Source organism: Numida meleagris, chromosome 12 (genome assembly GCF_002078875.1).
Source record: "Numida meleagris isolate 19003 breed g44 Domestic line chromosome 12, NumMel1.0, whole genome shotgun sequence".
Classification (NCBI taxonomy): domain Eukaryota; kingdom Metazoa; phylum Chordata; class Aves; order Galliformes; family Numididae; genus Numida; species Numida meleagris.
The window spans coordinates 7,022,918-7,095,006 of NC_034420.1; the positions used below are offsets into that span (position 1 = coordinate 7,022,918).

Below are 72,089 nucleotides of genomic sequence, written 5' to 3' on the forward strand. Positions count from 1 at the left end.
ATGGATTAAGAAGCAAAAATCCCTACCTGAAAATCTGCTTAAGGCTGAGAAATGAAGATCCCCGATTCTGCTAGTTACATCTGGTACGCTTGCTTGGCTTTAGCATTTTGCTATTAAAGATTATAATCTTACAGGTGAGAAGCAGAGGTAATTCATTCCCTCTTCATAGATTAGAAGCATGATTTTTAAAGTGCAGATTTATAAGTTGTAACTTGAAGAATGGTCGGGAAAAGCATGCCCTGGGGATGAACTTCCAGGCCTAAAGGAGTTGCAGGTGCTCTGAACTTCTGATTACAAAAATGACTTAAAAATGACTTGCTGTTAGCAGTGAGATACTCTGAGCTCATTTCACCTTGGCCTCTTAGCTGTTGTAACTAAGTAACTTCAATAAATTCAAATTAACAAATGGAAAAAAAAAACCCACTATCTATAACTTAGGTTGCTCTGGAAGTGTTTATTCCATGCATCATAGATACTGTTACACAACAAAACACTTAATATCTGAAAAGAAATCAGTAACTTATCTTAGAGAAATAATAAAGTAAAAGCAGTAGAAATACAGTGGGGCAAAGACATTGAGCTGAGAGTACCAAGAAATGAGAGCTACTTTTTGTTTCAGCTATAGCAAGAAGTTACTTTTCCAAAGAAAACTAAGCATATTCATGAGAGCGTAGGGTAGGAAGGACTTTAAGCAGCAGAAGCAATGTGAAGAGGGAAGAGAGATGAGATCGACTGTAAATGCCATAGCTTAAAAATACCATGGCCTAGCATTTAAGACATTGTTTTTTGATTAAGTCCTCCTTATTGCTCCGTTTAATTTGGAAAAGGTAATCAAAAATTGCTGTAGTTTTTATAGGTAAACTTGCTTCTTCACAGCTAATGTGTTTTATAAATATTCATTAAGTGTTAATATCACCTGAGCATGCAAATATTGATGAACAGCAGAACAGCACATCCATATACTTAAATAGTTGGCTCTATTCTGAAGACAGAGCTAGAATGTTTTGATGTGAGATGTAGTTCATATCAATACTGGAATTGAAAAACGCTACTTTTCAGCAAAAGAAAATCTCAGACATCGTGATGTTTCCTAAGCAGTGCAGTGAGGTACATTTCCATTGTGATGGCTGTGCAGGGAAGTGTACCTTGGTATTTTTCACTGGGTAGCCTCTGCAGTCTGTACAGTCTGCTGAAGTAGCGATCAGTGTCTCTGAAATACATCTGTACCAATTTCTTCCTTCAGTGTCGCCAATAATATACATATGCCACTTATCAGTAGTTCACCAGGAACTTTACCTTTCCTGAAAACTGCTCAAGGATATTTAAAGCTGGATTCCCAAATGAAGTGGTGTGTGATCTTTCTTTTACAAATCCTAGGAAATTTATGGGAAATGTAGGTACTGAGCACCGTTGGCTGAGATAAAGAAGGAACATTGAGGAATCTGATTAAGAGTTCTTAGTCACACCTAAAAGATGTCGTCTTTCTCTATGCAAATTCCTTTATTCTTCCATATTTGAACACAAGTATTTTTTCTACATAAACTTACTACTTCTTGATATACTCATTATTTCCTTAGCACGCTGAAGCCTTTTGGATGCTGACAGTGTAGTAGCAGATGATTGGATTTGACAAAAGAGATATGGATCCTTAGTCCAGCTTCCTTTCTGATTAGGGTTTTTATGTTCACACTTGTTTCCTCACATTCAGATATTCCTAGTAGGGTATGTATTTCTTCAATACTAGTTATCATTTTGTTTCATATCATGCTGACAACTGGTGTCTTGTTTGGTATAATTCCGATCATCTCTTAGCTGAGAGTTCATTGTGATACCTCAAACAGACATTCAGTATGTTCCCTTGATCGGTTGTTTGTCATAGCTGATTTGGCTCTGGGCTGTCTCCTGTTTATCTTTTGCTTGAGTTGCAATGAAAGTTTTATTCAGGGAGTGTCTCCATTTTCTGTATGCTCTATTCTCAGTGATAGGTCTCTCCTTAATCTTAACATGGTGATTAGATACAGGATTGTGGGATGCCTCTGTCACAAACATGAGACTCAAAAAGTCATAAGCATCTCATTTCTGCTCTTTTCTGTGTGAATCCAAATAGCACAAATACTTGTCTTTGATGTCTGTTATGTTCCATGTGTTACCTAGATGTGGTGCTGCAGTCCCAGTTTCTTGATCTATTCTGGCCAGTTCCATTTCTTACCATTGTTAACACCACTGAGTTCTACTCAGCACAAATATCCCTTCACCTTTTGTTTGAGTCATGGCAAGAAGCTACCTGACAATATCACAAAATGGCCAATGGTGGCCATTTGTGATCTACATTTGTATGGGAACTGCTGAGTCATGGCCTGAACCACTGACTGAGCACCTGGAGAAGAGACCCGGTCAGCCCTGGGAGCACAGGTGAAGGCAATTCACCTGTGTGACCAGAAAGAGTGGAGACATGCTCCACCCACCTTAGACCTCATTTAAGGGCTGACTGCCACCTGAGCAAGGGTCTCCTGTTGGTGATCCCTCCTTTGTGGAGTCTTTCTGCTAGTCATGATCTTGGGATACAGGTGAGCATCCTTTTTTGATTTTTTTTTGTAACGCCTTCTCATTGCACACATCTGAGACTGGTCCTGCTGCCTTTACAACACTTTTGCAGCATCCAAGACGAAATACTGCAAAGTGTCTGTACCTTGAATCTCTGAATCACCCTTGGTAGGGACCTGTAAAGGGACCTGTAGGGACCTGCTGCTGATAGGGTGTTGAGCCAAAACCAGAGGACAGGTTTCACCAGGAAAAATTATGTTAATGATTTACACTTTGGTGTACCTGGTGGCCTGTATGCTACTGTGAAGGCTTTCATGTAGCATGTGGATAATTGCAGCCCTCCCAGCATAGGTGCTCCCTAGCTTATAGGTCTGTTTGCTTTGAGTCTAGAGACATAGGAGTATAGGGATAGCTGATGTATCTCTGATTCTAGAAATGACGTAGCCAGTTAGTCGGGGGCATTAGTGCAATTTAGTTTACTGGGAACTCACCTTAAATGTATGATAAATTAAGGCTTCTATGTTCATAACTCACTTCCCCTGCCTGTGTGCTCTTTGTAGTGTAAAAGATTATCCGGGAATGCAGAGGGATCTTCCCTGTAGCAGTCTACCTGGCTAAATTCAAGTAAGTGAAACTTTTTAAAGAACATGGAACCAAGTATGTAAGATTAAAAAACAAACAAACAGTGAGGCAACTTAAAAATTTTGCTGTGGGGACCTTTCACCTTGAGTGAAAAGTGCTATGGCCTTGTGACTACAGCCCAGTCATGAATGGATCTGATCATTCCAACTAATTCAGAAAATGTGACATGTTCATTTTATACTGACTAATGATATCAGATTTTGTCAATTCTCCACCCTGACCATAAACTCTCCATCAGATTCTCTATTTAATTTTATAGAGATTACTCCCTTAGTTTCTGTAAATTTTTAGGGAATAGTCTATTTCTTTTTGGATAGAATGGTGTGGAAAGGATGCAGCAATCTATAAAACATTGTAGGTTGAGCCTCTAAGATATATATCATTCTGTTCAACTCATTAAAAGTAAAGCCCAAAACTGGCTTTGCGGAATGATTTCACACTTAAGGCTGCATGAATGCAAAGAGGATATGACAGAGCAGTTCTAGAGGGATAAAATTATCCAGGTTTGTCTCACATTAGAGTTTTGTGCTTTAATTCTTCTATGGGTAAAATTGATTTTTGGAAGGCTTTGAAAGAAGAAGAAAAACAAAACAAACAAACCTGCTATAGCAATAATCTCAGTGTAACTGATGTGAAGATGAAGTTTTCCACTGTGCATATAAAAAGATGGGTTTTGACAATGCCCTATCCAAGTCAGGTTGAAATGCTCTTATTTACTTCACTGGATCCTGTAGGCCAAATTGAATTCTGGTGCACTGCCAGTGAAGAGAACGCTTTCTCTTGGGCTGAATTTGGCCAGAAATATTTGACCTCAAATGATTTCTAGAAAACTGTTTTTTCTCTTCACTATCTCCCTTTAAATGGATAACCTTTAAGTAACGCTAGGTTTTAGATTGGTTCTTTATCCCATTCCCTCATTGTGTCAGTAGTCGCTGCATATGATAAAATGATTAATAGTTGCTGTTCTAATGTAATTGAGACATTCATCTTGCTTGCTCTTAAAATATAAAAAGCCTCTCTCAATATATCTTTAGGTTAGTTGTTAGTGTATTTCTGATGCATTATTTAATGGATGAATGATTTCTTTTAACATACTTTAGTGCCTACATTTATATCAATGTGTGGTATATAAACAGTCAGGTCTTGGACTGTGAAGACTTTGTTGCCAGCAACTCAGCGAGAGAGCTCCCATCTGCAGCCTCACTGCAATTTGTCTTTCTTTATGTACAGACAGCATAGGTACAAAGTAACAAAGTCAATGGAAAACGCTGGTGCTAAGGGACTAACAGAGAAGCTTTTTGAAGGGTGTAACCTCCACTTGTGCTCCTAGGGATGGATCTTCAGTACAGTTTTCATGTCTCTTTGACCCTTACAATGCCTGAGCTGTGTAAGACTTAGGAAGGGAACACTTACAACAGCGATCTTGTATCCAACCTCGACTAATCACTGACGTGTGCTTATCTCAAGAACTGATTTTATAGAACTTGTTTAATTGATTTTAAGCAACTATATATATATATATATATATAAAGGAAAATGGAAACACCTGAGAAGTATTGGAAGCCGATCTAGTGTATTCTAATGAATGTTTGAATTTGATCTTGTAGAAAGGCTGTCTGTAAATCTCTTCATTTTAAACGAAGTCCAGTTTGTTCTTTTTTTCCCCCCTTATTAATGTTAGTAATTAGTAGGAAAAAAAATACTGAGATAATATTGGAATTTAGAAATGCTACATTAAGACACTCTGTGAAGTCTGCTTTTGAGGAATTAAATTTGAATGGCACTTTCAAGGTATCTAAGCACAAATATTTTCTTTTTGTCTCTCAATTTTAGTGGATTTTAAAATCTACCTAGCTCACACTTTCAAATTCCCAGACTAATATTTTTATTCCCATGCAATTTAACTGATACATGATGGCAAAGACAAAAATTGTGGCATCCCATTTGAGAGAGATTGCTCCGAATGATGTCGTGCTTAGAAGTATGCCTCCATGCTGAGAGCCACTCCAAAAATAAGAACCCCATTCTTTCAAATTTTTAACCATCACTAGACAGCATTGTCTTTCAAGGAGAGCTTGCTCTGATGGTGGGATCTCACACACAGTCCATGATTGTTGCTTTTTAAACACTATTCCTCATGCTGCATTGATTCAGCAGCCCTGTTCAGAGGATAAACGATATCATATATGCATATACAATGTTGAACATTTATTCTGACAGAACTCTTGCCTCTGTTCTTGCTGCCTTTCAGTATGTCACTAGCTCGAATTCCCTCCTATGGCTCTTCTCACTCATCCTCTGATAATGTCAGCATTTTCTGAGGTCTTCAAAGGGGTCATGACTAAAAGAGGGGATTAAAAAAAAAAACAACACCAAAAAACTAGGCTGCTGGGCTCTTTCCAAAATGTTACTTAACTGGATGGAAAACCATGGGTTGTGTTCTAAGCAAGTCATTTGTTAGTCTTAGATTCTTTCATCTTTCTCTAAAATGGGCGTAACTTGTTTTAATGTTGCAAAGAATGTTAGGATAATTTTGAGAGAGCTCTTTGTTCAAGGCAATTCATGGCAGAACTAGATAATAGAACCTGCTTTCTCTCCAGACTTTAATATAATCCTCAGTCTATATTAATATGATTTTTTAGTGGAGGTAGTTGAATGAAAATAGTTCTTGGTTTTGGGAAGATATAAGTTACTCTTGTTGCCACTGGTGAAATGTTTCAAAGAGTAACCGGTAAAAATAAAAAAGGAACCTGAAAGTTGGTGGCTGACTTACCTTTATTCTGAATATTTAGTGGGCAGTGTTTTTGTGTTGATTAGTGTGTTTGTGTGTGGTGAGGTTTTTGTTTTTTGGGGGGATTTTGGTGGTGGTGATGGTGGTGATTTTTTTTCATTAAAATGAAAGTTGAGTGCTAACACACGTTTCTTTAGACTTTTAAAAACATTGGATGGAACATCATTTGCCCTCTGCTCATTTGGGCACAAATTATATTATTTCAAGCCAGACACTCTTGGAATGTCTTAAAGAATTGTTTCTCAGAACAAATTATTCTTTGTGTTCTACGTTTGCAGAATGAAAAGATGGTGTTTCACTCTGACAGCACTGGCAAGTCTGTTAAGAGATGAAGTTTCCTCAGCATCCTTCAGTGTAAATTGGTGTAAATTGCCTCCTTCAAGGAGGCATGACAGTTACTTCAATAGAAGTGGGAAATTATGTGAGATCCAACAATTAGACTATATTTATGCAATGATTTAAATTGGCTTATGGACAAAAGATTTTGTCTGTGGTTATTTTGCTGTTGTTACAAAAAAAGCATATGTTTACTTTTGAGCACATCACAACTCATTAAAATCTGAAAAGATAAATAGAGCAGGAAAGGATAATGTACTCTTAGTGAGGTTTCCAAATTGCAGGAAGATTCAGAGCTGAGCTTTAACCAGGACAATGCGATAACGTTTTTTTCAGTTTTTACGGTTACAAATTACCTTAAGCTGATGTGAAGCTAAAATGTCTCTAATGAAGCACTGATCTGAAATTTCAGTTCTCTCCCTTCCATTACCACTTGCTTTCACTTGTGACTCAGTTGTTGCTTTCTTTTTGAATCTCAGGTTTTTTTCTGCCATCAGACTCCTGGTAGTTGTCTAGTGTTTGCATACAGTTTGTTGTATAGGCTGAATTATACTAGATGTTTTATATAGTAGTACTCCAGTTTAGATTTTGGCTGGTAGGTATCAAAATTACTGACTGACTTGGACTCCTGGGTCATCTTCTAATATGGCCTATTTTAATGTATGTGATGGTATTGAGTTTCCCCCCTGTGTTGTTCTATTGCAGTGCAATGATATGATAGTCCACACTTTTCAGATTCTCCACAGAGCTAAATTTTGGAGGCAGAGCCTAAAGTTACGTAACAAGCTGCCTTATAGCAATCTTTATTACAAGGATATAATACATTTTTAACATATATGAAGCTGTGTACTACATTGAGTTTAGACTTTTGAGAAGATAGCTTGTCTTATAATAAGGTCCTCAGTTTCTTTTATCTGAGTCTGAAGTTCATTACATTCATCTGAAATAGTTTCCTGCATCATTATTGAAACTGCCACCGATATTAAATCTTTACAATAAAAATCTGAAGTCTTCCAGCTGGAAGCAAAACTATGTATCATTTTAAGATTTGGGCTATATATACAACAGATCATAGCACTGCATCTTTTCAAGTTCTTTTATTGTTATGCCTTGGGAAGGGGGTGTTTTGTTTTGCAAATACCTTTTGGAAAAGATATGTTTTCTGTGTCCATATATTAAAAACTGACTTAATTAAATGCTTATAAATAAACCCATTCAAGTCTACTATGTATTTCTAATACTGATTTCTTCCATTTTCGTTACTAACTAAAACTCTCATCTCCTCTTTCCACACTGCTGTCTCAGAGTGTGATGATGCTACTTATTGTCTTGCTCATTCGTGTTCTGTGTGTTTCATATAAAAAACATTGTCAAGGGAAGCTGAAGAGTTTTTAGAGGAGCATGGTCTGTTTGTTTCCATCTGCTAATTTGTTGTGTCCTGTTAGCTTCCTTTATTTTTTTCCTGTATCCTTGGCAGGGAGCAGAAATGAATACGACTGTGTTCTGTTGAACAGCCGCCACTGCCTCAAGCTGTTTCAGCAGCTCACCTTGCCAAAATGCTTTTTCTTCCATTTTTCTCTCCTTGAATAAAGGAGGAGCATTTGAGCAGTGCTTATCATCCAAAGGTTACTTTGGAACTAGCTGGATTAGCCTCACAAGGTGACATGTCTTCCTCATCCAGAAGTGGGACAGAAAATATGCAGAAATTAACAAACGAGAAACTTAAAAACATAGATAGGCTTAACTGAAGTATTTTGCTTTTATATTTCTGCCTGGCAGAAATATAATAGACCCTAAAAAGGGTCTATTTTAAATTGCAAAGTGTTATTAAATGTTTCATTTCTTCATTTAAATGAATTCTCTATTTTATTATATCATTTAGTTTTGATTTTGTAATCTTATTACAATGGATTTAATCTTACAAACTGTTTCTACCCAAAAACTTGTAATTTCTCAGTAAAAATTCACAAAAAGCAGAAAAAATTGAAGCAGCTATAGTGGCAGGAATTCCTTCATATATTTGTAACTTTATTAAAAAAAAAAAAAAAGTACCTTATCTCGTGGTTGGTAGCCCTGACCACGACAGGAGGGGTGGTACTAGACAATCTTTGAGGACCCTTCCAACCTCAGCCTTTCTGTGATAAATAGCTATTTACTTTATCAACTCTAACTGCCCTGTACTTGCTTTTAAATCTTCTGCTTAAATAATATCACTTTGCTCCACAGATGAAAATCATGTTTTGCAGTGAGAAATTGTTTCACGTAAGCTAACACATAAGAGGTTGACAAGTGCAGCTGAGCTATTTCAAACTATGTGGTCTTTGTTTCAGAGCTTTTGACTTACACTGCCTCTGCCCAGTACTGTAAAGGGAGAGGTGTCCAAACTACGACTGCAAGATCCACCAATATTCCCATTCCTCCCACTAAGTAATTTTTAATGTGATGTCTGATGTGACAGACACAGTTGAATGAGAATTTGGATAATTAATTCAAACTTAGCTTTTGGAAATGAACAGTTAGTAATTAACTGAATGTGATGTGCTGAATAATTAGTTAATGATACAAATAGCCAAAGTGCAGTTCATTTTTTTTAAACAAATATTTGAATTGTTTGAAAAGCCATTCAGTTATGCCAGCTATAGATACTTTAATACTTCTAAATCGCAACCTCAGTTTACTGAAATAATACTCACAATATTCCTAATAAGAAGGCAGGTTTCAAGGTCAGAATGTCAAAAGTTAGCTTATGTCTAACAATAAGTCTTTGGCTATGGAGTTAAAACCAGCAAACTTTTCTTCTCAGCTGTTGTATAGTTATTTATAGACTTAGAGCTTATTCCCAATCCCCGGCATAGAGTTGCAAGTCATTAACAGGTTGTCGTCTTTGCTTGATCTGATCCACCATGGATTTATTTAAAAGTTTAATCATATTCCATCTTTTATTTCCAGTTCCCATAATTTTATTTTGTACAGGAAAACATGCACTAGTGAAGTAGCGATTAACGCACTGATAGTTAGCAAGTGGTATTTTATTAGTGGTTATTGTGCATAATAGAGGGTATTTTTGGAGACCTTCTGTCTGTTGATGGTGAACAGTGTTTAATTCCAAATGTAGCCCTGGGGCAAGAAGAGAACCTTTGCTCTTAATTGCCTCTCTTGGCACACAGGGGCTGAGGGGTCCTGGGTCTGATGGAGGTGGTAAGAATGGGGTTGGTGAGAAGCTCTGCTGCTTTGGGCCATGCTGCTGCACCCGCTGAAGCCTGGAGAGCTAAGGCAGTCAGCAAGCCCTACTCATTTAGCGTGAGCACTACAGTCCTCCTTCCTTCTGCTTCCTGCTTGTTTTGATACTGTTCATCCAGTTAATGCTACTCCAGTAAACAAGGTTTGTAATGGGAGAGGAATTAACTTAGTGCGTTTTTTCAATATTTTTTAATATAACTTTCTCAATTTTTCTTTACAAAAGCAACGGTTTGATTCTAGGGAGGAAAATAAAACTGGTAGGGAGATTAAATTTTGCTTCCATTGGAATCAAATTCCTTCTTTCCCAATGAAAAAGAATTAGGTAAATGATAAGTTATCTTGTAATATATGTTCTTGAAAAATAGTGTTTTGCTGAAAGAAGTGGTTTTCCTAGGGACTCTAAAGCATAGGCTAAAAGATGACTCAGCTTGTATGAAATAGGGGATCTTGGGGCTGCTTTTTGTTTCTTTTTGTTTGGGTGTTTGGGCTTGGTTTTATTTTTTTTTTTTCTTCCCCAGATATTTCTAGAGCACAAACTTTCATGACAGGTCTGTCAGAAACCTCATGTGTGTGTTGGTAGTGCTCATTTGAATAGCTGGGAACATTAGAAATGCTCCTTACTTACAACTGGAGATTTTGATGCGAATCTTAAGAGGATAAAAAGCCAGCTCATAACGAGGTTGGATTCTTTGCAGTTAAAAAAGAGGACTTAGTTCTGGTGAATCCAAAATAGGTTCCATGGTCTAGACAGTAACAGTCCTAGGTGATGATAAAAACTACAAAACTGAGCCTCGTTATTATAGCATATGGCATGCTTTTTACTATGTATATTCAAATAAAACCTTTGTCTGTTGACTGAGAAACTTTGGTTAATATCATGGAGAGATTTTGGTTTGCTTCTCTTGAAGGGAAAGAAATATTTTGGAAGTGAAAGAGGTACTGAAGAAAAATGAGCTGACAAATTTGGTTATGCTGTTTGATGGGGGTGTAAGACATCCATTTCATCTTTCACTATTTTTATTGCTGATATTGCACAGGAAACAGTAGCACCCATGGTCTTCATTATATTTTTACTTGACTGGGGAAAAAAAAGGCTTGTGGAGCTAATTGTGCCAATTAAAATGATTCTGTTAAAATCTGGACTTAGTTATTAAAAAGATAATAACTGAAAATCAGAGTGGAACAGTGAACCCTTCAGTCTGATAACTTGTCTCTTACTGTGCCCAATGCTGCGTACTATAGAAACAAGGAAGACTAATCAAAGCACCTCGTTGTCCAGCATTTCACCTTTCCTAACAAGCACCTGAGTCTTACATTGTGCCTCAAGTTGCAACAAATGCCAGAAATGTCTACGACATCCATATGTTACAAGTCAATTATTTTCTTCAAAGGACATAGCTAGAAAAATGCTAGTTGGGGGAAAGGTCCGTCTAATTCTTTTAAAGCTAGCAGCTTACAGGAAGTTTGCTTGGTATGGCTCCAAGCAGTTCTGATTATGACGGCAGGCTCACCTGTACAACCCAGCCTGCACAGAGTATGACTTTATTTTTATATGCCTCTTTCAATTTCACTCTTAGGTGATACTAATCAGTCAGCTTTGAATATTAAGAATATGATAAGAGAAAGTTTTGGTGAAGCTAAGAAAGCAGCCTCTCCATCTTGGTTTGACTTTAACTGTCCCTACAATGTCATTTCTGTTTCTGCCATAGGACAAGACTGTGTGTTTTGGGTGGCTCTGTGGACCCGTCTCACAGTTACTCTGCCCAAAGCACAGCACTCTTCACATAGAAGAAGTCTTGGGCTCCACTGTACCCTACAGTGAGGGAGGGCATATTTCCTGCTGGAGCCGTGAGTAGTCATTGGGCCAAGTGGATTCTACTCCGGGCATTTGCACCAGCAGGTCTAACTCAAGTCCACCAACTGACGAATATATCTTCAGAAACCAGGAGCATTAGTAATCTGGAGGAGAGGCAAGAGCAGAATGCAAAAAGACAGCATTTTATAGAGATAACCTCTGGCTACAAAAGATAAAATATTGTATTCAGAAGAAATCCTATGGCTTGGTAAAGAGAGGCCTTGGAATAGAAAGGCAAACTTAAAATCAGAACAGATTTCTCTCTCTATTATATTTCTCTATAATAAGCAGACCTTTTCAGAAAGATAATTTGTTACCCATCTACAGAATAAGTTCCTCAAAATGAAATCTTTGTGTAGGCAAAAATGTGAAAGGTCTTGGGAAAGGCAAGGTTGCATGTGAGGTTTCTGCTAAATTTAAATCAATTGCATGCTGTGGTCCAGAAGGACTTTGTTCCAAGTCCACTTCTGTGAAAAGAATCCCGGTAGCTGTTTTTTACTGTCAAAATTTAAATTTTTAAGTTGACAATACATTTCCCTTTTGGTGCTACAGGCTGGAAGAAATTTGTGAGTTTGATGTAGGTCAGCTTTTCATTTGCCTATATCCTTGATTATTCCAGTGCTCTTCTTGTTGAGACTGTATGTGTGTCTGCTGCTGATTCCACAGTGAGATTTATGTGGATGTGGAGTCTTCTGCATTCAGCGTATCCCTGATTCAGTGTCCTGAAGAACCTGGAGCTGGACTGCTGCCACTGGCAGTGCTCTTGGTCAGTGTCCCTTTCAAGAAGGGCTTCTATCGATTCTGCTTCCTCTGAGCATTTCTGGCATAAATAACATCTGGAACACTTTTTAAAGAAAAGCTCAATTTCCCACATATATTTCTATACGTAAATTAAAGACAACCTCTCAATCAAAATTTGCTTTTATAAAAGAGATAATAAACTAACATTAGCGGTTAAAAAGTATTTGGACATTGTTATGTAATAGGAAAATTCTTTATTCCTTTTTGTTCTTGCTCTACTGGAGGAAAAAATAGTAAATTAAGTTAAAGTGTTCATCAAATACAGCATGCACATCGAACATAGTTTGTGCTGTGAAACGTAGCTGGTTTCTAGCCATCAGGGTGGGGAGGGGAAGAAAAAAAACATTTTTAGCTGTCTTAGTCTTTTCCCATCCTTTTGCATTTGTGGAACTTTGTCATCTCCCTCTGGTGGCAAATGTCTGAAATATCAATCACATCACAGCGGTGGGGGAAGGGGAGGGGAAGGAATCTAAGTCTATTCCAAGGTGCTCTGCTGAAACCAGCACACTTCCAGTTACAAATCTGCAAAGCTTAACAGCCCTACTCACTCTCTGGGGCTTAGTTGTGACATGGAGAATGAAATATAGGTTGACCTGAGAGCTGTGATTTGCGGTATCCAGTTTGAAACAATTTCAGAAGAAAAAGGCAAGAACAGAGGCTCTTGCAGTACTATCAGAGGAACGGGATTCCAGATTTTCATTTGACATAAAGCACTAGTCTGCAAATTTAATAGTTTCTAGCAAAATTGAATGTTGTATATGAGTTTTTGGGGAGGAAAGGTGGTGGGCATAGGAAAATGAAGGATGCCAAAGGGTAATATTTAATGTTCTACTTTTTTTTTTATGTTTAAGGCATAATAGTGCATTGACTGTTTGCACAGCCTGTTAGATGACAGTGAATACTCTGGACCAGTACAAATCTAATTGTGTATGTTTACGCACACAGAGATCAGAAGTAGGAAATGTTTCTTCCTACCCAGTGGGGTTTGCACTTGAGGATTATTAGTGTTGCCTGCTGATAAGTTTTTTAAGCTCCTTGCTCTTTCACTGAGCACTGGAGATGATAGCCCAGCTTCATTTTTCCAGTCAGCTCACTCTCTGCCCCTTTAAAGAGAATGTCAATACCAGAGCATTTCAAATGCTTACCCATTAAAAATATTCAGCAAACAAGATAGAAACTTTTGCAAAATTAAAAACTTCCAACTGATTTAAGGAACAAGGGATATATCTTCACTACTGCTGTCCTGGATAGTTTAACCACTTAAGATATTCAAAAGCCAGAATACTTAATTCGAAAAGCTTGAGTAATCTTATCAAGTCCACTGTATCTTTTTTTTTTTTTGGCAGAGGTCCTATGTATATAGCAGAATGCGTTCTTCTGTATCAGCACTAATGCTCCATTTAGTTATCAGTCCTTTGTGTCTTTACAGTTCATGTGTAGAATATAAGTAGGTGTTCTATATAAATAAACCCCCAAATGGGAACCAGATGCTGAACTTTCTAGCTGACTTAACTGAACCACTGAAAGGTGATATAATATGCCCAGCATCTGCGAGTCAGCATCAAGATGTGCTCTAAATACTGTTGCGAACAGTGACAGCTTCTGGACGTAAAGAACTCAATGTGCTCTCATTACCGCTGTTGGAAATTGTTCCCAAGGGTTGTGCTTCTCACTTAATTCAGATCACTTATGTAATTTCAGAGTATGAACTGTTCCAGGGAACTGCAGTGCTCACTGATTTTTGCACTGTTCGGTGAACTTTCTATTTAAAGGTTTCCCCGTGTTGAGGATGGAGCTAATGCATTAAGTTCAGCAGTCTCTAAGAACCCTGAAAGGCTCAGATTAGAAAATGCCTCTCATAAGATGTCCCCTGCCCTGCTTAATGGTCTGAGTGGAAAAAGCAGAGATACGAGCAACTTCCAGTCTGTTGGGTCAGGGCCCAGACTCACCTGCAGTAGCTATCTTCATTAATCTTGTGTTTATAGTGTTGAAAAAGTAAGTGCTGCCTGCAAAGTGCGATAGCTTCATAGTCAAGTTTGATATCTGATTCCTGGCCCAACTCTCAGTGGAATTTAAATTGGCTTCCTATGTGCAAATGTGTGAAGGCTCAGTGATTAGAGCGGCTGGAGATACAGCAGCGAATGCCTGCGAGTGCTGATGCTGTGCCTGGCTTAGCTAATGAGCTTTTCACAGCCTTCCTTGCATGGAGTATTTGTTTTCTGTACAAGAGAGTTTTATGGAGTTCATCCTGGGCTGAACTGAAATTTTTAAGGAAACTTTCACAGAAGTCCTGTTCTCCTTTTTTCACTGTTACCAGCCACCCCTGAGTGGTGCAGCTCGTGATTTGCTGACAGGCCATTTCTGTGCTGCTTACAAATATGCAAGATGCTGAATGGACAGCCGTAAAGCTGAATATTAGTTCAGCAAGCAAGCAGGCCATGGACAAGATGTGAATTTTGTTTATTTATTTGTAAGCATAAATTTGGAGGTAGCGCAGAAGCTCTGCTTGCCATGACTGGGTTGTTTGTTTGTTACAGACAATAAAAAAGTTCTTGGTTAAACCCAGAGCTGCTACAATGACATGATCAGGCATGCACCTACATCCAGAGGTAACTGGCTGATGCTGTTTCTGAAGTGCAGTGACTTGAGATCTTTATATGAAGATTGTGCCTTGTCTAGAACTGCCCTTACTCTTTCAGTCTCCTAGCAGTTTAAACTCCTGCTTTCTAGAGAAGGAAATACTCAAGAAACTGAGCTGTGTAATGGATGAGTAAAATCCCATGAGCCAGTTATCTGAGTGCACCTTGAGCTAGCAGAGCAAAACGTTGGTAGGTTTATGTCCTGAGGTCAATCCAAAGCAAATGGTGGGTTTATGCTGATACTCTATGCATGTTGAGGGACACCTTAAATAAAACCTCGCTGAAACAGATGGGTAATAATAAAATAAATATTTTCAAGCACAGTAAGGATATTTGAATGCAGGTACTGTGTTTGTGGAGCGCTTGCAAAATTTTTTTAATCCAGCTGATCCTCAAACATGGAATATCTTAGGTGTGGGGGCAGAAGTTTGTGGGGCTTTGTTTGCTGGTTGCTTTCTTGTTCTGTTGGTTTTTGGGGCTGTTTTTTTTTTTTTTGGTGTGTGTGTTTTTTTCTTAATAATAGCTGAAGGAAAGAAATGGTGGTCTTAATTTGCAATTGGTTAATCCATTTCTGAGCTCTTATTTAGATGCTTTGCAATTAAGGATTCTGTTGGACAGTGTTTCATTCTACAATGTTTTTAAAAGTTCTGTTAAATATTCATCTCACTGTTTTGTAATACAGACAAAATTAAAGGCAGGAAGTGCAGAGGTAAAAACTGTGGGTTTTCTTCTATGATTTCCTTTTAACAGTTTAGCACATAGATGCTGGTCACAGGAAAATAAGGTTAGATTTCCTTCATATAAGGTGTCAAGCAGAAATACTAGTGAGATTTCCCCAAGCATGTTTCGACAGCAGCCCCTTCAGTGTTGGGAGAGCTTTGGGCAGAGCATGCTGCTCAGGCCAGCTGGCAGTCAAGGGGAGGGCAAATCAGTGCTCTGAAAAAGTTAGTGGGTAATTATGTGGATATGGTAACGAGGTACTGTTTTGATTCTCCATGTTGGGAGAACAGCAAACTTGAGATCCGTGTTAAGTCAATAGATAAAGCTTGGATAGCCAAAAATCACAGGCATGACCAAGTTTGCAGTAACTTGATTATTATATGCTGCTGAGTTTTCAATTAGAAGTTTTTGCTTTTCATTTAATTTCAAACAGCATTCCTTCATAGGAAACATCCAGGGGTTACTTTTCTTTTTCTAACCAAAGCCATTGGTCTGTGTAATTTATGTCATGGCTTTCCATTTCCTCTCTGTGATTAGAGCCAAATACACAGGGCTTTACTAATCTCTTTACAGGGATTTATAAACTGTCTTCTGTTTTTTGCTAGTTGCAGGTTCCCAAGCCACGTATTTGGCTTCAATTCTGGTGTTTGGATTGACCTGAAAGATCAAAGCAGAAGACATCCAATTCACCAAGAGCATTAGAACTTACAGCCAATGCTTTATAAGTTAGGAATTTCCACGGATACAGAAGGGATATTGCTTCCAAAATCTCATTGACATCCAGAGGTTTTTGGATATGCTTTAAGCTTCTTTCAGAATCCTATGCTGAAATGGTCCAGCTTTGCTTTACTTCCTAAATAAATGTATTTCTCATTTTATTTATTTTATGTTCTTACTGATTGTTTATATTTAATGCTTGCACCTCCCTGAGACACACCTTTTGCCCTTTTCAAGTTTGAGTGATGTTGACAACCTAGGATAATTATACGTGATCATTTTTGTTGTAGAAAGTAATTATTTGTTAACAAGTAAGTAATTTCCATAGGAATCCACCTCCTTCCAAAAAATATAAGCAAAAAGCCGGGCCTTGCAAGCATGACCAGAAAATCTTTGGTTTTTGAAAACGTTATCAACCTTTTTTTCTTCTTGTCATGATGTAGTAGGCACGTAAATGTCACACAGCAAAGGCAGAAGTATCTGGCTTCCTAAAAGCCTCCATTTTGAGGAATATACTTAAACTTCCTACAAAACATCATGGAATTTTCATTTTTTTCTTACTGAAAAATAAAAGTGAAATATTTTAAAGCATTGTAATATACAAATAATTAACTGGTAGTGTTGTCAGATCTAGCTCTCCTTCCACCTTTCTGGAAATAGAAAAACAATGAATAGTATTTTTTGCGATTATCAGCGCTTATTATTTAAGCAGTGGTTGACGACTTTCCTGACTCTTCAGTTTTCTCTTGACTTTGAACAGCAGCAGCTTACAGACACAAGTGGCCCCACTGCTCTGAGCCACCATTAGCACTAGAGTTACAAATAGACTCAGCAGCTGAACTGTTCGATTCTTTCCAGTCTGTCATTTGAGGAACTGTATACGTACATTACTGTATCTGAAGTGGGACCTATATTTTTTGAGTTCTGGTTCATGTAGCATAGAGCTGGAAATCTTGAATTCCATTGTTCTATCAGAGATACTGAATGTGTGCTGCTTTGGGCAAGAACTATTGGAAGTTGCTGAGCCACATGTATCTTGATGAACGGATCTATTGGTCTGTAAATAACACTCACATTCCCATGAAGGAAGTACGTCAAAATCAGTAAAGCACTACTGTCTCTGTGAAGCAACTGGCACCTGATCCTGAAGAATTGTTTTAATTCCTGTCACATTCTTAAACTTTCATTTGTTACTCTGTTAAACATTATCATTTTATGTTGTAAGGTCTATTCTGCACCAAACTATAAGTGGGAATTGCAAGGGCAGGAAAAAACTCAGAACGGCGTGCAATCACATGTACTATCTTTTTATTTTCTGTATGAATTGTTACGTGATGTAAATCATAGGATAATGCTTCACTGGAGATTTAACTTGCTGACTTAATTTCCAGAGAACAACAGACTGATACCAATGTATTCTTCACAGATTTCCCTTCATTTCCAGTCATCTTCTGTATTTCCTTTCCTCTCATTTTTTGCTCTTCACAAAGTATTCTGTGTTATGTCTTTCTTATTTCACTTGTAAATACTAGGAGACCAATTCTGGGAAGCCCTTGAGAATGGTTTCTTTGACTTATGGACTTGTTTTGCTGCTGGGGAGAAGTATAGTGCAGATATTTGCATTAATATGTCCTGCAATATTTCTTTCCAACAGATCATTGCAATGTGTTAATATTGCCAATAAATTGTTCCTACCTAACGATGTTCATGAAGAGTAATGCTGGCTGCCAGAAAACTTAAGATTTTCTAAACTAAACAAACTCATCCTAATGGCTGTCCTGGCTTCCCCAGTCCCCACTAAGCCTCTTGACTTAGGTTGAATTAGTCTTTCAGACAAGAGACTAAAGAACAGAGTGATGCAAAATACAGAGATAAGTGACATGTAAGGAAGACTATTAGGACTAGCTTAAGATGCTCAAGCGCTCTTCTGCCTTAGTTTTCATGCATCGTGGGGCAGTGAGTCTATGCCTGTGAGCATTCAGAAAATTTGCTGTGAGGTCCCACAGTTTTGCAGATCTCAGAAGTTAATACAAGCACAAACATTCAATTTGGAATATCTGGTTCAATCATTCTCTGCCCTGATTGCATGCCAGTGGCCACAAAAAACTCCCAAACCTCCATTTCCTCAGATCACAGAAAAGAAATGTCGAAGTAACAACTGAAATCCTATCAGTATGTCCTGTGTTTAGGTGCATATTATTATATAACAACTGCGTAGTGTAATATGCTACATAATAAATACCAAAGCCCAAAGTATTTGCTACAAGATGGGAAAAGAACTTAAGGAGCTAATGTGCATTTTCAGATATGTTGTTTTAATTTTCATACAGGAGCAGTTGGGGTTATAACAGGAAGAACCGAAGTGTATGTCAAGAATAGCAAAATAGCATAAACTTTTCAGAAGCAATTTGTTTTTAACTTTACGTTAAGGAACTTCACAAATTCTATTAAAATATGAAGCTTAGATATTGTTAAGACTGGAAATTGCAGTTGTTCCTCCTCTAACCTTTGGTATTCTCCCCAGTATCCTCGTTTGTCAAAGGTACTTAATTCTATGAGCTCGTTATTTTTCCTGTACTAATACATTTTCCTTATCTTCTAATTAACTGCTGCTCCTAGCATATTTATGATGGCATGCTCACATCTATTCTGGCTTCTTTGCCTTATTCCAATGCAGGTCTCCTGCTGCAATTGACACAGTTGATGCTTTGACATTATTCATATTGTCTTCTGGTGCCTTTTGATATCTTCCATATTTCTAACTGTTTCTGGTTTGGCAAAGATGGGAATCCAAATGCATAGCTGCTAGCAAATCTTCCAGCTTAAATTTGAGAAGGGTCTTAATAGGTAAATAATATCAAAATTCCTTCTGTTTTCTAAACGTGTTTTGTAATTGTTCCTTAAGATTTCATTTCTGTGTAAAATGCAATGTGAACAGGCAGTACATTTTTCTAGCTTTTCAACTACAAGCAACATTTCGCATGTGACTTCTTGAAACCTCACATCTCCCATTTATGCTATTATTGCTACTAATCTCTTGAGGTTTCAGCTGCAAATAATAAAATTGGTGCAGAAAATGTGAAGTACTTTCGGTCCTGCTCAATCTCTGTCCTAAACTTTGGTCTTAAATTTGTCCAACGTGTGCTGAAAAGGGCGGTTTTCATTGGTTTTTGGTTTTGCATCTTTACCTGATATTTTATATCCACTCACAAGACTAGTGAGCTTACTACTTGTCTTTTATAAAGCTATTCTGTTAACAGATTTTATTGCTTTTTTATTTTTATTATTATTTTTGCATGGTGCCTGAAATGATTTAGTCCTTCAAATATGCAGGCCTTGCAGGAAGTTGAAAATGGATTTTATATATATTAGTTATGATAGTAAAATATCTGTCATATATAGTGTGTAGGTATTGCATATATTAATATGTATTTTACTATTCATAATATAACAGTTCTTACTGTTTATATTAGAAGTTACTTAAATCAATCTTAAATATGCTTGTAATATTGCAAAATACTTATTAAATGGTAGGATTATTAAGATATGCTGAAATTCTCGTGTTGGATGGTGAGGATACTTCACCAAGTTAATATCCTCACCAAAATATATCTGCAACTTCTTTACTCTGTCCTATAAAATTTGATATAGAGTGTTTATTAAGATCTCAAATTGCTGACTGAAAAGCAAATCTAGCTTTGGGACTTAATGCACTCACAATGATTTCCCATTTTAAATGCAGTCCAGTTCTCATGAGTTGCAGTGCAAGAAACCAGTCTGCCAAAGATAATGAAAGTTGTAAGAGCTAGAAAAGAAGTGGAAGTCATCTGAAGAGGTCATTAATTAGAGATAGGCTTGAAAGGGAAAGGAAAACATCTTGCTATTCTCTGGGCAAACACTATTATGTAGATGTAGTAGGCTTGTAGAACTGGATGATTTATTTCCATGTCACAGAGAACTTTAGCATCCTTCTCCTCTTACAATAAAATTTCACTGTGCTACAGTTCATAGACTTTTTTTTCTTCCTGAATGGGGAAACCTGGATCTTTTGGGCTATAGCCTATATACTCTAAGAATAGTATTTCTTGTGAGTTATGAAATGAGAATTAATGCATTTCTGTCTGGAACTTGTCTGCAGTGATTTTTCTGTGTGAAAGGAACCACCCTGTAATTGCTTGCTAAATAACTTCAAGTACTGCTGTTCATTGGATGGACCTGCTGGATGTACAAACACATGTTGAAAGCCAGACAAGCTTTTGTGTAACTCCAGACTCTAAGTTAACAAGTCATGTTTTCTGTAGTCGAACCAAACTTCTATCAGCAATAAGGTTCTGCTGTTCTTCTCTACCTTCAAATCTTGACCAGATTTCTGCAGTCTCTATGGCTTCTTCCCTTTTCCTTTGCCCACATTCCTGTTCTATCCTATCCTTCATCTTGCTTAAGTATTTCCTTCAATGGCTCTGTGTTTCATGTGGCTGCTGATTCATTTCCCCTTCTCCTCTCCATGGATCTGTTCAGCAATCATCAAACAAATGGTTTGAGGTGACGGGAGCAAACTCTACTTGAAAAAGCAGCAGCAAGGGGATGGTAGCTGGTCTTGGAAAAAGAGCGATTCTGAAAGTTCTGGGAAATGCTTTTGACAGTTCCTTTGTTTCCCTCAGAAGTGACATACAGATTAACTGAGTTCAGTGACATCAAAGGAGGGCCATAAAAATGCAAAGGCCTGTGCACATTGATGCTGTTAGGCCTCACATTACTACTCTGTTCTTTCTCATGTCCTGAAGGATTTCAATCACAGGACTGAATAATTTGCTGGGTACTAGAGCACGGATCCTTTTCCTGGGACAGGAGATGCACACAAATTCCTTTTCTGTTTACCTAGGATATGGAGAATCCTTTCAATCCCAGAAGTTGAAGTGTGCTCTTCTTTCAGTTGGCGCTGCTCGTACTGGAAGTTGCAGATGGACACTTGCTCAGGGACAGGCAGGAGTGCACACTGTGCACTGTCCCTGAGTAAGTGTCCATCTGCAACTGGCAGGCACCTCTGTGATGGGGAAGGATGGCAAAAGTAGTGTGTCCCTCTGGGATCTTCTCTGGGCTTAGTTATGTGACACATGACCGCCTCTGTTACATGGGGAAGGTTTTATGTGTGAGGCCTGCAGCAGAACTCTTGGCATAATGACCAAATAGTGGGAACTGAGCAGTCTGAAGGTGTTTGTACTGTAAAGGTTTTGCAAGCTAAGGAGCCAAAAGTGCTTCTTATTAGGACCATCTATAATGCTTCTTGCCTCCAAGTAATCTCTGCTATGCCAGCCTCCTGCTGTCTTACTCTGGTTCTTGTGCTGTGAAGTGGGACAAGCTGTTTTCCTGCAGGCATCTTTCCTTTTCCTCTCAGTTAATTTATGATAATATAAAATCATAGACCAGCTTATTTTAACATCAGTGTTTGCGCAAATGTGTTTTTGGAAGCAGATGGCTTCTCAAGTGCCATAGAGTCATTTGAAGAGCCTGACCTGAACATGGTGTCCTTTCCCTTAATGTCACAGACTGCTGATATGTGAATACTTCTCTTAAGTAAATGTGCAGGATTAGGAGGTGGGGTCTATGAGCAGTCTTTTATTAGAAATTCCAGTTTCTCTTGTTTTCCCGATAGCAAACCTATTGGAGTTATTCAGGCATGTGGAAGTTGGAAAGAGGCACAGTCTCCTCAGGACTTCTCTTTTCAGAAGGCTGCAGCATGACAGAAGAGTGCTTTCAGCGCTGACCTCCTACAGCAGAGGTGATAGTGTGATGTTTGTTAATTCACTGTTGTGGTGTTTTAGGCAAATGGCATAAGTGGAGAGGTAAGAAATCTATTCAGTAAGTAATGTCATTCACTGAAAAAAAAATAAATAAAGATTATAGGGGGAAATGCTTTATTATCATTACTCACAAACATTGCTTGCTGGCTTTCAAAATACCAACAATATGTCAAGTGCTTTTAGGAGACCTGTAAGAAATGATTCTTTCCTCACATAATTTACAGTCAGGGCAAGCTGTCATCTGCTGGTGTGCTTGTGTATTTTCCTTTTTTATTACTCTTTTCCACTGTGAGACAAAAAAGCAAAACATCCGAATTTTCTCTGTTGTCAAATGAAGAGAAAATAAATGAGAGAGGAGGACTGCAACATGAGTAGGGAGTCATTATTTATTTGATTTGTTGAGGGAGAAGTCCAGATAATTATCTAGAATGTTGCAAAGCTTCGCCTGTCAGCCTTGATACATAAAGAGAATTTGCTGGTAGACATCCAAAGGGAAAATTGTTTTGAATTCTTGCATTGCATTTTACAGTGCATTGTTTCTTTTCAAATGAATGATGGTTCAGTGCATGGATGTATGGTTAGCTGTAACCAAAATGTGCAGCATTTGGGTAGCGAGGTGAGGACTCTTGTCTACACCTGTGCCTACACAGAACTGGCCCCTGCAGTGTGAGTAAGGCATGAGTCCATCTCTTCAGGAATCACTGGGAAAAATGGTTTCTTTCCAACACATCGTGACTGACTCTTCTGTCAAGCTGAAATATTACAGTACATTCTTCCTGTCACGTATTTCACAGAACGCAACTCAGACCCCTTAAATAAACTTCATGCATTTCCATACTTCTGCCAAACTTTAGTTTCTTTATCACAAACTTTGGACTGTCCACCTTCCAAAGCTTTACAGCTTTTTATTACAAACTATAGGAAGCAGCTGCATTTCTTGCTGAAGATTTGTATGTTAACATTGTTTTATTTGAAAGGTGAAGAATTTTAACTGAGGGCTTACTGATCATGTACCAGGATTCATTTTACTAAACATATAAATTGGTTTTACTGGATAAATTTCAACCACTTCTAATCTTTCCTTGTATTTCCTGTATTGATTTAAATTAATTGTTATTCTGGGGATTGCGGGCTCTTCCTTATGACTGACTAATGAGTTTTACCAATGTTCTATCACGCTTGCCTTGAATTTCAATGATTCTGGATATCTGGAGTTTCAATCTTCACTTCTGTCTAGGAATGAAATTGATTTTTATTGGTTAGAAACAATTTAACATGCTGTTCTTTTTAAACATCGAAGATCCCAGTTTGCCAGTGTGGTTTTCTTGTTGTATGTTTTGATTTGTTTTTAAGTCTGCAATTTCAGTGCCTTTATAAATTGGCATTTTTTAACAAAAGCTTTAGTCTTGAGAGGTCCCGGTTACTGTTAAGAACTGACATGGTTTAGCTTACAACTGACTTGATTTTTTCTGAGTTGCTAGCCATATATACCTTAATCTTCCTCTGCCATAGAATATAGTTTTTGATTGTCAAGCAGGGGGTGGCTGTCATTGCTTTTTCAGGCAATTGTAGGAAAAAAAAAATCACTGCTAGAGCTGCCATTAATGGATGGGAGGCCAATTTGGGAAGAATAGGGGAGGGTAACATCAAATTTCTTAGAATTTAGGATTCCTGTGTTACACTTCACTAAAATTCTGAATTTCAGCTAATCAGTCACCTTTGAACATTGGTTGCAAATGACGTTTTTCCTTTATTCTCATTATTCCTGAAGGTAGAGTGTAGGAGGAAGGAGGAATTGTCATGTCTACTTTCCAGGATTTGCACAATCTATTACTCACAGCAGAATTAAAAGTGCCAAAGTGACTGTCTTGGTAGGAAAAAAAAAAAAGATCCAGAATAACTTCGCATAACTTTCAAAACTGGAGAACTGAGTGATGCAACCCTTCACAGAAAGTGACAGATATATCCAAATGGCTCCAATAGTCAAGCTAAATCATAGTCACTGTAATTTAAGAGTTTAATTCCAAAGAGTTCCAAAGAATAGCTGTTGTATGCACAATTAAAGTAGGTACAGGTAACTTTCCAGGTGTGTCTACTTCTCCTACTTCTGTAGTGGGTATTTGCAGCCATTTGATTAAGTTAATGTAGTACTCTCCTTTTGGACCAGTGATAAGATGATTTATATGCTAGTATTTCCTAGTGCTGCCCTCCAGTGTGTTTGCTTGAGACAGATGAGTGATGATTTGAAATGACTGGAAATGCTTCTTCGATTACTATGTTACAGTTCATTAACAGATTATACATGCAAAAACATCCTTAGTTACGTACAAATCACATTCATCAGCAAATATGTGAAACACATAAAACATGCATTTAGTCTCATTTGCTAGATGTACACGAATAATCCATCAAGGTGATTTATTATTCCTGCTTGTCTTATCTTGCATGATCAAACTATAATCAGTAAGAAGTATTATTCTTTCAGCTAAGAGATATATACAACCTGGTCGTAGTTTAATAGCCAATGTGCACATAAATATCACTTTGAAAAGCTTTTTCTGCTCAAACGTCCTTGAGACATAGCTATTGAATTGGATTCCATACCACAAAGCAGAAACCATATTTTAATAAACCTAATTCAAATAAACTGGTGTGGGTGGATGTGTTGTCTGTATAGTAACTTAAATGTTTTTCTAGCATCTGTGACTATAAAACATCTCCTCTCAGAGCTTTAAACAGTATTGGAAAACTTGAACAACTTAATTTGAACCTAGCTGACTCAATAGTTGAACACTTTGTGACAAATTCCATTTTTCTCACTGTTGTTTCAGCCAGTTTGCAGATCCAAGATAATACTATTGTATCCATTTTAACATACGTGTATGTTACTTGTTTTTATATCTTAGAGTTATCCCCCTTCTGGATTCCCAGTTTGATCCCTGTAGGTACAGCTGAGGAGAAACTCTGTAACAGTAATGCTGTTATGTTAATAATAGTGGCAACTCAACTTCAGCCACAACCATATTAGCTGCAGTTTAGTATTGGATTAAAAATTAGGAATGCAGGCAAGGAACATGATGGACAAATCTCTAAGTTCTCAAAGACAAGAGATGCAAGAGAAGGAAAAGATCCATCTAGAAGAAAAGCAATTTACCTAATCTTGGTATACTTTAATAAAACACAATAAATTAGGGTTCACACAATTTGCCTGGAGTATCCATTTTTTCTCTGCATTGTGTTTGACAGGTATGATGATATTATGACACAGTCTGTTGAAGTTTCGTTTTGATTCCTCAGATGGGAGGCGACTGCACTGTGGGAGAATAGTTGTAGTATTTCCTTCTTTTTTTGACACTCTGCAGTACGCTGTTGGCAAACTGTTGTTCTATTAATCTTCTTGCTGCAGATAGTAAATGTGTTTAGAATTACATCTGTATAGCAGTAAATGAATTGCACTCCATCTGCATCTGAAAATAGAGGCATTGGATTATGAGAGAATATATAATTTCATCAAGTGTTGGATCCTAAATCTTTTATTTTCCCTTTTATTTTGTATCCCTTGATACTGAATATACGTTCTGCTACTAGGGAAACATCAAATTGTGTTTTAAAACATAGGGAGAAAAAGTTCTCCTGTCCTTTCTCTGCTGGCAGATGACGCTTACAATACGTAATCTGAAGAAACCAGGACAGTAGAAAGCAAGGAGCAAACTGCAGAGTTGAGAGGAAATGGAAAGGAATACAGTGCTGAAAATAGAAACCTTGCTCGTATTTAGGTGTAATATAGTAAATCTTAAAGCCCTTTCTTGTAGGGGAGAATGCTTGTTTGACAACAGGTGAGTGAAGGATAAAGGCAGGTATTTGCACTGGAGAGCCAGAGTTGTCCCAACACAAAGGTCTTCGTAGTTTTAGATGCAATGGAGATTTTCTGATAAGGCACAATGATGTAGCAAAAGCCAGCCAAAGTCCATGTCTGGAGCAACAGCTGTGTTAAACAAACTGCTTTCTGCAAGGGTAATACAAATTTCACATTATTAGAGTTTCATTTCCCAGTGACATGATGTGTTTGTCTTAAGGGGCTTGCTGTCTAGTGTGTCTCTCTAGTTCTTTCTTTGTTTTTATTAATTCTTTTGACAATATATGTTATAACAGATTCTACTGTACTAAATCCTTTGAAGCCATTTTTTCTTTGTTTTGTTTTTTTTTTTTTAAAAAAAATGTCGCTATGTTTTGTGAATACAACTGATTTCTTCAGATTGTCAAGGGAGTAAATGGAGATGAGATTTCACTTTTAGCATCTGCGTGTTATTGCTGGCATCTGGCAGTCCACGTGCCCATTGCTGGTAATAAACAAATGCACACATACTGCTTCATTTGTAGACTGCTCTCCCTAGTTAGCTCCAAGCTTACTCTTCTACCAGCTGTCACTGAATTTTAGTAATGATTTGGCCTAAAAGGACTGGTGATTGCTACCTGTCAGAAGCAGCTGGAAGAAACTGTGAATATTTCCTTTTCCTTTAAAGTATGTGATCATCTTTTACTAACCTGCTTTCTGTGGTTAAAGGTGTGCCAGACGCATTACAGGGCTGCATGGTCACAACTAGGGGCCTCATCAGTCCTGAGCTATTGTTTACTGTAGCTGTACCACATGGGGAGTCATGGATAGCATTTGTTCCAACACTCTCTGCTCTCTTCAGCTATAAATGCTTACTAGTAGTCTTTTCATTAGTACTCTAGCTGTAAATATGACATTTAAGTTGATTTTATTTTTCATCCTCATTTCCTCTATTTCTATTCCATTTACTCAGGAAGTTGGACTTCTCTGTACTTAAGAGCAGCAGCAGTCTATCATGGCATATCTAGACATGACAAGCAGTTTCATTTATAGATTTAAGACCAACTAGCAATGCGGGTAAACCCAGCCAGGCTCCTTAGATCCTGTCTTCTTACTAAGTCATTTACTGTCCATGATTTCCAAACAAGTCTTACACCTACTCTGTAGTGAGTTCTGGGAGCACACTATGTTTCAAGAATCTGTCTTTTTTTTAAAAAAAAAAAAAAAAAAAAAGCTCCCAACGCACTTAAGCGCAGGATGGAATAAACTTTGAGTGCATTCTAACACAGTCTACATAGCTTGTCCCCAGCAAAGGCAGACATATTAATCCCTAGCTCCACGCACTCCCTGGAGCTGTCTGCTAGTGATACCCTGCCGTGTCTGCTCTTGTGGGAGTCTGGAATGATGGCAGTGCTGCCTGCCTTCCTCAAATGTGCACCCTATACCAGTACTGTGTTACCAATGGCAGTAAAAGACTGGAAAGTGATGTGTGCTTTGGTGCTGCTTCTTCATGTCATTATACTTTGATCAGAGGTAAATTAATTTGTATCTTAATCTCATCCTTAATATTTAAGGTTCTATTTATGCTACTGGACTATGTATCAGCAGATTTTTTTCAGGAGAGTTTTTCCTAATGTCTGGTGTAAATAAATTCGAAAGAGCAGTTCTTTATTTATTCTTGTTTTCTTCTTTGTGTTATTGCCTTGCTTTACATCAAGAAAAAAGTGTTTTGTCTTCTACTACCAAGCAAATTCCATGTAATTACTAAGCAGTCTGGAAAAATTCAAATACTTCTACATCCCTAGAGAAAATAAAGATGATTACTCAATGACGAATGTATGTATAGCTGTGAGGAAGAGAGGAGGCAGAGGACAGGCTTTTACTCTGTGCGAAAACTGCCTTTCTTCTCCATGTGGGACTGCTTACAATTTTTATCTTGCTATATATTCTTTATTTCCATAAAGAGGTACTAAATATATGCACAGTTATTTTGCTAATAGCAAGGTACTGTATAAGGATCTCCAGCAAAGGTTTTTATCATATTTGTATACCCTTAGAATGCATGGACAATACTTTGTGATAGTTGTCTAAGCATTGCATCTCAGTATACTGTGTTTTGTTTGGCCATGCTTGGTGTAAAAGCAAAGATGTGGCAATTCTCCCCTGTGGTCCTGATGATATTTTCTTGTTTCATTTGTTTTTATAGATTTCATACTATTTATTTACTGGTGAGATCAGTCATGTCAGTAGGAAGACTCTAAAATCTTATCAAAAATTTACATTAAAATCTTTTCCATTTTCTGTGATGATGGTTGCAGGTACATGGGTATGTTTAACACAGGAATGTACTGTGACATGTCAGCATGTTTACAAAAGCAAATGTACATCTCAGAGCAATGTTAAGAAATGTGCAAAAAGAAACTGTGATGGACGTAGGGGAGCGTTTCCAACATTTTCAACTACTACAGAATTTAAGCAAAAAAGCTTACCGTGAAATATGAGTGCCCTGAGCTTACTAGTTTTCATATTAACGTGAGAAAAAACCTTTAAAATATTGCAGTTTTTCTTATGCTAGCTTGCAAAATTTGAGTAGTTATTCCTGCTTGTGCTGATATCCAGCAAGATTTCTGCAATATAGAAACAGCTAAACTCTGAGGAAAATATTATCTCAGTTTGCGATGACTGATCTTAGAATCAAAAAGGAGAAGATCATTGTCATAGGAGACTGGCTTAAAAGAATCATAGAATGGCTTAAGTTGGAAGGGACCTTAAAGATAATATTGTTCCAAATCCCTGCCATGAGCAGGGTGGCTGACCACTAGATCCCATCCAACCTGGCCTTGAACACTTTCAGAGTTGGAGCATCCACAGCTTCTCTGGGCAACCTGTTCTTCCAGCACCTCACCACCCTCCGAACATCCAACTTAAATCTTCCCTCTTTTAGTTTCAAGCCATTCCACCTTGTCTTGTCACTATCAGACAATAAAAAAAATTGTCCTTCCTCCTGCATTTAAGCTCCCTTCAAGTACTGGAAGGCCGCGATGGAATCTCCCAGAGCCTTCTCTTCTCCAGGCTGAACAAGCCCAGCTCCTGCAATCTTTCTTTGTAAGAGAGGTGCTCCAGCCCTCTGATCATCTTTGTGGCCCTCCTTTGGACCTGCTCCAGGAGCTCCTCATCCTTCTTGTGCTGGGGGCCTCAGGCCTGGATGCAGTACTCCAGATGGGGTCTCACAAGGGTGAAGAAGAGGGGGAAAATCACCTCTCCACCTTGCTGACTCATGTCCAGCTTTTTGTCCACCATGACACCAAGTCTTTCTCCTCCGTGCTGCTCTCAAGGAGTTCTTCTCATAGTCTGTACACATCTGGGGTTGCCCCCAGCCCAAGTGCAACACTTTGTACTTGGCCTTGTTGAATCTCATTAGGTTTCTGTGGAGTCAATGTTCAAGCCTATCCAGATTGCTCTGGATGGCATCCCTTCTTTTTACTGCATCAACTGCACTGCTCAGCTCTGTGTTATCAGCAAACTTGCTGAGGGTGCACTCAATCACATGGTCAAGATCATCAATAAAGATGCTGAAGAGCACCTGTCCCAGGACAGACCCCTGTGGGACACCATCAGAAAGTTTCCCACAGTGGACTCCTGGAGTCTCCTGCTTGCAGCTCTACTTGTTCTCCCAGGGGATTTCCAGGTGGTTGAAATTCTCCTTCATGATGACAGCCTGTGAGCACAGTGCTACCTATAGATGAAGCAAGATGGCCACATCGGCAGGCTCCCCTTGATTGAACAGGCTACTGATCTCCTTGATCAGTAGACCCCCACCACCAGATATCCTTTACAAGTATGGTTCCTAATTTTAGCCCACAGGCACTCAACCTGGTTGTGGCTGTTTCTCCAAGGAAGCTCTTCACAATCTGTTCTGTTCTTAACATAGAGGGTGACTCCCCGCCCCTCCTACCTTGCCTATCCCTTCTAAAAAGCTTGTAGCCCTCAGTCGTAGTATTCCAGTTGCACTATTTGTCTCACCATGTCTCTGTGGTAGCAATCAGGTCATAGTTTCCTAATTGCACCACATTTTCCATCTCCTGATTATTTCACACGCTGCGTGCATTGATGTAGAGGCACTTCAGCTGGGCTGTCAGCTGAATTGCCTTCTTGGAGGAGTCCTCCCAAACTCCTCTGCAAACAAATCTGATTAGTTTTTTTCCCAGCTGTTTCCTAAAGAGATGTTTTTCCATGGTTCTTCCCTGTCACTTGGCAGCATATTCCTTTTCCCCATCAAACCTAGTCTAAAGATCTGGTGATAAGTCCAGCCAGCTTGCTGCTTAGTTTATTCCTGCACCTCCTGGTCGCTTGCATCCTATCCAGTGTTGACAAGCTTGGTCTCTCAAAGGTGCATACAAGAGCACTGATGAAGGCCAACGGATGAGCCATTTGACACCTGCTTATAAGTAGTTAGAAGGCAGAGCAAAGTGTTTTGAAAGTGCTTCTTATAATTAACAGGCAAAGAAATAGTATAATCTAAGAGACTGAAAACTAAGGTGGGAAAAACTGAAATCGTAGTTTTTGGAATAGTCCACTGAATATCTGATTGCTTGTAGCCATTAAACAAAGACAGCAAGTTTCCTTTCACCACAAATTATTGGATTGATGAAGAAATTATATTTCACATTTCATTCAGGATTTTAAACTGAATATTAAGTTTCATATCCAGAACCTTATGAAAGAACTAAGCATGAACTCAATTGCTGTTAGAAATGTATGAAAGAGGATGGTAGAAATAGGAAAAAAATGGCTCTGTGAGGTAGGGAACAAGAACAGTCTTTAGACAAAGTAGGTTTGATTTCTGTCAGTGCTTTAAATATTGTGAGATATGGGGCAAATGGTTCAATTTTACCTCTGTTTCTATAATAAAGTTAACAGCTACCTGTTTCTACTGTGATTTCTTTTAAAAAATGATCTACTTTATGATGCATAGCACAGTGGGAGTTTTCTATTAGTTAGGGCCTTTAAGTAGAGTTTTCAGTAATGATATGTATGTTACTTCAGTAAAGTAATAGAGAAGCCTGAAAACTGAAATTAAGCACAGTATAGGAAGTTGTGAAATGGAACTTGCACTGAAACTTCATTGAGGAATTTGGAACAGGGATTCTCAGTGGCTTCAGGAAAAAAGTTTTGACATTTTATTTCAGCCTCAAACTTTTTACAGAATTTTTTATATGGGTTTTTCATGATGTCTGGAGAGTCACAGTTTCCTATTCAGTTCAGAGGTCCCTGGCTAAAACCCTTAATCTGGGTCAGTCCACCTGGAAAGTCTAGTGGCAGCCCATTCTTCTAACATCCTTGTTTACCATAGAAATACATATTTGTTAATTGCTGTTTACTGTAACGAAAGGTGTAGTTTCAACTTTAGTTTTAAACATATTATAATGAAGGGGATGTTCCAGCCCTAGGCTGGACATCTGTGCTTAGTTCATCTCAGCCACAGGGTGGACATCTGTGCCTTGTTCTTTCATCTTCTCCAAAGGCACTTTATCATCACAGAGTTGAGCTTTGGAACAGAATTCAGGTAGACTTCCTCCACCTTTTTTTTTTTTTTACTAGCCTTATTCCCCATCTGTCCATTTATAACATCTAAGATGTGCCTTCTATTGGCAGTTTTGATTTGACTCACATTTTGTTATGATGTAGAAGTTGCAACAAACCTGTCAGTAGCACAGAGCTCTCCTAGTTATTTGTGTTTTCTTTCCTGTTCAACTGCTGGAAAACTGGCTGAACACAAAGTGAAGGGGTTTAATTGCTTAGGTTTGGGTGGATTCAGAAGGCAAATTTTTTGGAGGAAAAGAGAATTCTTACCCAACAGATAAATTAAGGACTCCTTAACTTGTCCACACCTGTTTTTTCCTTTTATTTTGACAAGATTTCCCTTGGTCAGAATACATGGCATGATATCTTCTCCTTGTATCTACTTTCTATCCTTTTTCAATTATATGTGAAATGTTCTTCAGAGAAATATGATTGCTTTAAGAGGCAAGGAAGAATTGTTCTTACAGTTCAGTTTTGCTCCTATTCTTTCTTCCATTTTGATCTCTTATACATATTCATGTTGGCTTTTGAAGGGTACTTGTGGGATTTGACACAATGGGAAGGAATTTACATTATCTCCTAGTGTGGGAAAGGTGTGCTGAAACCACTTTCTTCAACACTGGTGCTCTGACTGTTAAATTACTTCCATGCCATTTGACTTCTATGCAAAATACTAGCAAATACATCGCTAGTTTCTTGCAACTCCATTAAGATGTCCAGGGAGAGGAGTGAGTTAAGTGTTTGGTAGTTTTGGGAACAATTTTCAGCATCTTTACAAGTGCATTTAGAGTCAGTATTTTCAGTGAAGGAGGATGCTCTCTGAGACTGTAGAAAAGACGTACAACTCAACAAGAGATGGCAGATGTTATGATACAAATCATAAGAGAGTCCTTATGGAGATTTTAAATAGGCATGAAGGTTGAATGGATGCAGGCTTATTAAAAATCTAACCTCTTCATACTTAAGTGATGGTGGTGGGTGTGGGAGGCACAGATTACAGATAGTAGCTTGACCTTAGGGCAAAATCAATCCCCAACTTGAACTCTTGTCTTCAGAACAAATCACAGATATGTCACGCTCTTGCTTCATAGATAGATTCTGCATTAATCTCAGAGTTGTTCTGTTTTTTTCTTTTCACAGAAGTCTTTACTGAACCAGTTAGGAAGCATATTAGTTTTGTAACTGTGATAAATGCAAGAATCTGTAGTACCAGATGTTGAGCTTTGACAGCTGTGCTATGAGAAAGGGTCAGAAGATAGTAAACCTTTGAAAAAGGTGAAGTTTCTCCAAGGATAATTTGATGCAAACCAGAGTAGGATCTGTCTCAACCTGTTAGAAAGAAATACATGATGAAACATTCATCTTTTATGTTAGCCTCAGAGGAACTAGCTGGTATGACCGCAGAAGCAACATTGCGGGAGCAGTATGGGTCTTACTAAGCCAAGCTTTCTTGCTGTTTCTTTTGAAGACACAGCAATATCCTTCAGAGTGCACTGTACATGGCCTAATTTATGGATTTGGAGAAAAGTATTTGCAGAAGTTCCACTTCACAGACTCCTGCTTAAGCTGAAAGCTGCAGCTAGCCAAGGGAGAATCTAAGAGTGGATACAGAGGATAAAGACTAGCTAAAAAATATGGAAACAAGCAATTGCTTGTCAGAAAAGCACTTCTAAATTGGATAGAAGTATTAAGTAGGGTTCCCGAAGGGGTAGTCCTTGAACATAGACGGTGCCTAATCTATATACATGACTGACAGGAAGAGTGAACTAGTTAGTTGCTGATGGAACTAAATTTGGAGCAGCAGAGGCTGTGGAACAAACAATAAGGGAGGCTTGAAAGGATTCTAGACTGAAGTATGAGCCCTGGTGTATTAAATAAGCTTTAATACAGACAGATGTACAGCACGATAGAGCAAACAGGCAAAGTGTTCAAAAGAGTAAAAGTTGATTTAAACTATAAAAGAATATAACTCCACAGCTGTAACTTCCACGGCCTACGTAGGAAAATGCAAAGAGCAAGCAGAAAACACATCTTCACTTATATTATTACCCATGAACTCCCCAATCCAATAAGTAGTACCAGATTTATTTTTTTGTGTTTACATACCTGATTACTTGGGCCACAAAGGATTATTCCTAATCCTTTTTCTGATGTTATTTCTATGTATCGTTGAATTGGGTTGTGAGGCAATTCTAACCGCAGAATTCAAAATTCTGAAGTAGTAAGACAGTTGGGGCGATTCTGTGGTAAAAAGAATTCTCTCACAATCCATTTATCTATCAGTAAGAACGTAGTTACATGGCAAAAAAATGAACTTTTGAGCTATCAAATTCAAAGAGCAAATTTTTTTCAGGTATTTGTGTTTTTCAGCAAGGTTAATGCATTTGTAGGACAAATAAGGACATGATACTCAGCTCTGGTGAGACTACATCTTGAGTACTGTGTTCAGTTTTGGGGGTCTCACTACAAGAAAGACATGGAGCACTACAAGAGGCCCTGGAGCATGTCTAGAGAAGGGCAACAAGGCTGTGAAGAGTCTGGAGCACAAGTGTTATGGGGAACAGCTGAAGGAACTGGGATTGTTCATTTTGGAGAAGAGGAGGCTCAGGGGAGACCTTATCGCTCTTTACAATGACCTGAAAGAAATTTGTGGCAAAGTGGGATTCTAGCTCTGCTCCCAGGTAATAGCAATAGAGGAGGGCCTCGAGTTGTGCCAGGGGAGGTTCAGGTTGGATATGAGGAAAAATTTCTTCTTGGAAACTGTGACGAGTTATTGGAATGTGTTGCCCAGGGAGGTGGTGTAGTCACTGTCCCTGGATGTGTTCAAGAAAAGGATAGCTGTCACTCTAATTTGACATGGTTTGGTTGGCTTGGGGGGAATGGGTTGACATTTGAACTCGATGATCTTAGTGATCTTTTTGAACATTAATGATTCTATGGTATTGCTGATAATAAAGTTGGGGATGGCCACATAGCAGGCAGTAATAAGTTTGTTTCCTGATATTATGATCATATACATCTACATGGCTCTTGAAGAAATGTGTTGTGCTTAGGGATGTTTTTTTTTTTATTTTACCGTCTTCAAACTGTATCTACAGATGAGTTAAAGTATCTATCGCGTTAATGTTCTGTAGCCTCGTTTATCTTGGCTATGGGTGTAATGCAAATACATTATGAAGTGCTGCCCGTCCAGTTGTAGGCCACATATCCAAAAAAAAATTTCAAGGTGAGTTACATAAGCAAGCCCATTTGTACCATTATTGATGGAAGTACAGTAGGCATGAACCTAGTCTGTCCAGCCTCTTTTGCCCACAGGCAGACTCTCTTCATCAGCTCTGGTAAGAGTTCCCAGCTCTGCCTTCTGCCGTGCATATATTTAGAGGCAGCCTCTTCCCCTCTTCTCATGGTGGTGTTCAGACCATTCCCAGGGCAGAGAAAACATTCAGGTATTGGAACACATCTGTATTGCCTGAAAAGCCCTTCCCCGTGTTTAAAGAAAAAACAACAGGGCAAATATAAGTGTCCTGCTACCTGAATCCAGCAAACAGAACATAATTAGGCCTTGCAATCGTTCCTCACTGAGATGTAAGGATATATAAATCCAAGGTCCTTGTCCCTGATTTCTGTGAGTTACAGGCCCTATTTTGCAGTATTTTGTTCTTACACAATAACCCCATAAGACCATTGTACATTAATTTAGAGACTTAGCCTGTTTTTGCTGTGGTCCCCTTAGGATCTTTCATGGGACTTTCGCACAGCGCGCACTGTGGTGCTGACGGCCAAGTGAGACTCCAAAGAAATCAGTGCAGCGAAGCAAAGCACTTTGTTGCTGTTGGTATTGCAGTTATATTTTATTGTCCTTTCTGCCTTGGCTGTCACTTTGGACAGCTTTCTGGCTCCATCTCATGTGGGTTAATCCCAGTTACTGGGGCAGACACAGGGTTGTGTACAAATAACTATAGTCAGCTTGGAGAAAGAAAAAAAACAATAGTAACTGCATATAATTTTATTTTTGTTTTGGGATGGTCTTGCAAGTGGTTTTGGTAATGATTTAAATTGCATCTCAGAATTGCTTTTAATTATGATTAAGAATAGTTTTAAAGTTAACAAGATACAATTTAATACCAGTTTATTTAGTTTGGATTTGTTGCTGATTAGCAGTTATGCATGATGTGCATTTTTAATATTCTTAAATCCTGAATTAATGGTTTGGATAATCAATTGGTATTTAACATATTAATATTTTTAATCTCAAAATGCAAATAAAAGCATGCAGTTCTGAGCAACACATTATATCTGCTCCACCTACTGTAGGCATGAGACCTAGTGTTGTGCTATTTAAAGGAAATCGTTGTAGAGCAAAACTTCAGAAACTCTTTTGAGTGGAATTTAAGGCAGCTGTATGTCTTGGGCATGCCTGTGTTTAAAAGAGACCAGTGGTCATTCAGAGAAAGAGTGACTTTAACATCCGTTCCCTCTTGAGCTTTATACTGTACGTAATTCAGCTTAGCCTGAGGTCTGGTATCTTCACTGCTGCCATTTAACACACCACATTTGAAACTGCTGTCATTAAGCACACATGCCATGCCTTCAAGAAAGCCTAGTCTAATGGAGTAGCCAAGAGACTTATGAACAATTTATTTTGGATTTTTGGATTTTTTTTATGGAATGTCTTGGAATGCTGCTGCCTGGTGCATGCAAGTCGATATTTTTCAATAGTGTTTAACATACTGCTTATTTGCTAGTTGCTGTTAGCTGTGTTTATTTTCATGGTGGCTTGGATATTTCCAGAAAGGTTCTTTGTCCATGCACAGAGTTTTCAGGAAACATGGATAAGGCACTGATATCTTAAATTCTGAACAGTAGTGCAATTTAATTTTTTCAGTACATTTTACAAATACCTTGATCTGAAATCCCAGTGTCAACAAAGCTCCTGTTTGTACTGACTGGATGTTTCAACTGAATGAAGAATGATACTGTGCTTTGTGTCTATACCATATTTTGGACAGCAATATATGCTACTGTGAAGACTGCCCTTTTGGACTTGCAGAGCAGCACAGATTTCAAACACAAATAAAGGCTGTTTTCATCCACCAAAACATCCTACATACTAAGCTTTTCAATATCTTCCTCTGCTCTCCTACTTACAATGAAAAGCATCCGATTCCTGCAGTCCATTTAACTGAACTAACTCAGTAATCAGAATACATTTGAGCTCTTCTTATAAGAGCCTGTTGAATAACTAGTCCTTGAACTTAAGGGACCTCAACAAACTACTTATGTTACTTGAATGCCTTTTGGGTTCTCTTACCCACCAGATGCCATGATGCCTCAAAAGCATATGCTTCAGGTATTGGCTTTTGGATGCAGAGCTGGCAGAGAGGGAACCTTTAGAGTCCTCTCTAAGATCTGCTGCAATGATGATGAAGAGAGCCTGTGGCTCTGGTCTTGTTCTTATGATATTTTTTCTTTGTTACTTCTAACATCTCATTATTAAGTCGCTCCAGAAATTCAGCTGTCAAATAAAGACAATACATAAAAGTATTCTAGCATCCATATTTAACCCTCTGAGTAACAAGATAGTAAAACAAGTATGCCCAAGGCAGAGACATCCCCACAAGAGAACAGCAGGTCATGTTTGGGATATTTTCATTTTCTCATGCCGTTGATCTACGTGCAGGCATTTTCATTCTCATGAAGGAACAGTATAAATTCAGACCTCCCCTTACATCCTGATATACTTTCTTTGAATCTTTACAATGCTTCAAGAACAGGCACTGTCCATCTATTTATCTTTCAAATATTTGATTTTTTTAAAGCTAAATATGAAATTAAAAATTAATGTTCTGAGGAAACCTGCAGTTTTCATTTTAAAGGAATAATCTAAACTAATAGAAGCTTTGGGGTTTTATGAATTTCACTTCACTCTTGGGAAATCCTGGAAGTGGGAGTTTTATTGCGACTCATATGGGATTTATAGAATGTATCAGGAAAACTTGTATCTGCATGATGGCTTGGTGCATGCTTCTGACATTGTGACGTATACTATTTTGCATGTAGAAAAATAACTTTTTTTCATGTGGGCTATAGATTTTTTTTCATGCATCTTGCTGTTGTAGTTTAGCATGTGACATGTGACAAAGTGACATTTCTGTGCAGGAGTAAGAGTTGAAGCTTGCTGTCCACATAGAACTAGACTTTTCACATACATCAAGCTCTGTCTAGCCCAATGGGACAGCATCAAGTCCCTGGGTAGTCCATCTGAGGTCCCTTTGCAGTGTCTAAAAGTAGTTCCTCCAAGAATGCTCACTGAGTCCTTCTCCCATTCTTCAAATGAAAGGAACAATCATATCAGAAAAAAAGACAGTGGAAAGCAGCACTGGGAATTATCCTTCTCCCAGTAAAAAGCTAAGTGCTTATTCTTGCCACATAAGCTTGTTTAAGTTAATATACCTGAATTATTTTCAAGCTTATTTAGCTCAAGTGAGCCATACCTCAGTGCCCTATGCTAGTTTCACAGAGAAATTGTATCTGTTGTTTACAGGAAGCTTTCATCAGATCCAATGTAAACTATGAACTGCATTATCACCCACATTTCTAGTTGTAGTCACCAGCCCAGTTAGTCCAACTGTAAAGCACCAGTTAACTAAAGTTAGAGATTTTAATGGAGATAAAGGAGCTTGGGGAAGGCAGACTGTGGTACTTCCAAAGTGAACGAAAGGATGGTGACAAGCTTTGAGACTGGGCTCTGAGGTTAGTGCATTAGACAAGGGCTCCAGAAACAGGGATCTCTTTTTCTTTGTTTATTATTTAGGAGATTGCTTTAACTTTGTTAGATCTTTCTTTCTACACTTCCTTCATCACTTTGTCTCTATTAGGACAAGAATTATGTCGTCTTGTATTAGGAAGCCTCGACTTTACTGAGACCTCAAGGCACTGCCACACCAGAAATAAATAACACAAAAAGAGAGAATTGTGCCTTGTAACCACTACTATAAAGGTTCTTTTCAGTTTTATTCATCTTCTTTAACCAATATATAGAGAATATTTTAGTCTACAAATTCTGTGACTTATTTTGCATTTCTAAGGCCAAATTGCTCTGAAAACTTTTTCGTCTGCCATTTATTGAATCTAAAATGTAATTTAAAATATAAAGTGTCTTTTCTGTTTCCTCCTTCTCTTTCTGTTATGTTTCTATTATGGTCGTACTAAAGGAAATGATTCAAAATCTGAACCATCACAGAGCTGTTGGAAGGAGAGATGACAGATGAATTTGGCCAAGACAGGCAGAAAAAGATCTGTGATTGGTTTCAGTATTGCAATTGCATTGTATCTCCTGCTGTGTTTTCCTTTTTTTAATCACATTGCCTAAAGAGTTTCCACAAGATAATTAGATTAACGTCCATGCATTTTTTCCCCCGTGGCTTTGAAAAGGCAGTAGCATTACATCCTACCAGACAGAGTGGATTTGCTTGCTATTCTTAGGTTAGAGAGCAGTAGACCCTAAAACAAAAAAAAATGGGCAATTCATAGTACAATTTAAATTGCTATTCCTGTCCTCTTTCTGAAATTCATTAAATTTGGGCCTATTTTTCGCCAAGAAGAGCTCTCTCTGATGTCAGAATTATTATGATCACTTATGTTGTTTAGACAAAAGACAAAGCTTGTTTGTACTTTAAATCTCTGTTGCGTATATGGTTTTATAAATTCTTTGAAGAGAAGGTTGACTGCAGCTGAAGGAAAAAAACTTATTTTTGCATGTGTGAGATTTTGATGTAGATGTTCTTTAAATAAGGGGATTCTCCCTAACTATAATAAGTTTATAACAAGGTATATTTATAATAAGCTTAATAACAAGGTATATTTCTGAACTCTGACTGGCTTGTGTTTTCCAGTAGGAGGATGAAGAGTAGAATTTTTAACATTCCCTATACAGCAATTGATTGTAAGGTAACATGACTAGACCAGTGGATTTTGTTTATAAAATTTATTTTCATGTTCATTGCCAGTGTAAGAATTGATAGGATGGAGACATATATCTAAAATTTTAAGAGCCTTTTGATCATTTAGCAGGAAATAGGTTTGACAAATGGAATGCTTTGCAGCAGGAATGGATGAAACAGCTGGGGAAACAGAAATGGGACTGATCTCAGTGCCATTCAGCAGTTTTGCCTTGTTCTTGCTCTTATTTGAAAGTCAAAGAGAAAACAGTTGGTATTGCTGTTAGTCTGATGAAATAAGATATAATCTCTGTTTTACTTTTTGTTGTGTAGGGAGAAAGGCTCAGGTCTAGTCTCCATGAAATAGATCAGATTTAAAAAAAAAAAACAAAAAACTGTTTTGAAAAAGCCTAGGATTTCAGCATATTCTAAAAATGTATTGTCATCCTCTCTTCATCTTTTGCCTATCATCATTTCTCCCAGGAATATCCCGAAAAAAACGTTTCTTCCTTCCAGCTTTCTATGTCAGATGTGAATATTGCCATTCCTTACTAAAGCAGACTTGGCTGCCCAAGCCTACAGTGGAATTTAAGCAGATATCTGTGACAACTGTAGGAAGTTTGGTGTCCTCAGTTGTTTTAACACCTGTCAAACAGAGAAAGGAAGAATTTAGTAAAGGACTGTTATAGTTACATTTCTTTTGTTCATAATTTACTGTGAGGCACTGAAACTATATCATAATACGTTATTTAAGAGACAGTAATAAAACCGTATGATTTTACTGCATGTTTTGCTCTTACCAAGATGTGATTTTTTTCTTAATCTGCTTGATGATTGTATCTAGGTTATCTCTATTTTGTATCTCAGAAAAGTGTTTTGCTAATTTTTCCATGATTTTACATGGATTATTTACTAAGATTTAGATCTTTATTCTTAGCTAGATCAAACATTCTTGTCCTCTTTTTTAACCCAAAAATTGCTTTCCTCTCCTAGAAGATCCCATTTAATCACTGTATCACATGACTAAATAAAATCTAACATTGCCATCTAGTGTCCAAATATTGGATTATGTGCACTTTTTAAATTCAATGGTACCAGATGACCTTTCTTATAATACTGGGAATATTACTTAGAACTGTGGGGATGCTCAGTTGATAAAGACGTTGTTTTTTTCCATTACATCCATTTTTTTTGAGGAATAATTTTTTTTGCTTAAATTCATAATAGCGTTAACATCATAATAACATTAAGTGCTTGATAGTGATACTAAAAACCTGAGCTTTTATGCAATTTCAGTAGGATTGTGATCAGTATTGTGAAGAGCAGCTGGGATAGGAAGTGCAAAGAATAAACTATTTATGCAGCTCTTCTCTCTGCTCTGCTAGGAGCTGTCTGAAGCCTTGACTCAAATTAGGGTCCTACCACAAGGTCTGGTTCAACTACAAAAACCGGAGAGTATCCCAGCAGCTCTGGGACAGGAATGGATAGTGTAGAACAACCTTAATGAAACAAGGAGGAAGGAAAACAGTTTAAGAAAACATGTTGTTACTGTCTTGCTTTTTGGTTTTTATTTTGTTGTTCTTGAGTTTTGTGGGGGTTTTTTTCAGTTGGTTTAGTTTTGGTTTTGCTTTGTTTTGCTTTGTTGGTTTTTTTTTGGGGGGGGGGGGGGGTTAAGAAATGTGTTCAGGACTCTGAGAAGAATAAACTTGTATCCTTATACAAAACTGCTTTTAGAAGATAGCAGTTTCATTACCTTGATGATGCAGGCGCATTGATAGGCAAGACACAGCTTTGCAAGGGAAAACTTGAAAATCATCTGGCAGCTCCAGCTACCCACAAGCTGTATTACGAATTCTCTCCTGAATACAAAGAAGAGTTGTGTCTTCTGGGGAAAGTCCAAGTCCATGTCTTAATAGTGAACCTTTGGAGCCTGGAGAACTGGTTATCCATGGCTCTGCGTTCATACGCCCTACACCCTGGGTGTGATAAGCAAGCTGAGTGTGCTGTTGTTCCTAGTCTAGGTGCTTGTAAAAGCTTAAGAGAATATAATGAATGGTGGATGTACCTCTTTTAAAGATGCATTGATTTCAGGTCTATCCACTCCTTAAGTAAAATGAACTGTCATGCTGAAAGCTTCTTTCAAAACTGCAGCCTGATAGCCTCAAGCAGACTGTCGGAGTGCGTGTTTATCTACTGCTCCATTGCACCCTCATGATTTACTCCCTTGCACACATTCCCACTATCGATCTTCCTTGCCTTCTTTCTTCAAACGCAAATACGAAGCATTTCCTTGTGAAACAAGGTACCTTAATCACCTTTACTTTTGAAGAGTTCTTTATGTCTGTGTGCGCAGCCAGTGCCAGCCTGCAGCCTGCCTCCGACTCCCATGTCCCCCAAGATCTGCAACGTGGTCATAGATAATCGATGTAACTTCATTTTTTCCTGAAGCTAAGCTGTATTTTGCCCATTTTTAGGGGATTTCTTAATATTTAGGAGACTTTCTTAATCTTGCCACAAGCATAGCAGGTCAACAGATGTCCAAAAATCCTGCTGGCATCCCCCTCAATAAAAACACTGGCAGGCAGCTGTCTTTTGTTTAATACATTCTCAGTTTTTGAAATTTTGTGTAAAAACTTAAAACTGTGTGGCTAGGAGCAGAGGAAATAAATGGGCAAGGTTGGTTAATGTCTCTTTATGCCTGTGCATTTCTTCAGTTAAGAGCAACTTCACTTCTCTACAGATTCTGAATGCTTATAAATCGCTCCAATGAATATTTTATGTTTACTGCCTTGTTTATATAATACTCTTGTGGTTTGTGTTTCCAGTTTATATTTCTGACTAATGAAATGATACAAGTCCTAAAAAAATACTCCAAATTGCTAAATCGCATTGCAAGCTGTGCTTGCATGACAAAAGCAATTCTAGTTTGGTTTGGTTTTGTTTTTTTCCTTCCTGTCTGTTTTTGCTGTTGTTCATATTTCCTGTTCAATGGAAACTAATGAAACTTTTTCTAAGCAAGTATCCTTTTGTACGTTCTCATTGTTCCAATATTTAATTTCTAGATGACATATAATTGTTGCTTAGTTGTAATGTCCCCATTCCCACATATAATATGTACACAAATTAATTTAGCAAATCTCTAGACCCAGGAAAATTATGTTTATTTAGCATAGAAATGTCATGTTGGGGCTAACAGATTTGGAAGCAAATTCCTTCTGTTGATAAGCATTATTTTATCATCGGCTTCCTTGTATATATTAATAGCATGATTGCATTCCTTTGGACTGTAAGTTGCTTCAGATACCCATGCCTTATGGTATGGGGAATTATTTTATTTTTCTCATTTCTCATCTCATGCTGTCACGAAATGCATCAGTAAACCCAAAGCAATAGTCTCAGTAGCTCTGTTGGGCAATGTGTGTGATGTAGCTGGAGCAAGATTAGTCCTTCATATTTTGGTATGCTCAAAGACACAATAAATAACGTGTGAATTAGCCCTTCACCTCTTGGAATAGCTACACATTCTCATCCCAAACAAAGTGATATTAGAATTGCAAATCATCTTGAATATCATCAAGCAATCAAAACCTGATAGAGAGAGGTAAGCAGAGAGAAAGCACATACTGTGTTCTCTAGGTTTAGTGGAAAAAAGCCTGCTACTTTTGTAGTTATACTTCTGTTTGATCTATTTCGCTGTTTTTGTGATGAAAAATCTGAACATGATGATTTATTAAAAAATAAAAGGCTATACTCTGGCTATTTTATTTTGTAAATAAAATTTCATAAGCATCTGCTACAGGTTGGTCACAGCAGTACTTCTATTTAAAATCTGCTTCCCAAAAAAATGTATGCTGAATGTTCTTTTGTATCATTTGTCATAAAGAGTTTAGAATTACTTATTTAATATCTCATAATATTTTTTCATTTGTTTGTCATATTTCCTGTGTCTCTCAAAAAACTTCCTACATGACCATGGAATGAAGAGAATTTTTATTTCTGATATGGGAAAAGCCAAAACACTCTAAAGCTATTTGAATGTAGGTACAAGCATTAAAAAATAATAAGCCTCTAGGAAGCAAATGTTAATGCCATTTGGAGAATGAGCAGTTGTTGTACACCTGGCCATTTGTTAAAAAATGTGACAGTTAAATATTTGTTATTTATTGAAGCTCTTTATTGTAAAGTCATGTAAAAATTACTACTGCTCTTTTAGGAACTGTTTTTCACAGCGGAAAAAAATAAGTTGACACTGTATGTTATTAACTCCAAATAACATTGTAGAAAAGTAAAATGTTAGCAGTTACCTGCTCCTGGAGGTGAGAAAAAGGACTGAAAATACATGAGATCTCAACCTTCTAAGTGAACCCTGAGGCGTGCTATTTTCAGCTGTTATTGTGTCTCATTTGCATATGGCTTTGTAAGCTGTTTTTCTTGATTGGGTTCTTCACAATAACTTCTAAATAAGTTTTTCAGACAGTTGCACTTACAGTGCTCAAAGTCATCATGCTATTAAATAACTACTGTCTGTTTTTCACTTAAGTTTCAAACTAGCACATTATATGCATGTCAGCCTGGTGCTGCCTGGTAGAAGCATCCTCCATACTCCCAAGCCGCTGTATTTATTATTCTAGGGCAATACGAATCTTGGCATCTGTTTTGAATACTTCTCTTTCCTTGTTGCATAAAAAGCAGAACTCCCAGGTAGGTCTCTCACAAACTCGATTCATTTTTATTTCTAGATTCCTGTCAGAAATAAGTTATAGCCTTTATATAAACGTGCTTGGCTTAACAGGCACAGTGTGGATGTGTGTTTGTAAAACTATCACTGTGTTGTGAGTCTGCAAATTCTTAGTGATAGTAATCAGACGTTCGGGGAACTTTTGACTGCTGGAAAATTCTGAGGTTATGGTATGTTGCTTATGTAAATGTAATGCTAATCTTTCATTTTTATCTGTTTGATAATTTGGCAACATCTGCTTGAGATTAGGTCCTTGATACAGGCTCTGCGTGGCTGTCTGATAAGTATTTGTTTTCCTTGGGAAGATTCAGCTCTTCCCTCATGGAGTACAGGACTAAAACATTGGTTTTGCTTAATCGGACCAGTTCATGTTCTTTTCTTAAGGAGTCTTTTCAAATACAGGAGTGCCATAGGTCAGTAATTAATGGACAATATGAATGACGAGAGATTTATATTTTAAAACATTTGATCACTTCAACTTCAAACTCTTCCACAACTGATAGAAAACGGGTAGTCTGATTCATTTCCATAGGGGGAATATGTGTATTAAAGTTGCGTTGAAAATCAGTACATAAGGGTATTGGTTAATGCAAGTTTGGGTTTGTGGTGTTGTGTTTTGAGACCAAGGCCATAGATGATGAATAGTTCTGGCTCTTCATGGAGACAGAGGCTGTGACTAAAGAGCCCAGGAGTAAATTCTGACCAAGACGGGAACCTGTGATCTCCTCCAGCTGAGGCTGGAGCTTATGCTCCCCTGTCACAGCAGCTGAGTCTCACTGGGGAGATGACACCAAGCAGAGGAAGGAGTAAAGCAGATCCCCTATGTGTGAAGCTTCTATGGGGAGAGAAAGATAATATAAACAAAGCAAAGAAAACAAAGAAAAGGCATCAGGGAAATAGCTTGGAATAAAATAAATGTATTTCAATCGTGGTTCTTCTCAACCTGTTTCAGGTCAAAACTTTTCCTGCTCCCTACATCAGTGCATCACCAGGTTTCATCTTCTCAGCTTTAAGAGCTATTCTTTGATTGCTTTTCCTCAGGCTAGAATGCAGAACATAACATTAGAATCATAGAATCATAGAATTAGCTAGGTTGGAAAAGACCTACAAGGTAATCCAGTCCAACTATCCACCTACCACCAATAACGCCACTGAACCATGTCTCTCAATGCTATATCTAAATGTTTCTTGAACACCTCCAGGGACAGTGACTCAACCACCTCCCTGGGCAGCCCATTCCAGCGCCTGACCACTCTTTCAGAAAAGTAGTATTTCCTAATGTCCAGCCTAAATTTGCCCCGCTGCAGCTTGAGGCCATTACCCCTCGTCCTGTCACTAGTTACAAGAGAGAAGAGGCTGACCCCCAGCTCACTACAACCTCCCTTCAGGTAGTTATAGAGAGCAATAAGGTCTCCCCTGAGCCTCCTCTTCTCCAGACTGAACAATCCCAGGTCCCTCAGCCGCTCCTCGTAAGCCCTGTGCTCCAAACCACTCACCAGCTTTGTTGCCCTCCTCTGAACATGCTCCAGGGCCTCAATGTCTTTCTTGCAGTGAGGGGCCCAAAACTGGACACAGTACTCAAGGTGCGGCCTCACCAGTGCTGAGTACAGTACAGTACAATTGTCATTTATTCTTGTCCAAAATATTCTTTCAAGCTTTCCTCCGGCCCATCCCCACTGGCATGACTTGTTAAATACTATTTGCTTAGCAGCTGACTGGGTACCAATCATTCAAATGGCATTTTAAATATTATGACTGATTTGAATGTTTTCCTTGAATGAGAAGCAATAACTGAAAGATATATAATGTACAAACACCAATGAGTATTAATTACCTGGTTTAGTGACTAAAATCTAAGGTATGATGTTGATAAGCTTTATACCAACTACTTCAGTGGAATACAGCTAGGAAATGATTGAAGTGTTTAGATGAAAACGAACACTTTCCAGAAAAAGGAGGAAAGGTGTTCTGCCACTGAGATCTGAACTTCAGCTCTAGATTTCTCAAGTCTCTCCTTATACCTCTGGACAAGTAATTTCATCTCTATATTTCTACATTCTTTTCTCATTCCCTTGTTATTTTTTGTTCACTCAAGCAGATAATTTTTTTCATCTTTTATAATTTATAATAATATGTCTTGGTGCAAGATAGATCTGATTGTTGTAAAATAGTTTTTTGAGGTCTTGCAAAGAAACAGCTGCCATAATCATGGGCTATTGTGTCACTGAATCTTGAGTATGCATGTTCTTTATTGGTCATTGAAAATCTATAGCAAAAGTGTTATCTTATCTGGCAGATGAACAAAGTCTTCAAGAAGAGAAGTAAATATAAAAGATTCATGTTCTAACCAATACAAATTTTGTTCAATTTATTAAACATAAACTCAGTAGGCAAAATTAACCGTAATTAAAAACTGAAAGGAAAAGATGTACATGTGTATATATCTAAAATGAACACATTGCAGACGTTGGCAGTCTGGATTTGTTGTTGGTCTTGGTGAGGTTTGGTTGGTTGGTTTTTGCTTTATTTTTTTATTATTTGTTATTTTACCAGAGCTTTTGTCCACTCCATTTCTATCATAACATAGTGATGGTTATGTTGTTTGAGGCCAGAAACTCAGGATGGTCAAATATCTTTTCTCCCATGGCAGTTGGAAGCTGCAAGATATCCCGTAGTAGCTAATTACGAAATTATCGGTCTCTAAGGAAAAATTCTTCTTAACTGCATGAGCTGGCTTATTCCCCAAAGGAGTAATGTTTTATATTCCTCATAGAATTACAGAAGGGAGCTTAGAAAGTGCTGAAGGAAATACCTTTTCTAAAATAAGTGGATATAAGAAAATTATAAAATCCATTTTCAGTTGAACCATAGACACAAAATAACTAATGTGGAAAGCAGGTATAAGAAGGGGAAAAAAAATTTTCTTTTCAGACTTTATTCTTTTACTTCAGAGTGTGGATGTGGATTGAATACTCACAGAAAGTTAGCAAGACTGGGTTTCCTACTGTCTGCTGAGGAGAATAAGGAAAATGAGACTGGCATTGCATGGCCTCTCCTTACCTAGACCTAGACCTAGACTTGCTAGGTCTAACCCACTGTAGACTTGTATCAGAAGGACAAAAGCCATTTTCAACTAATCTGAGATGTAAGAGCTTGAAAAAAAGTAACAAATTTCTCCTACCTATAAAAACTCTGTTAGGTTGATAGAGAGTAATATAAGTTAATTGAGCACTGCTGTCCCACAGTGACCATATAAAAGCGTAACCACAGTGAAGGCCTCTTGTGGTTTTCAGCCTATCAGTTTGCATGGTATGGTCCACACCCTGAGGCTGGTTGGGAGTTAGTAATTGGTCTAATTAATCACCTACTAAAGCTGAGAGGCTGCTGCTAACATTAAAATAGGAAGCCCCACTTTGCTGGCCAGCACTGGTGAGTCCTGAGAAAGAGCAAGCACTGTTTTGCCACAGCAGCAATCAGCAGATGTTGAATGGAGTAAAACTTACAGCTGCTTCCATGCTTAACTTGATGTTTCTTCTGTCATCTTCTCGCAGGCTTGTTTCTTTGACTTTACCTTGGGATGTAGGGGCAAGTTCAGCGGTGCAGCAAGGCTGACCATGTGAATTTGGGGTATTTAGCCAGGCCTTGATCTGCAGCCAAAACCTGGCCCACGAGCAGCACTATAGGATGGGGGACTCGCAGTCTTGTGACAGAGTCAGTCATGGCTGGGAACCCAAAAAAGCTTAATAATTGCCTGCACTTGTCTGTAGAGGTATTTAATCGCCTTAGTTTGGCTTTCAGGAATCTTGTGATTGCCTAGATGGTATTTTAAGAATGTGCCTGAGTGGATGAGCCTTTCACACAGGGTGGAGTATTTCAACAGGCATGGGGGATTGTTGGGCCTCTTCACCCCAGCTCAATTTGAAATATCCTGCTACCATCTGGGTACCAGGTGCTATGACCGGGCACCAGGAGTAGCATGGCACATGCATTCAGAACTGCCCTGTACAGGCAAGGTCACAGAGATGGACACCTTGGGAAACGAGATCAGAACACAGCCTATTAGTGACTACAGATATAATCTCTATGATATGAAAGAGGTATGCAGTGTTTAAAACAGTGGAATACATTGAACAGAATTTGACTTTAAAAAAAATTCAATGTCATGTTCAGCTTAGAACAGCTTTTGCAATGTTTAAGTTATAACTATGATGAGAGCACCTAAGCTTATAATGAAAAGGGTAAAATTCTTCACTAGGTTTCAACAGCTATAGGGCTATCAAAATGTTGCTCTGCTTTGCAAAATGTTAAGTTGGCAGACATAAATTATTTAGGTAATTTCTGAGAACCAAATGTCTGCAAAGGCACCGAGGTTGCATATAAATTCTGAAACACAAGGGATACTGCTGCAGACAGGTACAGAGCAGTGGAGCGTAAGAAATGCAAACTGAATTACATAGTATACAGGCAGCATTAAAGAAATGTATCTCAGCTTCTAGTCAGTGAACCCAAACATGTTGTACATTATGCAGACTGCTTAGCAATTTGCATAATTATAAACTCCCCTCAAAACTGTAAACATTACTGCAGAATTGAGTAATACAAAAAACAACATTAATAAGCATTGCTGATTTGACTTTTTAATTTTTCTGAGGTCTTTAAAAACACCCAGGTTATAGAACAGAGAGAATAGAGACTCTTTCAGTAACAAGTAATCCACACAGGAGAGAAATGGAGTATAAAAATAGAAACTTTCATTTTTATTATAGAGAACTTGCCTTGGTGAGTTTTGAAGGTAATGTTTCTGTTAAAGTTTTGTTTTACACTTCATATATATTCTTAGACTTCTCCAAAGAGTAATCCATTAAACCACAGACTGCCAATATGTGAGGTGATTCAGAAAGGATATCTTCGTTGCTGTGGGTTGCAGACAGTACAGTTCCATTAGGGTACTCTGCTGTGTGGCTGTGAAGCGGAGGAGATGAATTAACAGCAGAATACCAATATTGACAGTATTTCATGGAAGACTGCAGGAGAGCTCTTTCCAGGGAGATTCAGGGAAGAAATACAGAAGTTTAAAGTATGAAAATGATAGAATTCTCAGAGAGGCAGGAATAAAAAATTAATTTTTTTGTTGACAAAATAGGAAGAGAATACTGCATTGGGAATTTTTGTGAGCTTTATGCCTTCTTCATATTTTAAAGAAAATCTAGTTTGGGGAATAGTTAAAGAGGGAAGCTTATGTGCTGCTGTTTGTTGGCTGCGAATTGTGGTCCCATTCATATTCAGGTATCTTCTGAAACAGCTTCAAGTAAACTTGGCGAGTTTTGTGCAGAAAAAAAACAAAGGTGGAGAGTAAGGGATGCTACCAATGCAAAGACTGCAGGCTAAACTCAATCCCAGTGTGAGGCACTGAGAAGTCAAACTGGGAGGCAGCCACAGGAAACACAGCTATACAGTGCTGCTCAGAGCAATGTTTTTCAAAGGTTGCCTGTTGATTTGAGTATAGAAAGATGAGCTATTAAGTTAAAAAAAAAAGAAAAAAGGCAAAGATGGACTTCTTACAGAGGCTAAAAAAAGTTCAAAAGAATGCATGGCATGTCTGTAAGGCTGGTGCATCAGAGCTCCACGCGTTCCTTTGCCCTCAGCTATTTCATTGCAGGGCTATTGTGTCAACTTTGAGAAGAGCAGTGATGCATTTGCATTTACCTCTGTGAATATGTTGAGTCATTCTTCACTATTCTTCATTCCAGAGGAAAAGCCTCCTTAATACCAGTCTTTTTAAAAAAGCATTTAAAAAAAAAAAAAGAAATAAATAAAGCAAACTGTATCAAGGAAACAAAACAAAAGCTGTAAGCGTCTATGCGAAGAAAATAATTACCCCTGCAAAGAAAGCTACCTCTAATTCTTCTAGCAAGAGAATTGACATAACAATAAGTAATACATAATCTTGCTTTCTGTTTCTCGCAAAAGGGAAAAGCTGCTAGCTCAAGCAGAGCCAGATCCTGTTAATTTCCTATATCCTCAGGCCAATTAGACAAGTTGAAAAATCGATCTCTGTCCGTCTTGTCTGTGGGTATGGGTTGGGAGTGGGGAGTTGTGATGGCTAATGGTAATTTGCTTCAGAAAGATAAGAACCTTAATGCCAAATTTTGTGCATCTCTGCAATAATATTGTCAATAAGATAAGATTTCTGAAAGTTTCATTTTAAATACTGTTTTTGCAATATCATGGGAGACTCGTTCTCCTTCTCTTTATTTTTCTTATCTGTTTACAATCTTTCTATTAATATAACTAGGAATAATGATTATCTGCAGTTGATCACCAACTGGCTAAATCCACACAGACACTTTATTTACATGGTAATTTCAGGCAGATTAGGAGGATGAAGACTAGGAACACCTAAAAGTGTTTGAATGATGTTGCCTTTCCGAGGTAATTTGAGCATTAGCACAGTTACTTGTTCTTCCCACTTTTTGTGGATAATGTTCTTTGCAAATATTGTGTGGGTTTATGCTTCTGAGCTGCTGAACACTGGTTAGTGCAGATAGGAAAAACATAGGTCGGGGACTACAAAGCTTCCTGACCTCAAGAACCATTTTCTAAATTATTTAATGCTGCTAATAGCTAAATCCTTTTGTAAGATTCTGCATCACCTGTATTTCACAGACTGAGACCTTAGACCCCATGCTACCTGCAGCCATCGCTGTGCTGAATCAAAGCCAATTTTGGCATGTTGCTGCTATTATATTTATAATAGAGACCTCTGAGTTCTACTGAAGAGTGATGTTTGATTTGCTCATGAATAAGCACACGTATTTTCTGTTGAACAACTTTTTCTTCCTATTTTAGAGATGTGCCGATATTGAGATAATGTTGTTGTGGGAATTGTCTGTTCTCATTTTCTCAGAGTGTGCCAGCTCGGATTCAGCAGGCAGTGCTCACTCTCCTGCCCTCCCACGCCTCTGGCTGCAAACACCCTCGAGTTATTCTGCACTTTGGCAGAGTTTTCTCCAAAAGTGTTGTAGGCAAGTCACTCCAAGCAAGTGTCCTAATTTGAGGTTATCAAATTCTGAGTGGTCACTCTGGGCACGTACTTTTTAGTGGTTTCTCCTCTAATTACAAAACTGAAAGTAAAACAGCTTTATTTATTTGCCACCTTTTTTTGTTAGCCACTTACACGAGCTAGCAATGGTAGGTGACATTTTGTTGGTACTCCACATTCGTAAACAGAGTACAGGCTGTACATTTGCAAAATGACATGAGCTGCTTGTTCTTGGGAGATGCCGCATTAATTCCTGCTTTGAGCTCTGTACAGCATCAGACTGAAGAATCCAATCAACACCGTTTTTCTCCCCCAGTTCTCTTTCATTAAGCGTTTTAATTATTTGCATGGACATCTTGATTGAGTGGTCCTAGTAGGTCGATTTGGGCTCTGGTTGGGCTTGTGCTCATCCAGAGAAATTCTTTAAGTCAGTGTAGAGCCTTAGACCAGCACCCACAGTCTTGTTTTGAAATAAAGTTTATGTAAACCCGAGGAGACTGTCTGCATTGGTTTAATAGAGTTTATGTGCCTGGATGAAACAACATAACTAAGGAACAATTAAAGAAAACTGGGTGTTTTCTTAAGCATTCTCTGGAGTGCCATCAACAAGCATATTTTTCTTCCTGCAGTCTGTTACCAGTTGTTACCTTTTACCAGAGGTATTTCTTTATTTCCCTGCCCATTGTTTTTGTTACTTCATGAATAAAGAGAATTTAATTTGCCTCAATCTCAGAGATGCTGCATTTTTAAGTAATTGCAACTGATATGGGACTATCAGAGCTTAGCGTATTACAATATGTATTAGCTGCTCCAGCTAGCTCCTGTAAACAACCTATTCTCAGTAATATTTCATTTCTATGCAGCTGGAGATTTGCCTGAGCATGCAGCATACATATTTTAGCCTAGAATAGTTAAAAGTACATTTAAAAAGCAAAAAATTCATGAAACTGGTACTTGCATAGATTGGGCAGTGTTAATTTTACTTTCGCACTGAAACAATTTTACAGTCTCTTATTTAAAATTAATTTGTGGATTTGAGTCCTGCAGCAAACTTGTAAATAGATTATTCCAGATTGGACAGCAAACAGATTGGATAGCCAACACGTACTGAAGAGATGTTTGGGGAGCAGGCAAGGATGGAGCCTTTTTCCCAAGCCATAGTCTCTACTCTGTCCTTCTGTCTCTTGTCTTCCCTCCTTGTGCAAAGAAACACTTCTTCATTAGCATCCTTTGCAAGATGATGTATTGCTATCCTCAGAAGCAGTCTTGTGCTGTTTGTAAAGTAAAATGTGGCTGAGTGGATGCTCTTCATTGTTACTTTTTACCAACTCATTATGTTACTTTGCCAAAAGGCTGCTCAGGTAGTTCTGCTAGGAATTGCTTATAAAACCAGCCAATGCAGAGCGTCGAGAGCTAATACCTTAATTTTCTACCTTGTCTGGAATTTAATTAGCCTGACAGAGGCTTGGGGAGCTCTGCGTCTTTCTGAGCAGTGTGGCCAGTGGAGCGTGGGCACCTGTGTGTATCTGTGTGCATAGTTTCCAGCCAAACTCCTCTCTGATTTTTATTCAGAGGTTTTTTTCCAATTTGAAAGATGGAAGTTGGCACACACTACAGATATTAAGGTCAAATATCCTATGAAGTACACATACCTCTTCTCTCTTAATTAGCCTTTTGACAAATTTGGTAAGCTTCTATCAAAGCATTTGAGGGCACGTATCACTGATTTCAAACATCTTCGAGGAATGTCCGTAGGACTCATAGCTGGAAATTTGACCTTAAGTAGCTCTTAAAGCACATAAATCAAATAGATACAGAAGCTGTAGGTGTTCTTATTGTAGGTTTGCAGGATCACAGCGTTTATTATTTTACTTACAATTCTTCATTTGTTCTTTGTACTTCTGTGGTGTCTTGTCAGAAGCTCTCAATCATTTACAGGCATTAATTAATCTGTTCACCTTTTTCAAGATATGTGGAGTTAAACTTGTTTTGTAGCAAATTACAGGAAGCAGGAAAGAAATTAACATGACATCCTATCAAATTTTGGCTTATTCACATTGAAAGGATCAGGTACCGTGCGTGCCTCAAAATTGCTCCTCTTCAGTGTCTTTTTGTGCTTGTATCTTTTCCCTGTTCCTGTGCCAGGAGAACAACAGACACATGAAGGTCTTCCCTGCAGTGGTTTCTTTTCCTTCATTCTCCCTCTATCGCATTGTGGTTGGCTAGCATCTAGCACCTTGTCCACCATTTTTCCCAGGCCTCAGAGAAAACGTAAGTGAGGTGACAGCTATGTAACTCCCACGAGCGGTGCAAAAGTTCCAGGAAATTAGATAAATTGATGTAGACACAAAAAGTGAGAATACAAGGAAAGCGATGGTATTTAAGTCAAAACCACTGTCAAAGTAAAACCACCTGGGACAAGAGGCATATTTTCCCATTTTTTGTATTATGATAACTTCCTGAGACAGGAGATCTGTAAGACAAAAAATTCATGTTCTGACTCTATGAGAAAACTCAGTGTTACAGTAGTAGTCTACTGATCTTTTGTTAGTGCTTATTGTGAGCGTGTTGTCGAGAGTGACCAAAGCAATAGCAGGCAAAATGGTCGGTTCAGTGATGGCGTATATATAAATAACATATGGAAGAAGTCTTTGGTGGTGTAATCTGATCCTGAGGATTGACTTTCCTGTAAGAGTATCCTTTACCTCCTGAGCTGATTGATAGGCTATGACTTTTGTGAGTTATTTAGTGGTTTTTGTACCCACAAGACTAAAATGATAAATACCTTATGTTCTTATAAGATGTGCTTTATTTTCTTTGCTCTTTGGGTTATCAGCAACTTATGGGGGTCCTTTCCTGCTAACAGAGTGGGGGAAAATATTCTTTTTGACTGCAGTGTCTTAGGGGAACATGAGTATTGAATTTGCTGTGGTTTGTACCCAGAGGCTCCAAACAAGAGGGGCTGAAATAGTGCCTGTATTGCACTTGCTGTTGGTTTACTGTTTCCAACAGTGTGAAGTAGTCAACAAGAGAAAAGATGATTTCTTATAAAAAGATTAAAAAGTAACATTCATTAAATAAAACAGTTTCCTGCAAAACTTTAACACTATCTCTCCACAGCTGGACTTGATCTTATATTCTAATCCACAGTTAAAAGTTCCATTAAAATTAGCTCAATGAAATCAGAAGGTTATTCTCTTTCCAGTTCATATTTTAGTTCTGAGAGAGAGAATACAACTCTCAACCAAAGGCTGATCAATTACTACTACTCTAGAACTGATCTTTGACTTTTTGCCTTAAATTCCACTGCAGTCTCTAATCATTTTGCAGTATAAAAGAGAGTAGGGTTTGCCTGCTTTGGTAATAGCACTAAAATTTTCTTCAGACTATCTAACTCTTATCAAAGCCCTTGCTTTAATATAGAAGATACGCTAATGCATCCTGCACTGCAGGACCCAAACCAAACCAACAAAAACAATAGAAGCAGAAGAAAGGAGCAGGAAAAGCCCAAACATTCTGCATTATAACTGCTCTTTCACAGGGCAATGCAGACTATAACATAGCTGCTACAAAGTCCTGTTTTAATATAGAGCTAGATGCAAATCCTTTCTGCCAAGCTTTCTACCTTCCTGTAACCAAAGCTTTTGGTAGCTGAGGACACAATTCTTGACAAGAAAAGCAATTTTTTCAGTCCAGTCTGTTCTTAGTGTCTGCCTTTGCTACTTATGATGCTCCTCAGTGAGTGGATAGGTTTCTGAAGATCCAGATCCTGAACTCAGCTGAAATCTCAATGCTGTCCACAGCAACCAAGTAATTCATACATAAATTAAACACCCAACCTATTCATTCTACTACAGCCCACGACCACGCAGTTGCTCTTGATAGATGAGTGCTAGTGATTCTTGCTGCAGCAATTATACAAGTTGCTGCTCTCAGCTCTGGGCCAATGCTGTGTAGAGCAGGCAGCAGGATGGCTGATGGCTGCTGCCCTGGAGCAGTGCCCTGGTTGGAGCCGAGCACTGGGCTGGTGAGCTGAGGTGTGGACATGGGCAGATGCTCAGTGGTGTGGATTGGTGCCTTTGGTGCAGAAGTGGGACAAAGAGCTTGGGGGTGTGACCTGCCGAGTTACTATTGAAAGGTCTGCCAGTTGTTTTCAGTCGGGTAAGATACGTGAGCAAAATTATCAAACCATTGTGATTTGGGAGTTCTCTATGAAACACAGGTTACAAGCGGCTCAGATATGCCTGTGCTGGCAGACTTGACTCCATCTACTCACCAAAGTCCTGTCTGAGGCAGAGGCTGCAGCACAGCCCCATTAGCCAGCACCAAGTCCAGGCCATTTTAGCACATATCTTGAAGGGGCTTATTAGCACGGGCTCCGTGCTTTTAACTACAGATATACAGCTTTCTGCTTTGGAGTTGGTTCACATCTAGTCAGTTAGAAACGTGGGCTGAGTGATCTTATGTTTGCAGACAAAATAAGTAAACAAACCACAGATCCACATTGGCATAGCTGACACTGTTCATCTTTGAGACCGCGATGCTCTGCTGACTTCAGAAAGTGAAAAAGTTCATTTTAAAATATATGCTCATATTTGGAATATTTTGAATGAGAAATGAGTTACCAAGTAAATGGGAAAAAATGCCACAGTCCTAATTGTTTGATAATTCACTGCCGCTATCTGTCCAAGCAAATGTCAATTCTAAAAATGAGATAATTATTTCAGTTTTTCTTTATATGTCCTAGGACTGACAAGTGCTTAAATCACCATAGAGAACTTAAAGAACAGACAGACACTTCTCAGCTGTTTAACCAGAGAACTGTTCCTAAAATATTTCCTGGGACCATAGTAATAAGTTCCCAACTAGGAAAGCTTAAAACAACACTAACAAAGTCTGAGTCCTTACAACTTCTAAAATCTCTTCTCTAGCAATGTTTGGGGGTTGTGAGGGGGGGAGAGCTGCTTAGAAGCTTAACAGTGACATTTCTTTTCTTGAAAGACTCATATTTTCAGTTTGAGTTCATTGTTCTATTTGTTTCTGTGGACTTAATCCTGAGCAGTACTCTTTTTTTTTTTTTTTTATAAATACTTCCAGTGGGGATTCAACAGGGAAAATTAGCTATGGATTTTATTGTCTGTGGAATGATGACTACTGTGGTTTATGAAAAAAAACCCAAAGGTGCAGTCTGCAAGTAGCATTTCTTTCTGTAAATAAAATCAGCTCAGATACTTTAAACGTCCATGCTACTCCATGCTTAATTTTCACATACCAAAGCTCCATCCATGCAAACAAAACTATGGTGTTTTGAAAGAAACATTTTTAGATCAATGTTCTAAAATTTTTAATGAAAATTTTGTTGCAATGCAGTATTTCTATCAAGCTCCTCCTTGTGTTGCAGAGATGTTTTGTCAGATTGACTTATTTGCTATTCTTTGGGTTGTCAGTAAAATATCTGCATTTATTTAAATGCTAAAATGTTGATTGCGAGAGAAGAATATTTTGCAACAAAAGGTATCAGGGATGCTCTTTGCATTTCTGATTTCTTATGACAAAAGCAGGATAGTGAGAGTCCTCATACATCCATTTAGACTATTAATTACTCTCCATAAAATAACCTTCACATTTGACAACTACTTTCAGCTACAGCTGTAAAACCGTGCAGTTTTGAACCACTGTTTTAACTACTTGGATCTGAACAGAAAGGAAAATTCCCCTCCTGTTGTATGTTTTCCATTTGCAGTCTTATTGAATGTCTTTATTATAAGCAAGGGAAGGTTTTTAAATACTGAAAATCCAATTCATAGCAACTGAGGCAAAAATTCTTCCCCTTTTATAAAAACAAACTTTAATTAATGATTTATATCTGCTTTGTCATGTTTTCTTATTTAACAGGATTCCTTTTTTATTTTAGCAGATTTTTTCTTTATTGCTTAGCAGGCATTTGGGTCTCTATCTAAAAATGGACAAAATTAACATCCATTTTGTTAATGATTTTTCAGCCTCTGTTTACATGACATAGATACTCCATACAGTGTGGAGCTGGCTGCAGAGGCAGACCTCACCCTTTCAGTCCAAGACTGCTGACAGGCAGCTGGAACCTGTGCTCAGCCACTGCCTTGTTCCTGCACAGGAGCTTGGGAAGGGCAGTGGGGATTCTCTCTACTGAAGAGAAGGCAATTCTTGTGTCTTTTCTGTGGCTACCAGTGCCTATCAGGGAGACAAGAACTGATTTCTGATGTGGGAAGATACCTGGAAATGGTTATACAAAGCAACACAGAGAGGCATTCAGTTTGGGACTGTAATGTGTGGTTGCTTTTGAAGTGTGTGACTGCATTCTCTTGGTTTTACATTTCTGGGCCTAGAAGAGAAAAATAATCAAAATACAACTGAAAATAGCATGAGAGATTTCATACGTGTTCACCAATATGAACATGTGTTTCTTCCTTATAGAAGGTCTGAGAAGAAAAAAGCAACTTTCTCTGCTCTTCTGAATTCTAAGGGAGTTCAGTTTTGACTGGCAATATGCTATTAATGTATACTGACTGTTTTCTGGTAGTAGTAAGCTACTTGTGGGGTAGCTGCAGACTTTCAGGAAGTCCATAAGATGATTTCTCTGTGGTGTGGATGGAGTTAGCGGTTTCCCCATGGTCTCCCATGACAGACCAAGACTGATCAGCCCTTGGAATTACTTCAAGGCAAATGTTAGCATCCTAATATTTATTCAAGGCTTGGTGACTCAATTGAATATTGCATATCAGTCAACGTAACGAGGTAATCAAGCAAACATTAAAAGTTCTTCTTTCATTCCTATGTTGACATTTAGATGATTCTTCCTACATCAAACCCTGATCTTCTCTAATGTTCTTCACTATTTTTCATGTTTTCCATCTCAAGATGAGCATTTCCAGTTTTGCAGCTAGCTCCCCATGCCTGATTTTCAAAACATTCTGGAGCCTTTGAGTGCACAGTGCATCTTCCAGTTCACAGCATCTCCTTTGCCAGACTGCTTTATAACCTTGTACTTTGTAAATCACTTTGGAACACCTTGTACGTAGAAACACTATCTGAAAGAAAACTTCATTCACTCTGCTGTTTGAGTGAATTACTGCAGCAAGCAATTTCTTCTGCCACCCTCTGTCACAGTTTGTGTGTGAACTTTCAAACAATTTGTTGTCTTTTTAAGTATAACTTGATGAAGAATGAAGAAACTAGAAAAGCCTGTATTCTATGTCAAGATGTCATCATTAGAAAAAAAATTGACTGAGTAGAATTTGGAATATTATTATTGAACGTGTTCAGAGAGGTCCTTTAAAAAAAAAAATCAATACTGTAAAAATTTTTTTAAACTATCATAGTTTAAATGTAGCTGAATGTATTGCTGTCAGAAAAGAGAAAAATAATAATGCTGACTACCAAAAAAAAAAAGACACAAAAAACTGGGAAGCCCTCACACATACTAAAAATCTATAGTAACCTAGTCCTTCAGAAAATTTGACATAGTGCTCTGTCAACGGTTTAAGGGCAGGTTTGGCCCGGTTCCGTGACAAATGGGGCGGGGGACCCATGGACCCACACCCTGGGAAAGGGAAAAGGGAAAAAGGGTAGGGAGATGGGCCTAAAAACAAAACAGCGGCAACGATCTGAGGAGAAATAAGCTAATTTACTAAATAAGATATTGGAATGCAAAATAACAGAATATAATACAATATAATTACAATTTAAGCTAATAAATCCAATAAAATGAGAGAGTGTGTCCAAAATTAAGGTAGGGCTTACTCTGATGCCAATGGTGAGATGACTGGGGAGCGAGATGCTGCCGGGATGAGCAGGAGTGAAAAAGGGGAGTCCCGTGATATGTGAACAGTTTTCATCTTTCCCTCTGAGCGGAAAACGGTAACAACAGCAAAGTCCTCTGGGAAATATAGTTCTTCTTTTCTTCTGAGAACCAGGTGCCCGGAACTATCCACAATCCATGGAATTGGAGCATTAACTCCCATTACACTACATGATGTTGTGATGTGGAATACCACTAACCAAAAATCATAAAACCATGACATGCTCATGTTGTTCTAATTTAATAAATAATTTAGTTAGCAGAAAGTGATGATGGATCCAGGATTTTAGAAAAATGCAAAGTGTGTTTCAGCTGTTACTTGACAGTAAATATATGTTTAGTACAGTATGAAGATGAAGAACTTTTGTCTTTGTGAGAGATACCTTGGACATGTCCCTTGGGTAGGAGATAGGAATGAGATTGGTTTTGTTGCTGAGACATGACAGTTAAAAGGAAAAGAAAATGCCAGAGAACTACTGAAAAGGTGCAAGGAAAACTTGACTCAGCAAAAGGTTACATAGGAAGCAAGTTCAGGACTGTTGTAGGCTGTATAAGATTTAGAACATATCCTGAAAGGAGGGAGACACAAGGTTGCAAAGAGGCTCAGAAAAGGCTACAGCCTCTTTCTTATCATCACTCATGCAGTTTCCTGTAATGCCTTGCAGTTATTCTGACAGGTACACAGTACTTCAGTAATGCACATAAGTGCCTTGATGAAATGAGGTCAAAGTAAAAGAGATTCAGTTCTCTGCACTGAAAATGTGGAGATTTTCCTTTTTCAAATAACTTCCATGGCGATATTACCTTGAATGCCATGGCTGGATTGCATGGCTACAGATCAATACAGAACAAAATCACTGCTACTCAACAAGGTTTGTCTCGTTTTCCAAACTGAAATTAGCAAAATGTATAACACAGTTTGTCCTTCATGGCTCGTTGCCTTGGATGAGTAGTTGGGTAGCATTATGTTTAGCACAGAAAGCTTAATGACCCATGATTCTAATTTATAAGCAAGAAATTAGTTTTTTTTTAAAAAGGCAGTCTGCACAGCACTCTTTAGATTTGCCTGTCTAGACCTTCTGCCAGTCAAATCATGGTGGCATGTTCTGATACCACTTGTCACTATTTATTCAGTAGAAATACAATGCCAAGAATTATTACCCTCATAAACAAGAGTGCAGAAATGCTTGTACTCTTTTTTGGCTGATGTGAAATCTGTCCTTTAGCTGCGTAAGTGCATGTGTGTTTTCCAAAGGGGAAAAAAAAGACGACTTCTATCAAATGCTCATTGACCCAATACTTGATGTGTAAATAGGGGATGGAAAGTTCCACTCCAGTGGAAAAAAAAAAAACAACTGTGTGATTATTATTTCAATGAACTCCATTCTTACACATGGTGGCAAGTAGCCAGAACCCATTGTATGCCACCATATTGCCTTTTGATTAATTGCTTTCGGTCTTACTAGTGTATTCATTCCTCTTGATATTATAATTGTGTTTACTGTACAAAGGAGCAGCTGCTATACAAAACTTAACACTATAATTGCATTTTGTATCGTATCTGTCTCATCGGTATTTTATTTTTTTCTCCTGGTGCCAGCTTTTTAAGCAGTCTTCATGTGACAGAAATGAATAGACTTTGTTGCTGTCATTTCCTTTACCTAAAGAACATTTTTATAGTTTTTTAATGATCATTATTTCTCATTAGTTGTGGACCTTGTTTTTTTCTGGAACCGCATAGCTTTGGCGGATGTTTACAAAACATTCAATTCCAATACTACGCTTCAGGATCAACTTCCCAGTTGGTAACCGAGTATCTGCTTGAGAGAAGGAATGTACTGAGGATTAAAATAAAGATGCTGGTAAAGGTGGAAAGATGCCTTTATGTGAAGCCAAATCCTCCCCCATTCAACATGAATGTGTGAATCTCAGCATTATAACAGAAATGAGCTCTGTAATTAAAGTAGCCAAATTGTTTGAAGTCTAAAATAATCAGAAAAATTTAGCAATGTTTGTGTTGCTTTAGTTACTTGTCTTAAGTGATCTCTGCAGCTGGTTAAAAATAAGAGACAGAAATTCCTAATTGAGCCTCACAAAAAAGAGAGAAAATAGAATACCCAGATCCACTGGGTCCTGTTGTTTTATGGAATAACTCCTCTTCAGTGCCCTCAGTGCTTAACCTACATTCAGTAAGTCATGCGTGTCTTTGTCAGTTATTTGTGGTGTAAAGACAGAATCTTTGATACAGTGTTGTCTTTGATATCAACATTGATACTTGAGGCTATAGTCCTCCTGATTTCCAAATGCACTTTTCATTAGCGTGCAAATTGTAGTATGTAAGATGAAAATAAGGGGGATATTTCTGGAGTTGCTGTTATATATTTCAGTGTTTGATGCTTGCTCAGAGATCTTTATATTTCTGAGCTTTATATAAAAAAAAAAAAAAGAAAAAAGAAAAAATTATGAGTGAAGTCTAGAATGTTGCCTGAGGGAGGAAAAAGTAACTAGATTCCCTGTGTCAAAGATGAAGAGAACTCTTCTTGTAGGTTAGTGTATTTCTTGGGTTTGCCACACTGTTTCCTCACTATTGGCAATAAAATAATTAACAGTGATTGTCCTGTTCCGAGCTAACTGATGTTAAAACAACTCCCCCCAAAAACATTTTTTTAGGGCTCTCACTTTAAGCACAGTGATTTTCATAAATTTCCATTGGTAGGCAGTTCTGCAGGACTGGTTCATCAGGAGCAGACCAAGACTGATGCAGTTTCCTCTATTCCCACTGTATGTAACAGCGGTCATCCTCTTAATTGTGTGCATGATTTAGGTGCCACTTGTTTTTTTTCATAACCAGGAAGGATAAAAACAGGAACAACTCTTAGCTCCTTTGGTATTTGAGAAAGTATCAGCAGCCTTTGAATCTAACTTAATACCACTTCTGTCAATAAGTCTTTTTCTTGCATACTGATAGTGAAAAGCAGGAATATACTGTACAGAAAACCACATTGTCAAAATGCAGATAGCATCAAGAGCATACCCCTTAAAACTGTGTATTGTAATTAGATATTGACATCTGGTTTGGACTATGAATGTTTATTTGTACACCTGCAGGCTATTTGATATGAAGACACTCAAAGTATCTGGCAAATTTGACTGCAGAGGGAGTTCAGTGATTTAATTTAATATAACAGTTGTGCAGAATGTATTGAATTTGTAAGTATTGCAATATTTGCATGCTATATAGGTTCTATGTACTTAAAAGCTATTTATTACATAAATAACATTTTCCTACTTCTGCTGATTTTGTAATTGACTGAAAAGCGAAGGAAGAAACTTGACGATATAAAAATCTTGGAGGGTAGAGAAAGTTTCATTGAAATCCACCTTGATTTATAATAACATTTAAGACCTAGAGAAGATTGAAATGGTTATCCATGAAGCACATACTCATATATTGCACAGCATGCTTAAGGTGTATGTGAGGACCTTCTCATTAAACAGCCTGAGGATAGTGAAATTCACTCAACATCCGTAATTATTATAATGACCTTGTTCTGGAGTTCAGTTTTATTTGCAGGCTTTAAGGCGCTCCATGCCTTGGTAAAAAACTGCTTGGCCTACTTACAAGTACTGAGTGAAAGGATGGCAGAATCGTAAAGTTAAGGACTGCATTACCAATTTGATGTAGCAGTGTCATTCTGTGCCTTTCTCCCTTATCAGAAAATTTCTCAGTGGGGAAGGAGGACTGGAAACAAACCCGTGTTCTGATAGTGGCTTCTTCTGTCTCAAGTTACATGTGTGTATTCTCATTTTACTCATTGTTCTGTTGCTTTAAGGTGGAGGAAAGGGATGAAACCAAAAATATGAGTCAGAACTTAAGTTCATTAATTGATTACTTAATGTACAGCAAAGGAAAGAAGAAGTGATTTTCTCCCAGAAGTGCTACATGCTCTGCTGAAACTGTACATCCCTTCTGAGGGTTACCGATTGTCCTGGCAAAGGATAGTTTCTTTGTTGCACCCATCAGTCTCAAGGATGCAGCATGTAGTCACAACTGCTTCTTCTTCAGCTACTCAAGCAGCACATGAAAGAAGGGATTCACATGTGTAAGCTGCAGCAGCTACTGGCACTGTGTCACTTACACTGCAAGATCCTTTCCTTCCTGGTATACACATACCCAGTGCAAAATCTGACACTTTGCTGCTGGAAGGGAGCCTGAAGCACTTTTAATTTGGAGTCTTAATTAGGTCTTTATATCTAGTATCAACTGTGCATGTTTATTTGCTCACCAATGGGGAACTGACATAAAGATTTACAGAGCAAGAATGTATAGGCCTGCAGTTCAAAGGTGTAGCCTGTTGTCTAGCTTTGTATCATCTGGACAAAATTCTGTCTTGTGATTTATACCTGTTGCCCAGCTCTTTTGCTTTTAGTCTCTTTGTCAGGGAAAAATCCTTTCTACTCATAGATACGTGTACTTGAAAAAAAATGTACAGCACACAGTTCAGCAGTGTTGTGTGCTTGTCACTCTGAAGTAACTTGGCTGGGCAAATGAGAATTGTGAAATAATCATCAGTGTTAAACAAGTTGATATAGATTAGATGAATACAAGTGGGATAGGAATAGAAGAAATTGCCTTACCCAAATAGTATCATGTGCAGGAAATAAAAGGTTTGGAAGGACTATAGTATTGGCAGTATGTCCCCAGCTGAAGAATTACCATCCCACCAGATATAATCTACTTTTACTGCTGGTCAAAAGCAGTGAATCTAAACTCTGCTTCTTAATTGCTCATTTGGCAACATTGTCATTGTGAGAATACAGTACAGCTTTATCATTATAATAATAGTCAGTGACACACATAATTGCTAATCCTTAGTACTGGCTAGTAAGGAAATCTTGCCATACTGTTTGACCACTGGACATGATTGTGTGACATTGAATTCTCTTTGTATCATTTTCTTTGGCTGCAAACTTGTGAATGGTAAATATTGCTTTTTAGTTTCTGGCCTTTTCTTCAAGGATGTTAGACTCTCCAATCGTACTGAATGAGTTAATTAATGGCATGATCGAGCTTTCCCTTAGTGACTTGGAAATCTTGAAGACTACTGAAGTGGTTGCAGTAATCGAGTGGGATTTGGCCCATCCTTTTTATCCAAAATTTGTTACTATCATTTCTTCATTTCTACAGGGTTGTCTTCTGCTATCTTTTGGTGATACCTCTATGTCCTTAAGCATACTAATGAGAAATGAAAGGTAAATGTGTTTTTTGTTTTTTTTTAAGACTACATAAAAAGGTACTGCCATTTGTCAAAGAGGCGTTTGAGGCATTGTGCTTGTTTTTGTTGCTTTTTTCACCAGTTACAATAGCATCCAAGAGGGGTATTGGGCTTTCTCCTTTGAAGATCAGTCCAAACTCTCTCCTTTGTAAGAAAAAAAAAATACATCTTCCAGTTTTAGTGCTTTGACCTCACTTGTTATGTTATGTACATCTGCAAGCAGTAGGAGTAACAAGATTAGGAACTTGGGCCTGGTCTCATCACAGGTTGGATGATCCTCCCCACCCCCGCAGAGTCCCTGACAGCTGTCTCCCAAGATATTGCTCTTCTTCACTTTCTTCAATACTGTGTCATTTGTTTCAGCTAATTGGGCGGTTTTAACTAGGTCAGCCAGCTCATTCTGTAGATCTGTCTGGCAAGAGCAGAGGTAGATGTAAGAGTGCAAACTGGAATATGTCTGATTTTGTTAGCTTTAATCCTTGACTTATTGTCTGTTAATGTAGAATTGAGTTTCAGTTTCTGTTAAACCAAGTGATGCCAGCCAGAGCCGCACATGTACAAGCAATGCAGTGTTTCAAAACAAATTGCACAGAATTTGTTAACCTTTCAGTTGTAACTCCTTCCTGGAATATTACATTTATTGATTAAATAATTGGTTAATGAAGAAAAATATCCATCTGAATAACAAGAGAAATGTAGTATCTTGTTGCCAAAGTAAGAAATGTGCTACTGAGAAATAAGGAAGCACTCTGTGATCTCTGGATGTTGCAATGTTATACTGTCGGTAATAGAAGGATATTAATTAAATGGTGAAATAATGAATAGCAACTACTTAATGCAAAAATTGTCTTTTCATGCTGGCACTGAATCTGAATCATGATTTGGTGTGCCATGAATGAAAAGGAAAACTTTCATCTTGGACATCAGAGAAGGGCAGAAACAATGTTTTATCCTAGGAACTGAGAAAGCTAGATTTTCATCTTGTATACAGAGTCTCTTTCTTGTATAAAGAAAGGCATGTCTTTTCCCAGACAGACTGCCATACAGTAATGCCATGATGGTGGTCTTGTCTCATCACCTACTCCCATTACAGTTTTGCTCATTTGTAGATAAAGGATGCCAAAAACTATTGGGCATCTAGGTGTTTATCAGAAATCCAACACAGCTCATGAGAATGTGAAAAAATGCTGTTTAAGCCATCTGCAGAAAATGGAAGAAAAATACTTAGTTTCTTTTGTCTGTCAGCTTCTCTTGTCTGAGCTGAACACACTGACTACAAATACACGTTGATCTTAGCAATGGGAGACTGGTGAATGTGGAGCCAGCATTAATATAGTTGAGTCCTGCATAAGGGTAAGGGACAATAACTCCATGTGGCTGAAATGAAATGCTATTTCTATATATTCATTGCTTATAAAACATATAGTAATGCTTTCCTTTGCTTTATCTTGGAGTTTCTAGGAGATCTCTAACTGATAATTTATTGCTTAGTCATTTAAGTAGTGGTTAAACTAATGTGAAAATATAAGTTGGAGGTTGATTTGGTTCATGAAAATATTTTTTTCCAAAAATATTAATTCAGCAGAACATATTAGAGTGGGTGAGGTCTTCCAAAATAGGAGTTGACCAAACATAAAGCATAATTAAACCAGGTTCATAATCAGAAAAACACCCCGTGTAACTTCAGAAGAAAGATGTAATCAGAGCAGAGCTGCCCTTTAACATGCTAGATAAATGTTTACAACTGTTTTTTTAATTTAAAAATGATGTCATAAACAAAAACAAACAATTCTCAGTGGCATATGGAAAAAGAGGGAAAAGGAGGAATCTTGATACAAGCCATGATAAATTAAGAACAGAGGTACAGCAGTCAATGAGTAGCTAAATTCCATTATTTTTTTATTCTGGAGTTTTAAGGAAAAGGTTGCACTGTAAATATTTATTAGTCCCTGGTGGCATATTTGAATTATTAAGTCATGCTTAGATCACACAATCTAGACAAGCACCTTAAAAAATATCACAAATGAATGCTGATCATGTGAAAAGCCTGTGGCAGAATGAAAACTAAAAATGGACTCCCAGGTAAACTCAGTGCAGACATCACAGTTTTATACTGGCTCTCCCAGTACTGGTGACAAGTGTCTGTGAGAACAAGACACTGAACCAGAAAGGCACATCTTCGTGATTAGATCACCACCTTGGGAACAGAAAAGATAAAGGAAACCTATATTCATCTCTAAATCTTGTAAACCTACTCCTTTTTTTTCATATTCACAAAAATCTTCTAATTACAAATGCAATGCTTCTCCCTCCTGTTGGACTGGAACTATTTTAGGAAAATAAATGGTCTGGAAATGGGAACTCAGAGTTAAAAAAAAAAAAATGTTAAAGTCAATCGCTGCGAGAATAGCCAAGTCAATTCTTTATAATGTTTCGTGTCTTTTTTCTTTTTTCTTTTCTTTTTTATCTTTCTGTTTCCAACAAGCAGTTCTGCTCAGCAACTTTATTAATGTGCTTAGCATTTCCTTTCAAAGCCCAGACTTGTACCTTCTGTGTCGCTCTGCCTCCCCTGAGGGAGTCTGCCTTTCCCAGCCTAAATGCAGACTTGTAGCTCACGTCAGCTTCAGCATCACTAGCAGCTTTGATGGTCTCTGGTTTCCTTCAGCTCCTGTAAGACTGCACTTCTTTCACCCTTGGGGTTGGTGGTAGCTCTGAAGGGTCGTGGTTGCTCTGACATAACTGAGTGGCCAGCTGAGTGCCTGCGGAACTGTGAGTTCTCCACAGGAGCACTGACCTATGGTGTATGTTAATGTGAGAACAGGCTAAGCCTCTGGCTTCCAAAAATGAAAAGTTCACGAAAAGTGCAAAGCTGGGTACATCAGCCGGGGGAAAGGAGGAAGAAGGTGGCACAGCCTCCTGTGTCATTTCTTGCAATGCTGTCATTCCCATGAGTAAATCCACTCCAGCTTTCCAGCTAGTTCACCCTTTGTTGAGTTGTTCTTCTGTGTCACTAAGTGATATTTCAGGAACCAACTCAAACATTAAAAATAACTATCTCCCATCATTTATTTTTATGAATTTGTATTATTTTAGGCAGCAATTACTGGCTGACTCAGTCACTGGCAATGGGAATGTGTCGTTTTAAGTAACTTGGGCCAAGATTTGAACAAGACTGAGACTATTTGATGAGATGTCAACAAGTGAAGGTTGTAGCCTTGTCAGTGATGACATTAGGAGTTCTAACATGTTCTGTGCAAACTGTCATAACCTTTAAGCAGGGACTTCAAGAAGATGAATTGCGTATGTCAAGTAAAGCGATGGGTCAGAGCCAGATTGGAATAAATGGGAAGATCAGTGAGCTTTTATTTTGTGGAGCCTTAAATCAATTTCAAGAGTTTAATTAATAAATAGAAGATTTCATAAAGATTGCAGTGTCACTTGTTTAACTAAAGAACCTGTCTTCAGCCTCGAAAAGACAGAAAAAGACAGAACTTTAGTGGTTCTGTGTGCTTTGCAACTTGTCTTTAACAGGGTGAAAATTCTAGGTGTCAAAATAGTTGGAAATGTGTTTCAGGATTGATTACAAAGTTTATTAGGTTATGGTAAAATGGGTGATGCTGTATACAGTTTTAAAAGTAGAGTTGTTTGTCCTCCCTGTGTTCCCCCCCCTACTCCCATCAGTTCTTGAATTGGCCCCAACATTTTCGTACTATAAAACTATTCTTCTGATGGAATAATTTCTCAGCTGACCTCACCAATCAATTATAAAGCTTCTCTTTTTCATTTTAGTGAAATTACAGTTTTAATTTAAAAGTTGAAAGATTATTCATTGCATTCAAGCGTTTTTTTTCTTTTGAATGGGTAGTAATGTCTGAAGTATAAGCAGAAGTAAATGCATAAACAAGTGGTCTGATTCATATGTCAGATCTAAACACAGACAAATGGTGCACCAGATGATAATAGCCTTCTGCTTTGCAGAAAGGCAGCTGGAATTCACCCTTAATGTTCCTGAGGATATCAGGTTGAAGAGCTAAAGCCACCGTGAAAATGAGTGGAATTGGCTTGAGGGTGCAGTTGACACACAAAAAGAAATGTGAAACAGCATTTCTTAGAAGTGGAAGTCATCTTCTCTGAATCATGAAGTTGCTACCTCAGAATCAGGCATTTACCCAGATGTGTTCTGTGCAAATGAGTTCACTGGATTAATATCAACAAAAAAAGCATGAGAAGATGATGGGAAAGAGCTGATAACAAGGTGTGCTTTTTTAGCCAGTACACAGGTGTGATGGCAGCCATTCATTTCTAACTGTTCATATCCATACAAGAGATAACAGCTGCTTATTGTCTTAACAGGTAAGGTGCTATCATCTTTTCCTATAGACTGAACCATTCTTTTCTTGCTCTACATGTGGTTTAATAACTTCTACTTCACTCAGAACAGCATCTGATGTGCTTTCCAAAGCATTCTCTTTACAAGGCTTTTAAAACTTATTTTTATATTTGTTCTTTGATGTAAGAGACATTTTTTTCTACCTAGCTCATAATACATGAAAGGCAAAAAATATAGATATTATAGTAACTGCTAGCTGAGGACATTTGACAGGAAATGACAGGTTCTTTCCACAAAGAGAATGCTAAGGTTTTCATATGGATTTATACTAATCTCTTTTAACAGATCCATCCTGTATTAAAGGTTTTACAGGTAATAATGTGTTGTATGAGAATACACTGTCAGACACTTTGAAAGATTCTTGTCAAGTTATCATCACTTCACGGAAAATAATAAAACAGGACTTTTTTGTTTTGTTTCTAAAGGTATTTCATAAAAAATGCCCACTTTGATAAATCCCCTATAGAGAAAGTCTTTAGTCAAGATAATAGTGACCAACTTCTCTGATAATCACGTCAAATAACAGACAGAAAGTGGAGAAACAGCTGGCAAAGCCCCGGTTACTGCTCCTAATAACTATTATTCACCTTTCCTGTCTGCTGTGCTTATTATCATTTTCTGGCATTGTATACATTGGCGTATAGTCACTGTATCTCTTGGTGTCTCTTTTTCCCTCCAAATAGTAAAAATCCACACTTGTCCTTATCTTTGGCCCATCCAAAAATACTTCTGATAGCTTTCAGTGTTACTGTCTTTCAGGCGTCATACAATGACTTCATGTTTGTAGATCCCTTTGTGCCTTAATGTTTATTGTTGGTTTTTTTTTATGGTAGAGGAATTGAAATGGGTTATTATCATCTAACTTATATATATATAATATCTATTTATATACAATCTTTTCATAATAATTTCCTTCATGTTTTAGACGTTGTCTTTAAAAAAAAGAAAAAGTGTCACCACCGTAATATGGTACAATAGTTGGAATCTTCTTGAATGTTTTTTCAGTTGTTGAGATTTTGCAAGCGAGTTTGTCCAGCCACAGCAGTAAGTCCACAATCTCCTTTTTTGGAATTCTGTAATTTTACTGAAGTTTGTTTACAGTGTTTGAACAGCCAAAGTAAAGTGGATATTTCCATCTGTGCCTGTGCCTCAAAGCAGAGTCTTCTATAGCCCAAGGAAAAGGGATCATGCAGCTTCTGAACAGTGCCTACTCCAGTGCCTAGTTAACTTTGTTAGATGTTTACCCTGATCTTTCTTCCCAACTGCACTGTAAACCTGTGTGAATTTTAGCTCCCTAGATCACTAGTGTTCAGCTTAATTTTCAAATGTTATGAGCCGCAGCACTGCAGTTACACTTACATTCAAAGTATAATTTATGCCTTTATATTTGGGCCTGTTTCTAGCCAGTCCCAGGAGGTCCGCTGCTCTACATATTAAAAAAAAAAATGAGAGAAAAACCCTTGAAACTGATTTTCTTCTGAAGTGCATAAGCAGATCCTTTGAAGCCGAAGGGAAAACAAGACTCCTTGTGGCACTGGTGAGGTGAACAGATAAGGATGCTGAGGGTGTGGGTTGCCATTCTGAAGGGAACCCCTGAGATTTAAGTGCAGGGCATTCCAGCTCTGTACTGTGTACAAGGTGTCCGGGGGCTGCACAGTTGTACAAATTGGTGCAATAGAGAGATTTCTGACTTGCTGACAAGAGGAAGCTGTATTAAGAAGCTGCATTAGGAAGGCAATTTTGAACATACGTTCTTATTCTCCTTCGCCTTAAGTTTCTGTCCTATTTGTTGATGGATTTGCAGAGCTGTTAGCAGGACCTGACCAGCTTTAAGCTCAGCCTGGTCAGATCACAGAATTGAAGGGGTTGGAAGGGACCTCTAGAGACTGAGTCCAACCCCTCTGCTAAAGCAGGTTCCCTACAGCTGGTTGCACAGGAAGGCATCCAGGTAGATCTTGGATATCTCCAGAGAAGAAGACTTCACAGCCTCTCTGGGCAACCTGTTCCAGTGCTCTGTCACTCTGACAGTAAAGTTCTTCTTTGTATTGTATTAATATGGAACTTGCTCTGTTCCAGTTTCTGTATGTAAGGGGGAGAAGTTGAGGGTCTTGATTTTGGATTCCTGCATGGAAGAGCAAGCTGCTGAGAAAATTAAAATCAACAGTTTGCTGAGAGCAGCAAAACACCTCTTCAGCTACACTTCAGTATCTAAAAGCTTAAGAAAGCTGGGCTGACTGCTGCTAGTGGGGTAGGGGAAGCTGGGAAAAGGTGGCCTATAAATTGGGGTAGAAAACATTCCATCCTCAGCAGAAAATTATTCTTCTTCTACTAATAATCCCTGGTAGAAACACCAAGTCTTTCTCTCTAGAGCTTCCATCTCACCTCCCTTGCTTCTGCTTCATTCCCTGCTGTGTCGGATTGCCTGACCACAGCCTGCAGCATTTGGCCAGTGTCATCCTAGTTGTGCCTTGGCTGCTCAGTCTCAAGAACATTTCAAATACCCTGACAAGGAAGGAGGCACCAGAGTAGCTTGTTCTCCATGGTCGCTTGGGACACCTCCCATCAGTGCCCCTGAAGTTGCTATTCTACAGCAGAGGGTGCTGCTCTGGTGTGTGCTGATGGCATCGACTGCAGGTGCTCCCTGCACAGTAGCACTGAGATGGGAGGGATGTGCTTTCATATGATCTGCCTAAATAACAGACTACAGAATTTGTTCCATGTTAAAGTGCCTCAGAAAGAGGCAGCAAGTACAGTTTTTTTTTCTCTCACGTGGTTACCCGTGTGCCATGCTTTGCATCCACTGACTTTCCATTTATTTATTTATTAATAGGCTTATCCTCAAAACGTGGCTCAGATTGGAGTCTGGATCATTTAACTAGTTTTTTTTTTAATCTCTGGAGATGTGTATTGTCTGTTCCCAGTAGTAGGGTAATTATCTTTTCCCCATCTAAATCTAGAAAAAGTTCTGAACTGAGATTTACAGTAGCGTTTGCAAAAGCTGAAGCTCAGAGCAGAGCCCCTTCCATCGTAACCCTTCCTGTCTCCCTGCTCTTTTTGCCGAGTGCATGCTCCCAGCTCTTTGTAATAAGCCTCAGGCAAGTAAAATCCCAGGAGATGGGCTGCTCAGGTTGAGGTAATACTGACTGCATAGTTTGCCAAATTAGCTAATAATAATTACATTCTTAAATTGCTCTGTCCTCATGGTTAATTTGGCTGGCAGAAAATGAAGAAGCTAAGAAGCTATTTTTGCAGCATTTATACACCATATGAATATAATTGCTTGGAAGCACTGCAGACTCCAGGACTGAATGCTTTTTTTTTTTTTTTTTTTTTTTTTCTGGCAAAAATCTAACTTTATGTAA

At 38.1% G+C, this 72,089-nt stretch overlaps 1 long non-coding RNA gene across 1 annotated transcript; it reads left to right on the plus strand.

Annotated features, from left to right (window-relative positions):
- On the plus strand, nucleotides 2,491–19,388 carry LOC110405573. Its single transcript, XR_002442958.1, has 3 exons — nucleotides 2,491–2,567; nucleotides 3,105–3,168; nucleotides 16,174–19,388. It is a non-coding gene; the product is annotated as an uncharacterized LOC110405573 (long non-coding RNA).